Below are 70952 nucleotides of genomic sequence, written 5' to 3'. Positions count from 1 at the left end.
GGAGGGTCCCACATGGAGCACATATCTCTCCTGCTACCCTCTGCTCCCCTCAGCAGTGTACTTCATCACTCTGCCTGTTCTTTTCCCTGCTCTGGCTCTGGTGAATTCTCTCACCCTCCCACACTTCTGACTGTACCCAGTGCTTGTATAAATAACTAAATAAAATGTTCAACATCACTTGTAATCAGGGAAATGCAAATCAAATCTACCATGAGATACCATCTTACACCAGTGAGAATGGCACATATTAAAAAAAACTAGCAACAACAAATACTGGTGAGGATGTGGAGAAAAAGGAACTCTCCTGCACTGCTGGTGGGAGTGCAAACTGGTCCAACCACTATGGAGAGCTGTTTGGAGATTTCTGGACCTACTAAACATAGAGCTTCCATATGATCCAGCAATTACACTCCTAGGTATTTACCCAAAGGACACAGAAACATCAATTCCAAAGAGCACCTGCACACCTATGTTTATAGCAGCACTATTTACAATAGCTAAGATTTGGAAACAACCCAAATGCCCAAAAATAGATGACTGGATCAAGAAGATGTGGTACATATACACCATGGAATATTACTCAGCATCCAAAAAAGATAAACACATGCACTTTGCAGCAACATGGATGGCGCTGGAAGGGATCATGCTTAGCAAAATAAGCCAGAAAGAAAAAGAAAAATACCGGATGGTCTCACTCATAGCAGGAATCTAGAAAACTTAAATAAGGGACCAGGAAAATGAATAACTATAAGAAAGTGAAAATCAAAATCAACAAAAAACTATGAACCAGAGACACTCTATGGGGGGTAGGGGGTGGGAGGGGAGGGATTGGGGTCAAAATAAGGGGATTACAATTGTATGGGGAATATAAAAATAAATTTATTAAAAAAATAAAAAAATGAAATCATAATATTTGCACAGTCTATATATCTGATGTCTTATGAAAACACCAAATTAAAGATTTTGAGCAATTGACTGACTGTTGGGGGCATGCTGCAGGAGGCCTTGTTGCCCCAGCCAGATAAGACACTGGCAAGCAGCAAAGTAAAAGGGCCTCACACCATGGGGCCGAAGATTCCTTGTGCCTCACACTGTGGGGCTGAAGATTTAACATCCTTTCACTTTTTGTTCTTGGTCATAAAAAGAAAAAAAAATTTCCCACAAAAAGTATATTAGGCACTATATTATATGCATCAGTATACTGCAAATAAACGGCATGGAAAATTATCTGTTAGAAACTAATTATTAAACAATTTGGCCCACTTGACGACGGAAGACAATTTATTGAACATGCCTGACAAGCATTACAATACAATAATTATAGTAGGTCCTTCTTTTGCTTTCCCTTGAAGTTTCTTGAGAAAGTTTTTAAATAAAGCTATTTGAGTTAAGGAGTTTCTAGATAGAAAAAGTTCTGATAGCCGAGTAGCAGCTGGTCCCCAGCTGAAGGCCATGCGAATAAGAGGAGTCTTTCCTTGCTTGGGCTTTTGTTGATAGGGACATACTGGCGGCTATCTACTATCTTAGGTTATTGTTTTGCAAAAACAATGAGTTTTAGTATAAGACTTAGTTTTTTATTAACCTTGAAGGTTGCCTTCTTACTGAAAGCATGTAGTGGACAAAAGCCCATAGAAAAAGAGATACACTGATTGTTTCTGCTTTGTTTCTATGCACATAATAATGTAATCTCACTGCTTACAAAAAATGTATAAATAAAGAACCTGCTGAGCCTCCCGGCAAAAGATACTAACACCTCACCAGGTGTCGGTGTCTCCTCATTCCCTTCCCCTCAGCCCTTAAGTTTCAGTCCTTTCGTTTTCGCCAAGGCTGTCTCATCCTTTCAGGAACCCCTGACACGACATTTTGCCGAGGCTGGTCCCTGGCAGGGGCATAATAAACATTAATTTAGGAGATTTATTATGAATTATATCTTGAAGTGAAAGTCTTATTTAATTTTTAGCAAGAACCTTTGGTTCTTGGCAAATGTAGAAAACACCTATGCATGATTTACCTAAATATGATTTCACGTTTATTGAGTAATGTAGTCAAGTTATAAAATATAACAGATTCAAGGAATAATTGTCAAAATATTTCTTGTATGGTTTTACTAAATCTTAGTGTGGCCACACACTCAAACTCAGTTGTATTAATCATGATACTTATTTTCATTTGTTGCCTTCACTACCTTTATTTCCTTCCATTTTACGTCTTAAGAATTTCCAGTGGTTATTCTTCTAAATTTAGTTTCTGTTATTAAAATGTATGTTATTAAAATGTTATTAAAATGTTGTTAAAATGTTATTAAAATGTTATTAAAATGTATTTTTTAAAGTTATACTGCATAGTTAAAAGTAAAAATCTTCCAGTTATTCATAATTTTTCATAGTTTTCAATATATCTTCTTAAGACACAAACAGATGTTGAGACTAAAATGATGGATAAATCATATAAGCACATTTATCTTAAAATAGAATACCTTTTCAGTTTCACCCAGATGTTTAACACAAGGGATTTAGGATATGACCTCAGGAAGCTCCAAGTCAGAGACAATAAATTTACAGTAGTGTTCTTGGAATCAATATTCTTAAATGACTCATTCCACCTGCCTTCAGTAAAAAAAATAAAATATAAAAGGAATTAATATTTACTCATCTATATCAATCAGTGGAAAAATTCTATTAAGTACCTCATCACATATTCTCCAAATAATAGCATAGTTAAAAGTGTAAGATAAATGGTAAAATTACAAAATACATTTACAACATATACACTATACAAAAGGATAATTTACTCAAAGATAAATGACTTCAGCCATTTTAAAAAAAATGCAACAGAATATATAATGGGAAAAAGTATTACAAATGAGGGCTTTCTTATTAAAAATAAGCATATGAAAATATGCTAAATCTCATTCACAGTGAAACACACTCCATTGTAAATTTCAAATAGGTATCTTTTCCACTTATCAGGTAAGTAAAGCAGTATTTCAATAAGTGTGTGCTTTAAAAAATAGTGCTAAAAATGATGTAGGAAGCAATTTTGGTAGGACTTTACATGGGTATATTCTCTTATAGAGGTTTTTTCAACATGGATAAGATAAATGTAGGTAGAAATATGTCCAGTAATTCCACTTGTTATGGATAACCTCACTCATGGACATAAAACAATCATTGTGGTCATTTCCATGGTAGTAAAAGCTAGGTAGCCAATTCAATGTCATGATAATGGAGTTGAATGAATCAGAGATATTTCTTTTTGTGATTATTTTTAAGAAAGAATCAGATGTATGTGCAATGTTCTAAAATTTATTTTACAGTGAAAGTTCAGAATTAAATGTTTTGAATAGCAATATATAATTGATATCAAAATAATACACATCACACACATGTAAACTCATGTAAATTAATCCCATATAGGACAGTATCAAAATATCTTAATATTTATGGTCTGTAGGTGGAGAAATTACATTCTTGGTGTGAGTGTTAGGTAAATGACCTACATTAAAAATAATTCCCTGTTAGTATTTGAAATATATCATAATCATTCTGCATTGAAATAAAATTTGATGACTACATCTTTCCATTTTAATACATATTTACATTTATTATATATTTTTAAAATATATCTTTGTGTTACTAGCAGGATATTGCTTATTATTGAAACTGCCATATTACTGAACCATAAAAACTTACTTTTCATTAATCTTAATGGGCAACATTATGGCTTAGGAGTTTGAGTAAGATGAATCCTCAGTAAATTCAGTGCTCTTTACCAGATCTTGTAACACCACAGAACCATTGACTGTATGTTCACCATTAAATACAGACTTAAATGTTTTCCCACTGTGTTCTTTATCCAAACTCTTAGCTTACAGAAATGGCTGTTCTTTCAAATAATCAAATGTTTTTAAAAGTTTTTCTCTCCCTCCCTCCTTCCCGCCCTCCCTCCCTCCTCCCTTCCTTCCTTACATTTATAATCCATCTTTTGATTGTCTATCTGTCTATCTATCTATGTATCTGTTAGACTAATAGATATAGGAGTGACATATATTTGCACAAAACAATGCAATGAAAGAAATTTTTATTTGTCTACTACTGAATTGACTCATCTAGAACAAAGAAGGTATTGAATAATAAATATTGGTTGAGAGAATTAAAGAATCAGAGAATTCCCTATAAATATAATCCCATAGTGTTTTGGCTTTATTCTATATTCAGTTAACATTGAGAAAAGAAGCCTGCATCCTACAAGACCTACAGGAAAATCATCATCTCGGTGAAGAGACAGAAACACTCAAATTGATAGTATTTCAATGTTATCTTTTATATCCCTACCTACCAATAGCCCTTACCTAGTGATGGTCATTTTTATCAGGAGCTTCTTCACATGTCTTTTATTTCCATCTTCTCAGTTCAGATTATAAAAGACTTTCAGAAAAAGTGTGTAAACTGTCCATTCTTTCACAAGCTCCTTTTTACATATTATCTGAGCACTGGGGCATTGATCAAATTCATTTTCTCCAGGTATGAGATTCAACTATTTAAATAGCCTATATGAATCTTACCAGTTTTTGTAAGAATGTTTGCAGAGTTGCAGATGTTCAGTTGATCTCTTTTCTTCACAAGGTTATTTAGGTACCCTTTAGTCAAATGAGAATTTTAAAAGTGCTTCCAATATTCTGTCTAAATATCTAGACCACAGTTCCTTTGATCTCAAATCAAAGCTTAGGGTTTCATCTGCATGGCTGCAGTCAGGCTAACACGGTTCCAGTGAGATTCCTCACTCTCTGAAATCCACTCTCACACAGGATTTTTACTGGGAAATGCTTCTTTTTTGCCTTTCCTGAGGAGTATTTAACCATGTATGATGCAAAATAAGAAGTCTGGGGAAGGTCATTCCCCAAAGTGTCTCAACCTTTCCAATTAAGAAACATGAGACAGGGGCCTCCCTCATGGTGCAAGGGGTTAAGCACCACACTATGAAGCAATCTGCAGCCTCTGCAGCATGAGTTTGATCCCTGGCCAGCCAGGGAGCAACCCACATGGCACAGCAGACCTCTCCTGACTCTCCCACTGCTCTCCTCAGCAGTGAATTTCCATCGATCTGCCTGTTCTTTTCCTCACTCTGTCTCTGGTGAATCCTCTCACCCCTACATCTCTGGCCTGTACCCCAGCTATTGTATGCATAAATAAATAAATCTTTAATAAAAGAAACATGAGACAGATGTGATAAAAATCTCAGTCTTCAATTTGTCTTATTACATCATGAAAAAGAGATTTGCCAGCTCCTCCAATTAAAGATATTCCTACTGATAATAAATGACATCTTTTGAGCAAAATTTAAAAAAATGATTATATAGTATCAAGATCTTGGTTTCAAATACCATTCTCCAACAATATGAATCAGGGAATACAGAAAAAATAGCTGATTTTAAGTCTGGATCAGGGAATTTTCAACATACACTGGAAAATTTTGCAGTGCTAGAAAGTCAGGAATTGCTCACACACACACACACACACACACACACACACACTTCACAGTAATGAAGGTATGCCAAAGGAACTCAAGAGCAGAATGAATGAACCCCAATATCCAAAGCTCAAAAAATAAGTCATAACAAGATAAATAACAGATAATTGAAATATAATCCAATGTAATAAAACTATATATCCATAAATTATAGTGATAAAAGTTATTTAAAATTACTTCATATACAGGGAAGATTAGATAAAACAAGCTTATGGCTTCCAATGATTCATGTGGATACTTCTCCCTCAAATCTCTGTAACTTGAGTATGTGCTGAAAATGTTTCTGGAGGCCACTTTATGGCATGGAGAAAAGAGTAAATTTCCATAGGACAATTGTGAAAAATACCTGAGCTAGCTTAAAAAGTAATAAATCAAGTAGTATTAAATCAAATTACACTATGTACAAAGTGTTATGATGTGATGAATTAGGCACCACCCCTCTGTGGTCTTACTTATGTGGTTCACAACAATAAGAGTAATCTAATCTTGAGTAAAATATTAGGAAATCTAATTAAGGGCTTTTTCACAAATTGCTGACTAATACTCATCCCTCAAAAATCTTAAGATCATCAAAAACAAGGTAAACAGGGCCTTTCTGGTGTGCAAAGTTGTTAAGTCTCAGCACTATGAAGATATAGGCAGTCACTACATCAGGAAATCAGTCCCTGGCCAGGGAGCTGGCCCAAATGCTGCAGCAGAACTCTCCTGTCTAGCCCTCTGCTCTCTTCAGTAGTGTATCTCAGTAGATCTGCCTGTTCTGCTCCCCACTCTGTCTCTGGTAGATCCTCTCACTCTCCACTCCCCCACATCTCTGTCCTGCACCCCAACTCTTGTATGCATAAATAAATACAATAAATCTTTAAAAAATAAGAAAACAAGGTAAACCTTTTAAACTGTCACTGTCTTGGATGTTTAAGAACACTTGAAAACTCAATGGAGAAAACAATGCCTTAGTAGAGATTAAGGAATCTGGTTCAAGTATGAATTTTAGCTAAACAGTGAAATAGCATAGAACAATTAGTTCTTGCACTTATATAGTACTAACATAGGATGACAATAGGGAAACTGAGTGTAAGATATATAAAAGTGGAAATGCTGCATGCATGCACCATCAGGCAGATTAATTTTTAAAATTTGAGACCCTTCCACACTGTTTTTCGTAGAGGATGCACAAATAAACATCCGCACCAAAAGTGTCCTAGAGTTCCTTTTTCTCCACACCTTGGCCATCGTTTACCCTTTCTGACCTTTTCCATGTGAGCTTTTCTCATGGATATTGGTTAGTGTCACATTGTGGTTTTGATTTGCGTTTCTCTTATTATAAGTGATGATGACTATTTTTTCATATGCCTGTTGGTCATCTGTGTGCTTTTTTGGTGATATATTTATCTAGATTATCTAAACTTTCTGCTCATTTTGTGATTAGGTTATTATTTTTTATGTTGAGCTATATGAGTTATTGTAGATATTGGATTTTAACTCCTTGTCAGATATTTGAGGTGCAAATATTTTATTCTACTCAGTAGACTGTCTTTTTATTTTAATGATATGTGTTTTTGCTGTTCAAAAGATTTTTAGAGTGATATAATCCCATTTGTTTATTTTTGCTTATTTCCCCTTGTCATTGGAGAGAAGGCTTCAAAGATTTTCCTGAAACCTATGTCATGAAGTGTTTTGCCTATGTCTATTTTTATATTTTATGGCTTCAAGTCTAACATCCAAACTTCAATCCATTCTGCATAGTTTTTTTTTTTTTTATGTGTGGTGTGAAATAGTGGTTTACTTTCATTTGCTCATGTGGCTGTTCAGTTTTCCCAGCACCTTTTGTTGAATTGATTTTCATTTTTCCATCATATGTTATTGATTTTATTTCATTAATTAACTGTCTATATAAAAGTGATGATATTCTGGGCTCTCAGTTCTATTTCATTGATCTGTGTTTTTTTTTTTTTTATTATCCTTATACTATATGTGCTGATTACTATAGCCCTGTAATATAGTTTGAAACTGGTGGGTATGAAATATCTATTCTTCTTTTTGTCAGGATTGCTTTCACTATTTGGGTTCCATATATATTTAAATAATGGTTACTTTAATTCTTGAGGAATGTCATTGACACTTTGATAGGGATTGCACTGAATCTGTCATTACTTGTGGTAACATGGTTTTTTCAGTAATGTTAGTTATTCCATATGTCATTTGAAGTCATAGTGTAATTTCTCTCTTTGGACTAAGATCTCTAAACAAACATAACATAAATTCATGAGAATAGGTAACAAAAATGTTTTAATGAGTCATTGAGGGTATTGAGTGGTGCTATTTCCATTTCTACCCTCTTATTCACCACAAGGGAATCCTAACAGTGGGAGAAGCAACAAAATCAAATGGATATTGATTAGAGCATCTATCATTTTCTAGACATCTGAAGACTTTTTCCATAGGCTTGCGAGTTATTGCCACTTAGCTGGTATCAAATCTCATTAGTCAAAAAGACCATTCCAATACGTGGGCAGACTCACTGCTTCCGGAAGCAGTAAGCACTTCTTTTGATATACCATGAGTCCCTTGATGAGAAAAAAAATGCTGTGTGCGAATAGTATGATGGTGGGGAAGGCATTCTATAAATGCATGGCTGGCAGTTTGGGCTGAAACATTGTATTCAAGGAAGGCAAATTTTATCCAGAGTAAGTGTCTGTGAAATGAAGAACATGATATTGACCCTTCCATGTTGGAGAAGTCTAATGTAATAAAGCTGCAACTAGGCTGAAATTCCCAAGGAATGGTGCTAACTGGGGTACATAAAGTTGCTTTCTGATGCTGACATATAGTACGTAGAGTGTACACTGTAGTGATGGTTATAAAAACCTTGATTATATGAGGCCCTGCTTTTTGAGTTTTTTCTTATACTGATTTCTCATTAATTGCAGGTGGATCTTGAGATTATGGGCATACAATGCCACAATAGACACTCTGTAATTTTTTCCCAGGTGCAATTCTCAACAGAAGTTTGAGGTTGTGAGCTATTACCAGCCCAGATAAATGGCAGTTGAGCATGGGCACATAGGCCTAAAAAGGCATTATTGGAGCAGAACACATTTTGTCCACCACATTCTCCTTCTCACAGGCACCAGAAGGCATCTAATAGACCTCCATCTTTTAATGTTATAAAAGTAATACCTTTTCAATACTCTCTTGCTTTCAGTCTTTTCCCCATGAAATCATTCCTTAAACTGTAGCTACAGTTATCATTATAAAACTGAAATCTAGCTGCATCATTCACAAGCTAGTGTAAAAGATTTTTTACTGTTTTATCCATTGTACTTAGCTTTGAGTTTTATAGGCCTGGAGAATCTTCCTGATTATCCCTGTTAATGTCTCTCCAGATTGATAGATTACTCTTTAGACTTTTACCAGCTCAATATTTAAGCAAGTTTACTAACCTACTGGTTCAATAAATCATGACTGAAGTAATAGTTCAGTAGTCACAGTCATATTGATCAGTTTCCCTGCTTCCTCTTTTTCTTTCTTTCTTTTTTTTTTTAAGATTTATTTATTTTTTTTATACAAAAACCGGGGTACAGGCCAGATGCATGGGAGGGTGAGAGGATTCACTGGAGACAGAGCAGGGAACAGAACAGGCAGACTGATGAAATAGACTGCTGAGGGGAGTAGGGGGTGAGACAGGAGAGGTCTGCTTATCTATGGGCAATTCTCTTGGGCCGGCCGGGGATCAAACCCGCTGCAGAGGCTGCGGACAGCTTCACAGTGCTGCGCTCAACCGCCTGTGCCTCCAGGGAGGCCGGTTCCTTCCTCTTTTTCAATTCTTGGTTTTTGTAATATTTTACTTTTCCTCAGAATGTCTCAGTTCTGACTAATGCCTATTCACTCTGTAGATTTCATTTCATTTGTGGGTGCTATTTTTGATGTCTTCTCCTTCGGAAGCCTTTTTTCATCCCCTTTAAGTATTTATTTAGGTATTTGCTTCATGTCCCTCCAACATGCCTTTATAGGACCGAGAGTTTCCATGTATTGTCATTTATAACAGTGTGTTGTTATTTTCTGCTCCCCTCAAAGGAGCACAAAGTGTCCGAATGAGCATTCTTTGATTTAATGCATAGCCATTCCCCATAAAACCTGAAAAATGGTTTTCTATATCATGTCAAATCATAACTCTTTTTTAAAATACAAAGATTTGAAGCTAATTTTTGCGTCTTGACTTAATGAATTATGTTTAGCATTGAATTAAGGTGCTTTTTCTATTGCACTTCTCTTATCAAAAAAACTTCTCTTTTAACACAACTGTTTTAATGATCTCCCCATTTTTCAGTTCTTCAATTTGTAAAATAGGGATGATTGCAGTTCTTATTTTTTGTAGTATTAAATTATTACTCTTTAAAAATATGATTCTTTATTATTTCTTATATGTTTTATTAGAAGGGAGACTTAAGCATCATATATATTGAGTGAATGAGGCAAAATCCACATTCACTTTGTTATATTTTCCAAGTATATAATGAATAGTCCTAGGCAAGATTTTTTGTACTTGTTCTATTAATGCAGAATCTATATTCATAGAAAGTGAGTAAGGAAAGTAAGAACATTATTTTGGAATGAAGTGGGCAGTCAGGAAATATATTACCCTAGTTAATATCTAGAGATTCAGTTTAACCCTGACTCAATAAGTAACCATGAGGCCCTTGACTCATCTGTGTGTTTCTGAAAAGATTTTGATATGCCATAACTTTCTCATGGCATTTTTCACTTCTGCATTCCTCAGTGTGTAGATGAGTGGGTTTAGAAAGGGTGTTCCAATGGTATAAAATACTGCCACCATCTTGTCCATGGGGAATGTGGTTGGGGGGCGTGTATATATGAATATACAAGGGCCAAAGAATAAAATTACTACAATAATGTGGGATGTGCAGGTGGAGAGGGCTTTCTTCCTGCCTTCTACACTGTGGTTCTTCAATGAATTCAAGATAACGAAGTATGAGATCATCAGAATCACAAAGCTGCTTGAGCAAATAGCCCCACTATTAGACACCAACAGCAGGTTAATCACATAAGTGTCCATGCATGCAAGTTTCAGCAAGGGCTGCAGATCACAGCAATAATGATCAATTAAATTGGGTCCACAGAATGGCAATCTCAAGGCTAGAATGATCTGAGCTATAGAATGTATAAAAGACCCTATCCAGGCAAAAATAATCAGGATGATGCAGACCTGTCTCCTCATGATGGTTGGGTAACGCAAGGGTTTACAGATGGCCACATAGCGATCAACTGCCATGAGGATGAGAACAAAGATCTCCATACAGCCAAATAAATGTAGTGCAAAGACTTGAGTCATGCACTCATTGTAAGATATGGTCTTTTTAGAAGAGAGAGCATCCACAATGAGCCTTGGGGCTGTGGATGTTGAAAAGCAGGAATCAGCAAGGGACAAATAGAATAAGAAGAAGTACATGGGGCTCCCGAGTGTCCGGCTGCACTTGATGGTCACGATAATCAGCAAATTGCCCACAACTGTTCCAGCATAGAAAATAAAGAAGATAATAAACACCATTTTCTGTCTCACAGGGTCTTGTGTCAATCCTAACAGGATGAACTCAGTAACACTGTTATTTGGCTGCATTGTTTCAGTTGATAATGCAAAAGATCAGGTTAGAAATAGTTAATCTGTAAAGCAATAGTTTGACAAAAATTCTACCATGGGAGGTAAAAATGCTTGATTTTGGAAGTGTTACTTATGAATGGGAATATCTCTGCATTTTAAAATGAAATGCAAATTACAATAATCAGTGAAGCTGTAAACCTGATTACTTATGAAAGCAATAGAATATATAAGGAATGAGATAAAACAATTGAATCATTATGCATAGTAGCATTAATATGGGGCACTTGGTATTGGTAGATAACATCCTGAGCTATGAATTTCTGTTTCCATCTTCATAAATACCTTTTCAGATAACTTGTAGAAAAAATAGAGGGAACATATCCACAATTTGCCTAAATATGCTTCAGTATTTCTGAATGTGGTAATCCAGTTGTAACGTTTTTTTGTAAAGTGTATTCTGAACCTTCAAGGGATGATTGTAGAACATTGGTAGGGTCTTCTTAATAAAACCTAGAGGCACACACACCTATGAGAGAGGGAGAAAATGGTTAATTTTACATTATGATATTGTTTTTATGAATTGGCTAATATTATTTGTAACATTATATAAGAATCAGGTGTTTTTGGAAATCGACATGTGTATATGCTACATTAAAGTTACCACTAAAACACAATTTTAACAAGTGAACAGTCAGTTGGTTCAATCACTCATGAGATTTGTTTATTATATTGAATAAATAGACTTGATTTACTTTTACTTTATTTATGAAACATATCCAGTTGTTTACAGTTCTAATTTTGGCTTATGTCACTAAATTTTGAGCTTTTTAAGTTGTATTGTCTAATGTTAAATTTTTCCCATTACCCATTCTTCTAGATCACCTCACTTTCTTCAGAGAAGACATACTGAGAATAAAACAAAGGATAAAGAGAGTAAAAACATTTGCCATAAAATATAATTTTTCCAGTTTTTTTATGGGAATTAGAATATGATGTTGATAAGCACCAACTCAGCCAAAATATTTTAGTGAAGTCCTAGAATCTAATTCTTGAGTATCCCGTTGCCTGACTTCAGTAAGATAGGATAATAATAGAAATGGATTAATATTTATTCATATATACCAAATAAGAGACAAATTGATTTTTCCTTTTCACAATTGTTTGCTTTATAACAAATAGTGTTGATTTAATGTATGAGACAATCAATCCCACACATTTTTGGAATGAGTTCACATGAGCCTAATCTCTTCACTTGATCTTAGCCAAAAGGCCAAGAAGCAATAGAGCCTAATCTCTTAAGGAGTGATTTTTGACATTGATGATATTACAAATGCACATAGACATTGGTCCAACGGTTCCATTTGGTGCAGATAATCTCACTCACAAAGACAATCATTGTGCCCCTTCCCATGGTAACAAGAGATAGGAAACAACTTCAGTGCCCTTCAGAAGGGACCTGAATGAATCAAGGGTGATAATTCATGCAATCAGTCCAAATTAAGCAGTGACAAATGCAAAGGCTTCTCAGAGATATTGTGAATTGGGAGATCAGAACTGAATGGTAATATCTCACTAACAGGAGATACACAATACACAATACACACACACACACATACAATCTTCAACAAATTAAGTGTATTTAGGGGAGTATACAATAACATAATATTTGTGCAGCAGGTGGGCATCTGCATTTTGGTGTCAGATATGAGAGAATGACCCACCTTACAAAATATATCCTTGGGATTATACTTGAACATGTGCCACAATCATGTTGCATTAAAATAAACTTTTCAGATTATTACCTTAAGAGATGGGAATTTACTATATATAACTTGCTGAGTGTAACTATCTTCTGATAAAGTCTGGAGGGACAGCAAGATTCTTAGGGTAGCATTAAGGTCTAGGAGTTTGAGTAGGATAAAGAGCCAGATAATGGGGTAGTTCAGGAACTCAGTGGTCTTCATGATGCCATACCCCCTGCACTGTCATTACCTGAAAGTCCTCTGCAGGGGTATGTTTTCCAAATATGCTAAAATTTTTGCTAAAATTTTGCTAAAATTTTTCACAAAAAAGTGATTTCTAACAATTAAGTATTTATGTTTATATACGTGTGTACACTGTACATATTATATGCAATATATAGTATACAACATATATGGACTTTCTATAACTATTACCTACTATGTAAACTTACTTGTTTGTGTATATACATTTATATATATATATATATAATGTACATACAAAATGCACATTGATTTTGTGTAGTTGATATAGGAATGGCATCTGTCACAATGGAGAAATATAAGAAAGGTAATTTTTATCTGTTTGCTGCTTTTTTAACATCTAGAAAAAGTACATGTTTAATAAAAGATTGTTTGAGTGAATTAAAGATTAAAGAATTTCCTATGAACAAAATTCTATAGTATTTGGCACTGTTCTATATTTAGTTAACACTGAGAAGGGAAGCCTGCACCCTACTAAATCAAATTCATCACATCAACAGAGCATTCCATGTAGCACTCAAAACAGATGTTATTTCTATTTGCTCATGTCTCGCGCCATTGTCTACAAACGGACCTTACCTAGTAGTGGCCAGTAGCAACAGCTGGATATGCCTTTTACTTCATCTTCCCAAGTTTAAATTGTAGAACTTATAGAAAATTCCATGAGGTTCTGTCCTTCCACAAATACCTTTTTAGTTTGAATTAGAAGAGTATTCTGGCTTTGATCAGATTAATTTTCTTTTAGTATGTAATGCAGTTGATCACCTTTCGTGTCAAGTTATAAATAGATTAGGGTATTCAGTTGACCATTTGTCTTCCAAAGGTCATTTGGACACCCTTGACTCAAATTAGAATTGAAAAAAAAGTTGAAAACTCTGTCTAAATATCTGGAACCAGGAACTCTTTGCTGTCACATCACATCAAGGCTTGGGTTTCCTCTGCATGCCAGAAGTGAGGCTAAGATGGTCCCAGATTCCTCACACACATTTTGAAATCCACTCACACAAGATTTTGACTGGGAAATGCTTCTCTTGTGCCTTCCCTGGAGGAGTATTTAAATATGGATGATGCAAAATAAGGAGTCTGGGGAAGGTCATTCCCTGAAGAGTCCCATTTCTTCCAATTAGGAAACATGAGACAGATGAGATAAAAAATCTTAATCTTCAATTTGTCTTATTATATTATGAAAAAGAAAGATTGCCAGTTCCTCTAATTAAAGATACACATACTTATCAAAATTGACATCTTTGGGTAAAATTAAAAAAATAATGGTCATCTAGTATCTAGATTTTTGTTACAAATACCATCTCCAAAAAAAAAAATAAATAAATCAGAGTTTCTAGAAAAATATAGCTGATTATAAGTTAGGCAGATAAATTTTTAGTATTTGAGACCCCTCCACACTGTTTTGGTAGGGGATGCATGAATAAACATTCCCACCAAAATTGTCCTAGGGTTCCTTTTTCTCCACACCTTGGCCATCATTTGTCCTTCTTGGCCTTTTTCATGTGGGATTTTTTGAAGGATTTGAGTTGGTGTCTCATTGTGATTTTGATTTACATTCCCTGATTATAAGAGATGATGAATATTTTTTCACATGCCTATTGGAAATCTTTATGTTCTCTTTGATGACCTATTGATCTAGATCTTTGGGTCATTTTGTAATTGGGTTATTAATTTTATGTTGATTTGTATGATGTCCTTGTAGATCTTGGATTTTAACTTCTTATCAGATATATGACATGTAAATATTTTATTCCATTCAGATGGGCACCTTTTCACTTTAATGATAATTTCTTTTACTGTGCAAAAGATTTTGCTTGATATAGTCTCATCTGTTTATTCTTGCTCTTTTCCCCTTGCCATTGGAGTCGATGTCCCAAAGATTTTATGAATCCAATGTCATGAAGTGTTTCACCTATGCTTTTTTTGTTAATTCCCATTCTAAAATTTGAGTCCTTAATGTATTTTTTATAAAATTTTTGTGTGTTTTATGAAATTGTGGTCTACTTTCATCTCTTGCTTATAGCTCTTTAGTTTTCTGAGCACCTTTTTTTGAAGAGATTTTTATTTCTCCATCATGTATTCTTGCTTTTAATTCATAAATTAACTGTCCATATAAGTGTTGGTATATTCTGGGCTCTCAATTCTATTGCATTGATTTGACTTTTTTGTTCTTATACCATATGTTTTGATTATCACAGTTTTATATTACAGTTTGAAACCAGGAGTATGAAATATCCTTTTTTTTTTTTTTTTTTTGGTCAGGGTTGCTTTGGCTCTTTGGGTTCCACATAAATTTAAATAATGGTTACTCTATTTCTTAAAGAATGCCATTGAAACTTTGATAGGGATTGCACAGAATGTGTCATTACTTGTGGTAGCATGGTTGTTTTAGTAATGTTAATTATTCCATATGTCATTTGAAATCATAGATAAGGCAATTTCTTTCTTTGAACAAAGATCTCTATACAAGCATAACATAAATTCACGAGAATAGAAAGCAAATGCAGGTTTTAATGGAGATTGAGGATATGCTTGGTTGTGCTACTTCCATTTCTACCCCCTAATTCACCACCAGAAAATCCTAAGATTGGAAGAAGCAACAAAATCAAATGGATATTGATTTACAGGCTCTATCATTTTGAAGACATTTTGCCACAGGCCTGCAAGGTACTGTCACTTAGCTGGTACAAAATCTCATTCCCCAAAAAGAGCATTCTAATATGTGGGAAGACTCAGTGCTTTTAAAAGGTAGGTATGTCATAAGGTAAGGGAATTCCTCAGGTATGGTTCATTGTTGCACTTCATTTGCTATACCATGAGTCCCACGATGAGAAACAGTGCAGTGTGCAATAGTATGATGGTGGGAAACCATTCTACAAATACATGGATGGTAATTTTGGCTGAAATATTGTGTTAGGGTAGGCAAATCCTATCCAGAGTAAGTGTCTGTGAAATGAATAACATATTGACCCTTCCATGTTCGGGAAGTCTAATGTAATAAAGCTGCAACCAGGCTAAAATTCCCAAGGACGGTGGCATTTTGGGAATGCTGAAATATTGTGTAGTTTTTAGGGTTATAATCATAAAAACCTGGTGATATAAGCCCTTGTTATTTGAATTTCCCCCTTATGCCCATTTCTCATTGATTGTAGATGGATCTTGATTTGGTGGGCATATAACCCAAAGACACTTTGTAATTTTTTCTCAGGTCTAATTCTCAACAGAAGGTTTAGGCCATGTGCTGTTACCAGCTCACATACATGGCAATTGGGCATGGGTCCATGACCCGATAAATGTCATTATTTGAGCAGCACATATTCTGTATCTCACAGAGACCAGCAGGCATCTCACAGTTTGCCCTTTTTAATTCCCCAATCATAATAGCCTTGCCCTGTTCTCCTTCTTTCAGTCTTTTCCCATGAAGTCATTTCCCAAGCATTAGGAACAGCTGTCATTCTAAAACTAAATAGAAATGCTTCATTCACTAGCACAAAAGACTTTTTACCGTTTTCTCTATTGCACTTTATTTGAATTTTATAGACCACGAGAAACTTCCTGATCATCCTTGTTAATATCTCTCCAGTTTCATATCTTGTTATTTAGGCTTTTATGACCACAATGTTCAGCAAGCTTTCCAAAATTCAGTGGTTCGATAAATCATTATTGAATTAATAGGGCCTCCCCTTGTGATGCAGGTGGTTGAGCACCACACTGTGAAGCTGTCTGCAGCCTCTGCAGCCTCTGCAGCCATGGTTAGTTCCCTGCCTGCTGGAAAGGGTCCCACATAGTGCAGCAGACCTCTCCTGTCGTGCACGCTGCTCCCCTCAACAGTGTATTTTGTGGTCTGCCTGTTCTGTTCCCTGCTCTGGCTTGGTGAATCCTCTCACCCTCCTGCGAATCTTGCCTGTAACCCTGATTCTTGTAGAAATAAATAAATAAATCTTTTTAAAAAATCATTATTGAGTTAATAGATGAGTATTCACAGTCATATTGATCAAATTTCTGCTTCCACTTTTTCACCTCTTGGTTTTTGTAATATATTACCTTTCCTCAGAATGTCCGTGTTCTGACTTACGCTTATTCACTCTGTTGGCATCTTTTCATCCTTTTATGGCATTTTTGATGCCTTTTACTTAGGAAGCCTCTTTTCACCCTTCAAATCTCTATGCATGTCCCTCAAACATGTCTTTATATGACCCAGAAGTTAAATAATCTTATCATTTTTAATAGTGGGTTTTCATTTTTCTGGCCCCTACTGGGATTTCTCAAAGATCCTAACAACTAGGAAGGGAGGGCCTGGTTTCTTTATTTATCACTGAGGCACAACAATTATCAACATGTCTGATACATTTCTTGGATGCCAACATTTTTGATGATATGTAGTGATGTACAGAAGACATGAATGAGATATATTTATTGTGAAATTGTCTGTGTTCATATAGGGTGACATATTTTATTTTTTAAAAAGATTTATTTATTTATTTATGAACAGACTAACTGTGGTGTAGGCCAGAGGAGCAGGGGTGAATGGATTCAATGGAGACAGAATGGGGAGAACAGGCAGATTTACTGCAATACACTTCTAAGTGGAATGCGGGTGAGGTAGTAGAAGTCTGCCTAGCCTGCCTGGCCAGGGTTGAACTCATGCCATAGTAGTGATAGCACTGAGACTTACCCCTACACCACTAGGGAGGCCCCACGTGACATATTTTAATAATTGATTTTATTAATAAAATTTTAGTGAAATGTAAACTTACAGAGAAATGAGACATATATGGTTCAAATTCACAAGTTGATAAAAACTTGCTGAGAGCAAAGACTATCATAGTTACTCTATGATCATTAAGTGAGAATCTGTACTTCAAAAATTTTTCCTTCTTAGTTTAAGCAAGAATTCAAACAACATATTTTTTTTTTCTATGAGATGTACTAATACTATTCTTTAAAATTTGAATTAGTTAAGGATAGAAAAATTCCCTTATTTCTATACCATTTATATGCTGCACACTTTATTGAATTTATTCATCTTCCTTTACACTTCAATTCATGCATTCACTTTTTATCATCAACTAGATATTATTCTGCCTTGTAAAAACTAGTGTAAGCTTATTGGCAAATATTCTATGAATTTTGGCTTTTAAATTTACAAATTGAAAGTTCTGCCTGACAATGTAATATATGTTTTTATTTGAGTCATCACACTTATTAATGAGTTAGCAACCTAATTAATCACATAATTAACTCATAATTAATCACACTCATTAATGAGTTAGCAACCTAACTCAAGGTAGAGATATGTGTAATATGAAATGGTTCTAAAGCCTACAAGGTGATTTGGAAATGTGGTGCAGTCATTGTTATCTATCATTCAAGTGTTCAGTGACCCACTGTTAAAGCCAGTATACAATGAGATGCCATAATTTTACAGGCACAGTATTGCTATTATGTATAGTATGTAGAAATGAGCAGCTAATATATAAAATTATCAGAATTGAGTTATCACTAATGAAAAAAATATATGCAGTCTGCCCAGCAACATCACTGGCTCAATAAATGACAACTACTAGAGTCAACTTTCCTTTCTATTATCACTGTCTCTATGCACATAGCCAGAGCAGTTAAACTGGTTATGGTCTCTGATACATCTGTTATAATGATCTCTGCATTTTTTCAGTTCCTGCATTTTAAAAATAAGGATGGTGGCATTGCTTATTTCTTTGGATTATTAAATAATTACTCTTTAATAGCAATATATATATTACTATTTCTTACATATTTTATTAGAAGGAAGATTGAGAATAATTCTCATGAGGGAATGAGGCAAAACCACATTCAATTTGTTAGATTTTTCCAACCATATAGTGAGTGGTCCTGGGCAAAATTTTGTGCACTTGTTCCATTAATGCAAAATCTAGATTCATACCAGCTAATTTTATCTTAACACCAATAGTTATATTTTGCTATTTTGGACTGTTAGTTAAATCAATGTCTCAGAACAAAATAAGAAAAATAGAAGCATTAGATTAGAATGCTAGGAGCAATCAGGAAATATATTATCCTAATTGATATCTAGAAAGTCAGTTTAACCATGACTCAGTAAGTAATAACCGAGGCCCTTAACTCATTTGTGTCTTTCTGAAGAGATTTTGATATGCCATAACTTTCTCATGGCATTTTTCACTTCTGCATTCCTCAGTGTGTAGATGAGTGGGTTGAGAAAGGGTGTTCCAATAGTATAAAATACTGTCACCATCTTGTCCATGGGGAATGTGGTTGGAGGGCGTGTATATATGAATATACAAGGGCCAAAGAATATGATCACTACAATGATGTGGGATGTGCAAGTGGAGAGAGCTTTTTTCCTGCCTTCGGCACTGTGGTTTTTCAGTGAATGCAAGATAACAATGTATGAGATCATCAGAATCGTAAAACTGCTTAAGCAAATAACTCCACTGTTAGACACCAGCAGCAAGTTAATCACAAAAGTGTCCATGCATGCAAGTTTCAGCAAGGGCTGCATATCACAACAATAATGATCAATCAAATTGGGTCCACAGAATGACAATCTCAATGCCAGAATGATCTGAGCAAAAGAATGTACAAATGACCCTATCCAGGCAAAAATAATCAGGATGATGCAGACCTGTCTCCTCATGATGGTTGGGTAACGTAAGGGCTTACAGATGGCCACATAGCGATCAACTGCCATGAGGATGAGAACAAAGACTTCCATGCAGCCAAAGAAATGTAGTGCAAAGATTTGGGTCATGCACTCATTGTAAGATATGGTCTTTTTAGAAGAGAGAGCATCCACAATGAGCCTTGGGGCTGTGGATGTTGAAAAGCAGGAATCAGCAAGGGACAAATAGAATAAGAAGAAGTACATGGGGCTTCTGAGTGTCTGACTGCACTTGATGGTCACAATAATGAGCAAATTGCCCACGACTGTTCCCGCGTAGAAAATGAAGAAGACAACAAACACCATTTTCTGCCTCACAGGGTCTTGTGTCAATCCTAACAGGATGAACTCAGTGACACTGTTATTTGACTGCATTGTTTCAGTTAATAACCTGAAAGAGCTGGTTGGTAACAGTTAATCTGTAAAGAAATGATTTGAAAAGAATTCTAGTATTAGAGGTAAAAAGCTTGATTTTGAAAGCATTACTTATGAATATGTCTTTTTAAAAAATAAACCAGAACTTGCAATATTTAATGGATCTGTATCCCTGATAACTTTAGAAAACAATTAAATATATAAGTATTGAGAAAAATAAATGAATTTTAGGCATAAGAATATTGGCTAAGGGCACTTGGTTTATGGGTAGATAACATCCTGAGCTGTGAATTTCTTTTTTGGGTTTCATAAATTTGGATAGCTTGCAGCAAAAATAGAGAAAACTTATTCATAGTTTACCTAAATATGTTTCCACATTTTTGAATCTGTACTCCGATTATAACTTGTCTTCTAGCAAATGTTCTGAACTTCAAGGGATAATTGTAGAACATTGGTAGTGTCTTCTTAATAAACCTAAATGCACACACAGCTATGAGAGAGAGGAAGGAAAAGCATACTTCATTTTACTTTATAATTCTGTCTTTTTAAATTGAACCAATATTACTTTACCATATTATATATGAAAGAGGGACTATGAGTTGAGAATTGACACATATAGGAACTATATCATGGTTATCCCTAAAACAAAATTTTAACAATGAACCTCCAGTCAGTTGGTTCATTCATTCTGAAGACTTAATTTATCTTTTACTTTGACTTGGTTTCCTTTTTGTTTATCTATGAAACAATTGCAGTTGTTTAGAATTCTAAATTCAACTTCCATCACTAATTTTTGTGTTTTTAAAATTATATTGTGTTGTCCAAATTAATTCTTTCCCTTACTCATTTTTCTAGATCAACATACCAGACAAGAGATACTGACACTAAAATGATGGAGAAACAGAGTGAGAACACTTGCTAAGAATATAATATTCTTCCACATTTATATAGGATTTAGAAAATGACCTGAAGAAACTCCAACTGACAGCCAAAACACTTCAATGAATTCCTTAGATCTAATTCTTGAATGCCCCACCCCCTGATTTAAGTAAGGGAAGATTAATATGGAGAGGAATTAATGTCTATTCATATATATATATATATATATGACAAATTGATTTTGTTACTCTGACAAATATTCTCCAGATTATAGATCTTTAAGTAAAATCATAATGACAAATTGGTATTATAAATAGTTGTATGCTAGTCAAAGCCATATTTCCTTAAAAGTGAATGGATTTTAGACACCAATCTTTAAAAAATGCAGCTCAAATGCATAATAGGCTAAAACAAAAGAACCTGATTTCAAAAGAAACCCCTCTTCTCATTAAAAATAATTAAACAAATGAAAAGATGCTCAATTTAATTTACATTCAAAAAGATGGCAATTTTTTTTTTTTACCTATCAAGTTAATGAATTGGTCTTTTTGAGAAATGTATTTTAATAAATAATAATGAAATGACGTGGAGGGTTTGAGGTCAAAATAAGGGGTGTGCAATTGTATGGGGAATATAACCAAGATGAAAATGCATATATTGTGCAAAAATGAAAAATGATGTAAGAATTATATAAAAAATAAGAATAAATAAATAAATAAATTAAAAAATGATGTGGAACAATCCCACACATTTTGGAATGAATTCACATGAGCCTAATCTCTTAAAGAGTGATTTTCAACATTGATGATATTACACTGGACATAAACATTAGTCCAGTGATTCCATTTGGTGCAGATAATCTCATTCACAAAGCCAATTTTTGTAGCCCTTTCCATGGTAGCAAAAGATAGGAAAGAACTTCAGTGCCCTTCAGAAGGAAGCTGAATGAATCAGGGGTGGTAATTCATGCAATCAACCCAAATTAAGCAGTGTTACATGCAAAGACTTCTCAGAGATGTTGTAAATTGAAGCTCAGAACTGTATGGTAATATCCCATTAAAAGCAGGCTAATACACAACACACACATTCTCATACAAAATAATTGTGTTTAGGGGAGTGCACAATAGCATGATATTTGTGCAGCAGGTGGGCATCTGCATTTTGGTATCAGATATGAGAGAATGGCCTAACTTACAAAATATTTCCTTGGTTTTATACTTGAACATATGTCGCAGTCATGCTGCATTAAAATAAACATTTCAAATTATCACCTTAAGAGATGAATCTGTTACTATATATAATTGACTGATCATGACAATCTTCTGATGTAGCCTGGAGAGACATCAAGATTCTTAGGGCAGTGTTAAGGTCTAGGAGTTTAAGTAGGATGATGAGGCAGGTATTGGGTCAGTTCAGGAACTCAGTGCTCTTCATGATGTCATACCCACCGCGCTGCCATTACCTGTACATCCACAGCAGACGTATATTTTCCAAATATGCACTTTGCCTAATACTCAACAAACAGAAGTGAAAACAAAGTCATAATTTTAACAATTAAGTAATGCATATATATGTACATATATGTGTGTATATGATTAAATATATTATATATAAGATGTATTATATATAATGTATGATATTACTATATTATTCTAATATGTAAACTTAATTGTATTGTATATAATATATAGTGATCATACAAAATGCACATTTTTATATGGCTGATATAGGAATACATTAGAATGAAGAAATATAAAAAATATAATTTTTATCTACTCACTGCAGGATTTAAGCATGTAGAAAGAATATGTGATTAATAAAAAATATTGAATGAATGAAAGAATTAAAGTTTCCTATAGACACAATTCTACAGTATTTGGAACTGTTCTATATTTAGTTAAAATTGAGAAGGGAAGCCTGCATCCTACTATAGCAAACTCATCACCTCCACGGAGCATTCCCTGTAACACTCAAAACACTCAAATGTTATTTGTATTTGCGCATCTCTCACACCATTGTCTACCAACAGACCTTACCTAGTAGTGGCTATTTCTACCAGGAACAGCTGAGTATGCCTTTTATTTCATCTTCCAATTTAAATTGTAGCACTCTAGAAAATTTCTTAAACTTTTTGTCCTTCCAAAAAAATGCCTTTTTTGATATTAGATGAGCACTGTGACATTGATTGGGTTCATTTTCTCTAAGTATGAAATGCAGTTAAGCACTTTTCATAGCAACTCATTAAAAGGCTAGGATGTCAAGCTGATAATTTCTTCCAAATATCATTTAGACACCCTTTACTCAAATGAGAATTTAATAGAGTTTTGAATACTCTGTCTAAATTATCGGTAGCCAGGATCACTTTGATGTCACATCAAGGCTTAGGCACTCATCTGCATGCCAGCAGTTAGGCTAAGATGGTCCCACTTTCCTCACACACTTTCTGAAATCCACTCCCACACAGGATTTTGACTGGATATACTTCTCAGATAGGACTGTGACTGGGCAATGCTTTTCTTGTGCCTTCCCTGGAGCAGTATTTAAAGATGCATGATGCAAAATAAGGAGTCTGGGGAAGGTCATTCCCTAAAGTGTCCTGTCCCTCCCAATTAAGGAACATGAGACAGATGTGATCAAAGTTAATCTTCAATTTGTCTTATTACATAATGAATAAGAAGGATTGCCAATTCTTCCAATTAAAATGTGCAATATTTTTCTCTACTCAGTAGGGTACCTTTCATTTTAATGATAGTTTCTTTTACTGTGTAAAGATTTTAGATTGATACAGACTCATTTGCTTATTTTTGCTCTTTCCCCCTTGCCATTGGTGTCAATCCCCAAAAGCTATCCCGGGAACCAATGTCATGAAGTGTTTTGACTATTTATTCTTTTGGTATTTGTGTGTGTGGTGTGAGATAGAGGTGTACTTTCATCTTTCCTTGTGGCCGTTAAGTTTTTTCAGAATTATTTTTTGAGAAGACTTTCATTTCTTTCTTGCATATTTTGGGTTGTATTGCATAAATTAACTATCCTTATAAGTGTGAGCGTATTTCTGAGCTTCAATTCAAGTAATGACTGATAAAGGGTGTGGTCTGAGTGAGCAGCATGCACATTCTCCATCTCAAGGCACCAGCAGAAGACTCACTGTTCTCCATCCTTTAATATCCTAATCATAATATCATAATGGCCTTGCATGCCTCTCCTACTTTCAGACTTTTCCAGTCGAGTCAGTTCTTATACTGTAGCTACAGTCATCATTCTAAAACCCAGTCACATTGCTTCACTCACTAGCAAAAAAAAAAAAAAAAAAAAAAAAAGTTTTTTATTTTCATCCCCAAACATTCAGCATTGAGTTCTTTTAAAATATTTATTTTATTTATGCATACAAGATCTGGGGTACAGGCCAGAGGTGCAGGGTGGGTGGGTGAGAGGATTCACCAGAGACAGAGTGGGGAACAGACGAGGCAGATTGACTGAAGTACACTGCTGAGGAGAGCAGCGGGCAAGTCAGAAGAGGTCTGCTCTGCCATATGGGTTGCTCCTTGGCTGGCCGGGGATTTGAACTTGTGCTGTAGAGGCAGTGACAGTTTCATAGGTCTCATCTTAATCCCTTGCGCCACCAGGGAGGCCAAAATTGAGTAATTGAGTTTTTTTTTTTTTTTTATAGAGGCATGCTTTTATTTATTTATTTATTATATTTGTTTGTTTGTTTTGTTTATACATGCACTGGGTACAGTCAGAAGCGTGGGAGGGTGAGAGAATTCACCAGAGCCAGAGCGGGGAGCAGAGCAGGCAGAAGGACTGAAGTACACTGCTGAGGGGAGCAGCGGGTGGCAGGAGAGGTCTGCGCATCATGTGGGATCCTCCTCCGGTGGCCGGGGAGCAGCCGGGGATCGAACCGGCACTGCAGAGGCTGCGGGCAGCTTCGCAACCCAGCGCTCAACCGCTGCGCCACCGGGGAGGCCCAGTAATTGAGTTTTAATAGGACTAGGGAAGCCTTTCTGATCATCCCTGTTAATGTCTCTCCAGTTTCATATCTTGTTATTTAGGCTTTTACTAATTCATTGTTAAGCAAGCTTTCTAACACTTGGTGGTGGTTCAACAGATCACTATTAATTTAGTAGAATAGTTGTCATAACCATATTGAATTGATCAGATTTCCTCCATCCTCTTTTTCAACTCTTGGTTTTTGAAATGTTTTACCTTCCTGAGAATGCAGCTGGTCCAACTGATGCTTATTCCCTCTGCTGATTTCTTTTAATCCTTTTGGTGGAATTTTTGATGTCTTTACTTGGAAGTCTTTTTTCACCCCACAAGTCTTTGCTCTTGTCCCTCAAATATACTTTTATAGGATCCAGATGTTATCATTTTAAACAGAGGGTTTTCATAATCTGCCCCCTCCTGGGATTTCTCAGTAGATCCTACCGGCTGGTTTCTTTGTCACTGAGGCAACAATTATCAACATGTCTGATACATTTCTTGGATGCCAAAATTTTGGATGCTACATCAAGACGTACAGAAGGAATGAATGAGGAGTATTTATTGTGAAATTTTGTATGTAGATGGAGTGATATATTTTAATAAGTGTTTTTATTAAAGAAATTTTAGCAAACAGTAAGCTAACAGAGATGGTAAGCTAACAAGATGATAAAAACTTGCTGAGAGCATAGACTATCACAGTTACTCTATGTCATTAACTGAGAATTTACTTCAAATATTTTTTAATTCTTGATTTAAGGATAAATTCAAACAAAATATATTTTATCTATGAAATGTAGTTACTATTCTTCAAATTTTGAATTGTTAAAGGATAGAAATAAATTCCCTTATTTTTATACCATTTATATGCTCTATTCTTTATTGAATTTATTCATCTTCCTTTACACTTCAGTTCATACTTTCACTATTTATCATCAACTAGATATTATTCTGCCTTGTAAAAACAACTGGTCAACTATCAGGCAGTAATTTTATGCCTTTTGGAGGTTTAATTACAAGCTAAATCTTTTGCCTGACAATGTAATATATGGTTTTTGTTTTTTTAATTTGAGTCATCATACTTACCAATGGGTTAGAAGCTTAAGCTGGAGACATGTGCAATGTGAAAAGTTTCTAAAGCCTAAAGGAGATTTGGAAATGTGGTGCAATTATTTTTATTTATCATGCAGGTGCTCAATGACCTGTTATTTAAAGCCAGTATGCAATGAGATGCCATGATTTTACAGGCACAGTATTGTTATTATTTATGATATGTGGAATTGAGCAGATAATATATAGAATTATCAGAATTGAATTATTTCTAATGAACAAATACATACACAGTCTGCCCTATAATATCATTGGCTCAATAAATGACAACTACTAGAGTTGACTTTTCTTTCTATTATAACTCTCTCTATGCACATAGTGGTTAAGCACAAAGCCTTAGCAGTTAAATTGGTAATGATCTCTGAATATAAATGTTATAATGATCTCTCCATTTTGTCAGTTCCTCCACTTTCAAAATAGAGATATTGCAGTACTTATTTCTTTGGATTATAGATGATTACTCTTTAATAACAATGTATTTTACTATTTCTTATATATCTTATTAGAAGGAAGACATGAAGCATACACACAAGGGAAAGAGGCAAAACAAACATTCAATTTGTTAGATATTCCAACTATACAATAGTGGGCCTGGCCAAGGTTTTCCCATTTCTTGCACTTGTTTCTGTTCCATTCATGCTGAGTCTAAAATTGCAGCATCTACTTTTTGTCTTTATCCCACTATTTTTTGCAAAAATCCTTCAAAATGTCCTTTCAACTATTAAATTTGTTGAATCATTTGCCACAGAAGAATGTAAGGAAGATAGGTACATTAGATAACATTGCATTGGGCAGTCAGGAAATACACTCTCATATTTGATATCTTAGTGATTCTGTTGAACCATGACTCAGTAAGTAATCATCAAGGTCTTCATTTCATGTTTGATTTTCTGATATAATTTTGATATGCCATAACTTTCCCATGGCATTTTTCATTTCTGCATTCCTCAGAGTGTAGATGAGTGGGTTGAGAAAAGGTGTTCCAATAGTATAAAATACTGTCACCATCTTGTCCATGGGGAATGTGGTTGGGGGGCGTGTATATATGAATATACAAGGACCAAAGGATAAGATTACTACAGTGATGTGGGAAGTACAGGTGGAGAGAGCTTTTTTCCTGCCTTCGGCGCTGTGGTTTTTCAGTGAATACAAGATAACAATGTATGAAATCATCAGAATCACAAAACTGCATGTGCAAATAGCCCCACTATTAGACACCAATAGCAGGTTAATCACATATGTGTCCATGCATGCAAGTTTCAGCAAGGGCTGCAGATCACAACAATAATGATCAATCAAATTGGGTCCACAAAATGGCAATCTCAAGGCCAGAATGATCTGAGCTATAGAATGTATAAAAGACCCTATCCAGGCAAAACTAACCAGGATGATGCAGACTTGTCTCCTCATGATGGTTGGGTAACGCAAGGGCTTACAGATGGCCACATAGCGATCAGCTGCCATGAGGATGAGAACAAAGATCTCCATGGCACCAAATAAATGTATTGCAAAGACTTGAGTCAGACACTCATTGTATTGTATGCTCTTTTTTGTTGAAAAAGCATCCACAATGAGCCTTGGGGCTGTGGATGTTGAAAAGCAGGAATCAGCAAGGGATAAATAGAGTAAGAAGAAGTACATGGGGCTCCCGAGTGTCCGACTGAACTTGATGGTCGCAATAATCAACAAATTCCCAACCACAGTTCCCAGATAGAAAATGAAGATGACAGCAATTACCATTTTCTGTCTCTTAGGATCTTGAGTCAATCCTAACAGTATGAACTCAGTGACATTATTTGGCTGCATTATTTCTTGCGATGCAGAGAAATAGTCAATCTGTAAAGGAAAAACTTAATGAAATAAAGACTACATTTGGTGGTCAAGTATATATAGCTGATTATGTAAATGATACTAACAATGGGCAAATTATGTTTTCTTAAAAAAATGAAATCAAAATATTTGCACTGTCCACATATCTGATCTTATGAAAACAGCAAATTAAATGAACAATTGAATGACTATCAGGCATAATAAACTTTAATTTAGGAAATTTATTATGAATTGTTTCCTAAATAGAAGTCATTTGTAGTTTTAGCAAGAACCTTTTGTGGCAAATGCAAGGAAAACCTATGCATGATTTACCTAAATGTGATTCCACATTTTTTGACTAATGTAGTCCAGGTGTAAAATATTTTATAGTAAATATACCAGATATTCAAGGAATAAGTGTGGAAAGATTTGTGGTATGTTCTTTAATAAATCTAAATGTACCCACAAAACTCAAATTCACAGAGAGATTAAGAGAGAGAGAGAGAGAGAGAGAGAGAGAATAAGCAATGGACAGTCAGTTGGCCCAATTGTGCCTATCACAATATTTATTTTTATTTATTGCCTTCACTATCTTTATTTCCTTTCATCTTATCTCTTAAACATTTCCAGTAGTTATACTTCTAAATTTAGTTTCAATCATTAAAATATATGTTTTTAAAAATTATACTGAATAGCTAAAATCTACCAGTTATTAATTATTTTTCATAGTTTTCAATATATTTTCTTAAGACAGAAATAGATATTGAGACTAAAGTGATAGATAAATATTATGAGAACATTTATCTTAGAATAGTTTTTCAATTTCACACATATGCTTAACACCGGGGATTTAGGACATGAACTCAGGAAATTCTATGTCATAGACAATAATTTTCAATAGTGTTCTTGGAATCTATAGACTTGAATGAACCATCCCCTGTGCCTTCAGTAAAAAAAAGATAAAAGATATAAAGGGAACTAATATTTACTCATCTATATCAATCAAGGGGAAAATTATTTTAAGTATCTTATCACATATTCTCCAAATAATAGCATAGTTAAAAGTGTAAGGTAATTGGTAAATTTATAAAATGTATTTACAACATATAGACTATACAAGAGCATAATTTACTTAAAGATAAATGACTTCAGAGATTTTTTTTTAAATGCAACAAGAATATATAATGAGAAAAATTATTTCAAATGAGAGCTTTCTTATTAAAAAGAATCAAGCATATGAAAATATGCTAAATCTCGTTCACAGTGAAATACATTCAAATGTAAATTTCAATTAGATATCTTTTTCACCTATCAGGTAAGTAAAGCAGTACTTCAATAAGTGTGTGCTTTAAAAAATAGTACTAAAAATTAAAATTACAGTGATGGCACATATCAAAAAAAAAAAAAAAAAAAACAAGCAACAACAAAAGATGGCGAGGATGCAGTGAAAAAGGAACTCTCCTACAATGCTGGTGGGAGTGCAAACTGGTCCAACCACCTTGGAAAGCTGTCTGGAGGTTCCTCAGTCTACTAAAAATAAAGGTACCATACAAGCTGGCAATTCCACTACTAGGGATCTACCCAAAGAACACAAAAACAGTGATTCAAAGGAGCACCTGTACACCTATGTTTACTGCAGCACTATTTACAATAGGTAAAACCTGGAAACAACCCAAATGCCCAAAAATAGATGACTGGATTAATAAGATGTGGTATACATACACAATAGAATATTATTCAGCAATCAAAAAAGATAAACTCATGCCATTCACAGCAACATGGATGGAGCTAGAAGGAATTATGCTCAGTGAAATAAGCCAGAAGGAAAAAAGAAAAATATCAGATGGTTTCACTTAAAACAGGAATATAGGGGAGCCAAATAAGACATCAGTGTAAAAAAAATAATATCAGTACAAAACACAACAAAGCAAAAATGGACAATTATAAACCAGAGACATCTTGCAGGTGAGGAGTTGGGAGAGGGATCAGAGGGAGGGACAGAGGAGCTCAGGGGACTGTGGTGATGATGCATGGGTGCCTTGGGGAAGGAAATTCTATGGGGGCTCAATCTGAGGGGGTGGGGGGAAGAAAATATTGTCTAAAAAATTTCAAAATGATAAGTGTTAAAATAAAAAATAAATTAATTTAAAAAAGAGTGTTAGCAATTGAAAGATACAAATAATTTTGTGACTACTGTGGTTTAAACAAGCATTGAAGCAATATGGCCACTTTATATGGAGGCTGGTATTCTTTTCTAAGAAAATTAAGGGAATTTAGTAAAAGTTATTGTTTGCTTCATTACCTATAAAATGTTCCAAAGTATAGTAATAGTCACTTAGTCTAAACTTATAATCTATGTTGAACAAATGGAAATATTGGTAGACAGTTTAAAAATTTGTATCTGTGAATATGAGACAGCTCATTTCACCAAATTTGTTATGCCTCATTTATAAATATTAGGTAAGCATTTGCTGACATAAAAAATAATTACTAGGAACAAAAACATTTTTCATAGTTACAAAATAATCTGGAATTAGAATGCTTAGATGTATGCTACAAATTTAAACTTATTAAATATATATATGTCATATGCAAAAGTTTAAACAAATATACTAGTATGCAAAATTATTCTTTAGAGATACTAAATAATTAAAAAATAAAGATGTAGTTATTTATATAATAGATATAAAAAGGAATAGTGTCTCCATTTAATTGGAAAATAAATATTAAGAAAAAAATAGGGCCTCCCCGCGGCGCACCGGTTGAGCGCTGGGTTGCGAAGCTGCCCACAGCCTCTGCAGCACCGGTTCGATCCCCGACTGCTCCCCGGCCACCGGAGGAGGGTCCCACATGTCGCGCACACCTCTCCTGCGCCCGCTGCTCCCCTCAGCAGTGTACTTCGGTCCTTCTGCCTGCGCTGCTCCCCGCTCTGGCTCTGGTGAATTCTCTCACCCTCCCGTGCTTCTGACTGTACCCAGTGCTTGTATAAATAAATAAATAAACAATAAATAAATAAATAAATAAATAAATCTTGAAGAAAAAAAAAAGCTTTAAAAAAGAGAAAAAAATATTGCAAAAAAATAATGTAGGAAGCAATTTTGGTAGGACTTTACATGGGTACACTCTCTTACAGAGGGTTTTTCAACATGGGATAAATGTAGGTAGACTTATGTTTAGTGATTCCATTTGTTATGGATAATCTCACTCATAGACACAAAACAATCATTGTAGTATTTCCAGGGTAGTAAAATCTAAGAAACAATTTAAATGTCATAAGAATGCAACTGAATTAATCAGGGATAGTTTTTTATGCAATAATTTTAAGAGAGAGGCAGATGTATGTGCAATGTTCTAAAATTTATTTTATGTTGAAAGTTCAGAATTATATGTTTTGGATAATTATATATATTTGATATCAAAATAATACACATCACACACATGTAAACTCTTATATAAATTAATTCCATATAGGACAGTATCAAAGTATCTTCATATTTTAATATTTATGATTTTCAGGAAGAGAAATTACATTCTTGGTATGAGTGTTAGGTAAATGACCTACCTTAAAATAATTCTTTTGTAGTATTTGAAAATATATCATAATCATGCTGCATTAAAATAAAATTTGATAAGTAGATCTTTCAATTTTAATACAGTTATCTTTATTACTTCTTTTTAATATATCTTTACATTAATTGCAGGAGATTGCCTATTATTGACACTGCCATATTACTGAAACATAACAACTTACTTTTCATTTAGTCTTAATGGGCAGTGAAATTTTTAGGGCAACATTGTGAATAGTCCATAAATTCAGTGCTCTTTACCAGATTACATAACACCACGGAACTATTAACTGGAAGTTCACCATTAAATACAGACTTAAATGTTTTCTCACTATGTTCTTTATCAAAACTCTTAGCTTACAGAAATGGCTATTCTTGCAAACAATCAAATATTTTTAGTCCCTTCCTTCCTTCCTTCCTTCCTTCCTTCCTTCCTTCCTTCCTTCCTTCCTTCCTTCCTTCCTTCCTTCCTTCCTTCCTTCCTTCCTTCTTCTATCCATTATCTATCTATCTATCTATCTATCTATCTATCTATCTATCTATCTATCTATCTATCTATCTATCTATCTCTATCTATCATCTATTAGAATAATAGACATAGGAGTGACATACATTTGAACGAAACAACAAAATAGAAGAAATTTTTATTTGTTCACTACTGAATTGAAGCATCTAGAATAAAGGAGGTACTGAATAATATAATAAATATTGGTTGAGGGAATAAAAAAATCAAAGAATTTCCTATAAATACATTCCCCTGGGGTTTTGGCATTATTCTATATTCATTTAACATTGAGAAGAGAAGCCTCCATCCTACTAGACCTCCAGGAAAATCATCACCTTTGTGGAGCATTTCTGGAACACTCAAGGCAATGTTATCACAATTTATTATCTTTCATGCCCCTACCTACCAATAGCCCTTACCTTGTAATGGTCATTTTTATCAGGAGCTTCTGTACTTGTCTTTTATTTCCATCTTCTCAGTTTAGATTATAAAGGACTTTCAGAAAAATTGTATAAACTTTCTGTTCTTTCACACCTCTTTTTTATGTATTATCTGAGCACTGGGTTATTGATCAAGTTCATTTTCTCCAGATATGAAATGTAACTATTTAAATACCCTATATAAATCTTACCAATTTTTGTAAGAATGCATGCATAGTTAGAGATGTTCAATTGACCTCTTTTCTTCGCAAGTTTATTTAGTCACCCTTTAGTCAAAGGAGAATTTTAGAAGTGCTTCCAAAATTCTCTCTAAATATCTAACCCACAGTTTATTTGAACTCAAATTGAAGTTTAGGTTCTCATCTGCATGGCTTCAGTCAGGCTAACATGGTTCCAGATTCCTCACTCTCTGAAATCCACTCTCACACAGGATTTTGACTGGGAAATGCTTCTCTTTTGCCTTCCCTGGAGGAGTATTTAACCATGAATGATGCAAAATAAAGAGTCTGGGGAAGGTCATTCCCTAAAGTGTCCCTTTTCTTCCAATTAAGAAACATGAGACAGATGTGATAAAGAAATTAACTCCAATTTATCCTATTACACTATTTAACAAATGGTGACTCAGTCTTCCAGTCAAGGATATTCATAGAGTTCATAAATGACATCCTATGACTAAAAGAAAAAAAAAATGATGGTCATCTAGTGTCCAGGTCTTGATTTCAAATATCATTGTCCAATAAAATGATCAGATCTTTTTGAAGAAATGACTAATTTTAGGTCTGGGACAGGAAATATACACAATGAACTGGACAATTTTGTACTGCTAGAAAGTAAGGAAGTTCCAGAAAACACACACATTCCATAACAATGAGGATGTGTCAAAAGAACACAAGAAACTACTAAAGGGGTTCCTGAAGTCTATAGATGGAAACAAAACTAGGTAACAAAATAAATAATATAGAATTGAAATATACCACCTGATTAAATGTCAATGAGTTATGATGATATTAATGACTAAATAAATTACTAAACAAATAGGGGGAAATAGACAAAGAATTTGCTATTATTTACTAAAATCTCTGCTCTCAAACTCTCTTTTTTAATATTTTATTTTATATAATTCTTACATCATTTTTCATTTTTGCACAATGTATGCATTTTCATTTTGGTTATATTCCCCAATACAATTGCATCCCCCCTTATTTTGACCCTAATCCTTCCTATCCCCACCCCTCCCCCACCGTAGTGTGTCTCTGGTTTATAGTTGCTTGTTGATTTTGATTTTTACTTTGTATTAATTAGTCTTTTTCCTGGTCCCTTATTTAGGTTTTCTAAATTCCTGCTATAAGTGAGACCATCTGGTATTTTTCTTTTTCTTTCTGGCTTATTTCGTTGAGCATGATCCCTTCCAGCTCCATCTATGTTGTTGCAAACTGCATGTGTTTACCTTTTTTGATTGCTGAGTAATATTCTATTGTGTATATGTACTATATCTTCTTGATACAGTCATTTTTTTGGGGGGCATTTGGGTTGTTTCCATAGCTTAGCTATTGTAACTACAATGAGATACCATCTTACACCACTGAGAATGGCACATATTAAAAAAAAAAAAAAAACTAGCAACAACAAATGTTGGCGAGGATGTGGAGAAAAAGGAATTCTCCTGCACTGCTGGTGGGAGTGCAAAATGGTCCAATCACTATGGAAAGCTGTGTGGAGATTCCTCAACCTACTAAAGATAGAGCTTCCATATGATCCAGCAATTCCACTCCTAGGTATTTACCCAAAGGACAAAGAAACATTAATTCAAATAGGCACCTGCACTCCTATGTTTATAGCAGCATGTCTTGAGAATTTCAAGAAAACTTGAATGCTCAGTGCATTGTGATGAGATAGGTAAAATTCGGGATAAGAAAAATGACATTAGTACACACTAATGAATCTGATTAAAATATGAGTCTAGTTAATAATAATGTGATGTCACTAATTAATCACAACAAATATACCTACTAATATAAGTTAATAATAGAGGAATCTCAGGTAAGGTATGTTGTTGAAATTCTTTGTATTATTTTCTCAACTTCCCTGTAAGTATAAAATTGTCCTAGAATTCATTAAAAATCAATGTCTTATTTTTATTTAACATGTTCTCATAGTTATCCATGTTTCAGTCTGTGTTAGAAACACCTTCTTTTTAAATAAATTCATGCCACTCACAGGAACATGGGTGGAGCTAGAAGGGATTATGCTCATTGAAATAAGCCAGAAGGAAAAAAAAAATACATATATATATAGGATGATTTCACTTATAAGAGAAACAGAGGGGAACAAATTAAGGGATCAGGAAAAAATAATAATAAATAAACCAAAATTAACAGGCAACTATCAATCAGAGACATTCTTCATGAAAGGAGGAGGGAGAGGGATCAAAACAGGGTAGGGAAGAGCACAAGGGACTATGGTGATGGTGAACAGGTGAATGGGTGGTAGAAATTTTACTGGGTCTACACCTGAGAGGAGAAAGCATACATTGTACAAAAATGAACAATAAAGGCCTCCCTGGTGGCGCAGTGGTTGAGCACTGGGTTGTGAAGCTGCCTGCAGCCTCTGCAGTGCCAGTTCAATCCCCGGCTGCTGGGCGAGGGTCCCACATGGCGCACAGACCTCTCCTGCCGCCCGCTGCTCCCCTCAGCAGTATACTCCGACGGTCGGCCTGTTCTGCTCTCTGCTCTGGCTCTGGTGAATTCTCTCACCCTCCCACACTTCTGACTGTACCCAGTGCTTGTATAAATAAATAAATAAATCTTTTAAAAAATGAACAATTATATAAAATATATTAATTAATTAATTAAAAACACCTTCCTCTCAAGGCTGAAAAATATTTCATTGTATGTATGGTACATTTTGTTTATCAATTTATGTGATAATGATATTTTGGGTACTTCATTTTTGGATATAATGAGCAAAGCTGCCATTATATGACAGTATCTCACTGAGTTCCTCTTTCAGTTATTTTTTGGGTATTTACCCAGACATGGATTTGCTGTATCACCTAATACATTTATTTTTAACTTTTTAAGAATGTTATACTGTTTTCCATTGTGACTGTACCATTTTACATTCTTAGGAGTGGTGCATAATTTTGATGAATGTCTCATGCATTTTTCATGTGTTTATATGCCCTTTAAAAAAATATCTATTCAAGTCTTTTGTCCATTTAATATTTGAATTGTTAAATTAAAATTAAAATTTGAATTTAAATAAATTCAAGTTGTAGGAATTGTTTTTATACTCTGGATATTATTCACATATCAAATAGACATTTGTAAGAATTTCCTCCTCCATTGTTTAACTTACTCTGTTGATGGTTCTCTTTGCTGCATACCCATTTCTAACTGTGATGTAATCCAGTTGATCTGTTTGTTTTTCTGTTGTCTGTGTTTTAGTCTTCAAAAATCATTGCCAAATCTATGCTTGAATATTTTTGCCTCTATATTTTCAAAGTATTACATACTTTTTGCTCTTTGTTTGGTCTCTGATAAATTTTTAGTTTATTTGCATATCGTATAATTTAAGGGTCCACATTCATTCCTTTGCATGTGAATAACTGATTTTTCCATAATCGTTCATTGAAAAATCTGCTATTGAGTGGTATCTACACTGTTGTTGAAATTCACTGGGTTTATTTTAGCTCTCTAGTCTACTCCATTGATCTACAAGCTCAGTGTCCAGCAAATTGCCTGGCACACAATGGATGTTCAATAAGTTTTTTATTGAATGAATGGTTGAATTAATTCTCAGAACCATATTAAATTATGTTTCTTACATATTTTCAACTCCTGAGATTTGTTACCTTTTCCCTATTCTATGAATGCTTGCTTCAACTCATGCCTATTCACTTTGTTATTTGCCTTTTTCTTTTCAATCTTTGGGAGTCATATTTGATATCTTCTAACCTACAAAGCCCTTTTTTACCCTTGACATCTTTGTTAGGTGTCCTTCAAAGTTGCTTTCATAGCACCCTGTGTTTCTACTATCTTATTAATAATAGTATGTTGTCATTTTCTTGGTGTCTCTCAATAAAACCTGAACTCTGTGAAGGGAGGATCTGGTATCTTCTTCTGTCACCACTGGAGCTTGGTCACTATCACTGTGTCTGCTATATTTCTTGGTTAAAAAAATTTTGTGGATAAATAGTGAAGTACAGAAGGAATATGTTTACACTGAAAATGTTTTGTGTGTAGATGAAGCACCATGTTTTAAAAGTTTTTGGTAATTAAATGTTAGCAAAATGTAATTATATTAACAAAGAAATACAATACAAACAGTCCACATTTATAAGATGATGAACTTTTTACTGAGAATATGGAGACTATCAAGATAAATAAATTGCTCATTCACTGAGTAACTCAGTTGTAATTTCCTTCTCATTCTTCATTTTAAACAGGAATTAAAACAAATTGTGGTTGCATCAAGAAACTTACCTAAAATTATCCTCAGAGGTCTGATTCACTTAATAATAGAAAAAATCCCCTTGTTTCCTGTACTATTTATTTACTCTATAATTTCTTAATTTATTCATTTCCTTTGTAATTTTATTAATTTTTCAATATTTTTAACTGGATAGCATAGCACCTTATACAAGCTATTGCTAACAAGCATTCTATACATATGACTATTTAAAAAATTGAAAATCCTGCCTCACGATGAAATATTAAATTTTTTTAATCATACTTTCTAGTGAGTTAGCAGGTTAAGATGATTATATGTGTTCTAAAGCCTCCAAGGAAAGTTAAAATATGGTGTAAAATTTGTTACTTATCATTCAGAGTTTAAATGATCCATTGCTTGTATAGCGTGAATCCAATAAAATACTATACTGTTAAAAGTAATATCTGCCATCAATTATGGCATATAAAGTTGAGCAGTTATAATGAAACCATTAGAATTTACAGATAATGAATTAATTATATATAATATATAAGTATGAATATAGATATTCAGTGATAGATATTGTCCCAAGCAAAATATCAGGGTTAATAAATGACTACTAGTATAATAATCTTATCTTTCTATCATCATTGAGAATTTTACAGTGTAAAATAACTGTCAGGAGTGTAATCTGAGACATCAGATTCTCGTTATTGTCTTTCAATATATCTGTTTTGATAACTTTCACTTTGTGTCAATTTTTTTTCACTTATAAAATAGGGATATTGCAGTGCCTCCTTCTTTGGATTGTTACAGAGATTACTGCTTACAAATATATGTTATTATTCCTTATTTTTTATTAGAAGAAAATCTATGGACTGTATACATAAATGAAATAAATAATACTAAGTCACCATTTGATAGTATTTCCAAATATACAGCATGTGGCATGGGTTAAGTTTCCTCATTACTTGCACTTGTTTCTGCTCCATGGAGAAACTATATTCATATATAATTTTTAATTTTTATACAACAGTCATTGCTGAGATCATCCAAAATATCTTTTGATTATGAAGTTAATTGAATCAAAGTCACAGAAAAATGTAAGGAATAGGTACATTAGATTAGATTGTATGGGTCAGTAAGGAAATACACTCTAATATGTGATACCTGTAGAGAGTCGGTCAAATAATGACTGATAAATAATGTACCAAGGCTGTCAATTCATCTTTGACTGTCTGAGGTAATTTTGATTTGCCATAACTTTCCCATGGCATTTTTCACTTCTGCATTCCTCAGTGTGTAGATGAGTGGGTTAAGAAAGGGTGTTCCAATGGTATAAAATATTTCTATCATCTTGTCAGTAGAGAAAATGACTGGAGGACGTGCATATATGAATATACAAGGCCCAAAGGATAAGATCACTACAATAACATGGGATGTGCAGGTGGAGAGAGCTTTTTTCCTCCCTTCTGCACTGTGGTTCCTCAGTGAATGCAGAATTACAATGTATGAGATCATCAGAAACATGAACCCAATTGAACAAAGAGCTCCACTGTTAGACACCAACAGCAGATTGAACACATAAGTGTCCATGCATGCAAGTTTCAGCAAGGGCTGCAGATCACAGCAATAATGATCAATCAAATTGGGTCCACAGAAAGGCAATCTCAAGGCCATAATAATCTGTGTTATAGAATGTGTAAAAGACCCTATCCAGGCAATAATAATCAGTATGATGCAGACCTGTCTCCTCATGATGGTTGGGTAATGCAAGGGCTTACAGATGGCCACATAGCGGTCGACTGCCATGAGGACAAGTACAAAGATCTCCATGGCACCAAATAAATGTAGGGCAAAGACTTGAGTCAGACATTCACTGTAAGATATAGTTTTTTTTGAAGAGAGAGCATCCACAATTAGTTTTGGGGCTATGGATGTTGAAAAGCAGAAATCATCAAAGGACAAGTAGAATAAGAAGAAGTACATGGGGCTCCCAAGTGTCCTGCTGAACTTGATGGTCACAATAATCAGCAAGTTGCCCACGACAGTTCCCACATAGAAAATAAAGAAGATTGCAAACACCATCTTCTGTCTCGTAGGATCTTGTGTCAATCCTAACAGGATGAACTCAGTGACACTGTTATTTGGCTGCATTGTTTCAGTTGATAATGAGAAAGTACAGGTTAAATATAGTTAATCTACAAAGGGAAGAAAATTGAAATGATGACTATAGTTGGAGGTCAAATAAATATGCTTAATTATGAAAATTCCATGGAGAGTCAGTTGCCTGCTATATATTTTTTAAATAAAGTAGTAATAAATTTTATCTATTTACCCAATCATTTATGGATACAATTTAAATATATAAATAAGAAAAACTAATGATCCTTCAGGTATTAATGAACATTTGATATGAGTATGTAACATCCTTCTTGTAATAAATAATTAATTATGTAAGAAGATGTTCCACTTCACTTACAGTTAAACAAATCAGATTAGCAAAGTGATCTTTATGATGAATGTATTTTAACTGATATTGCTGAAAGTTATATTGGAAATAATTAGTCCCATACATTTTTGGCAGGAATTTGATGGATACAGTCTCTTAGTGGGTGAATTCAAAATGAACACTATTACACTAACACTAGACATAGACATAGGTCTAATGAATCCATGAAGATACTCCTCATTCACAGGCACAAAAGTAATTATTGATAATAGTCTCCATGGTTTCAAAGGAAGGAAGCAACTTCAGTGCCCATTATAGGGAGCTGAATAAATCAGTCATGGGACTCTGTACCATCACTGGTGAATACAATATAAATGTAAATGTAGTGAATGGTTTCTACATTTTGTTATAAAGTGAAAGAGATCAGAATTATTTGCTTAGGATGGTAATGTTTCCATTCACATCACATACATACAATCATGTAAGTTTGTTGTATTTTAGCAAACTACCAAAAATAGCACAATATTCATTTTCTCAGGGTTGGAGAAATTGCATTTTGGTATCATAGTTAGGATGATAACTTATTTTATAAATCAGTCCTATAAGTAACATTTGAAAACATACCATAATTATGCTGCTTTAAAAATAAAACTTTAAAAACTAATCTTAGAAAGTGATTTGATTTTTACACTGTCATAAAACTGATGCATAGCAACTGACTTCTGATATACGCTGGAGGGATAATGAAATTTTTAGGACAACATTAACGTTTAGGGATTTGAGCTGGATTATGAGTCAGCTACTGAGACAGTTCAAGAGCTCAGTTCTCTTTACCATATCATGCCCATCACACTGCCATCACCTAAAGGTTTACCAGAAGACCTATAGATTTTGAACATATGCTGTTTGTGAAAATTTCAGCAAACAGAAGTGAAAATATGAAAGAAGTTGCTAAGAATTACATATTATAAAAAGATATCTTTCTATTGACACAGAGATAGTTAGACATTTATATAGCTTACATATTTATATATAATTTATTTAAATATAAGTTAAATATATTAATTTACACTATATTAATTCCCATTTATATGTATATATATAACATACAACATATACCATATAATATAATATATAACATGAATATATATAGAGAGGAATAATATATATACAAATGACACCAAATGACATAGATAAGAATGACATAAGGGACACAATTTTTATCTGCCCACTGCTTAATTTAAACAACCAGGAAAAGGTAGGTTTTAAATAATAAGTATGGGTTGAGTGAATTAAATGATAATTTCCCATAGATAAAATTCAATAGTTGTTGGCATTGTTCTATGTTCAGTTAGCACTGAGATGGGAAGCCAGGTCCTTACTACATCCACTTAAAATCATGACCGCCACAGACCCTTCCCTAAAACACTCAAACATGCTATTTATTTCACACACATTTCTACCATTTCACGAACATATGCCCTTCACACCCATCAACCACTAGAACTTACCTAGTGTTGGCCATTCCTGTTAGGAACTTCTGTGCTTGTCATTTATTTCCATCTCCTTTATTTAGATTGTATGCACTTCTAAAAAATCCTCAAACATTCTGTTGGTCAGATTTATTTTCTCCAAGTATGAAATGCAACTATGCTAACCCCAACACAATTGTATCCATTTTAGTAAGAAGTTATGAAGGTAATGATAAGTTAACCATTTTTCCCCAAAGGTAATTTGGAAAGTCTTTACTCAAATGAAATTTTCAAAGTTGCTTCTAATATTCTGTCTGAATATCTGGGACCAAGACATCTTTGATTTCATGAAGAAGTTTAGGGCTCATTGCATACCAGCAGTCAGGCTAAGATTATCCCAGATTCCTCAGACGTGTTCTGAAATCCACTCTCACACAGGATCTTGACTGGGAAATGCTTCTTTTTTGCCTTACCTTAAGGAATATTTAAACATGAATGATGGAAAATATAGGAGTCTGGGGAAGGTCATTCCCTGAAGTCACTTTCCTTCCAACTAAGGAGCATGAGCCACATTTAATAAAGAACTTAATATTTAATGTCTTATTATATTATAAAAATGGTGACTTATTATTGCAATTAGAGATGTTCATGTGAATCATAAATGACATCCTTTGACTAAAATAAAAACTGATGGTCATCTAAGCCCAGGTCTTCATTTCTAATACCATTCTCTAATATCACAGGGCTTCTTTTAAAAAAAGTCAATAATTCTAGATCAGGAAATAATCTATCAATGAATGGAGAATCTTACAGTGCTGGAAAGAAAGGAAGTACTAACACACAGACACAGTCACACGTACACACTCACTCACATACTCCAAAGTGATGAGGATATGCCCAAAAGGCACAGGAATAAATTGAAAGAACTCTTAATATCCAAAATAGAAGAAAAAAATTTAAGCAGTCATAAAAAATAATATTCACTTGAAATATAACCAGCCAGAAATTAAATGTTCATGAGTCATAATTATATAAACAATTGAATTACTAAATATACAGAGAGTAGACAAAATATTCCATATGATTTATGTGGATACACTGCCCTCAAAGTTTTCCTTTTAAGTTTGGACTGTACCTAGGGATTTCCTTTCAAATTATTCCTCTTTCTCAATTCTCTGTAATATCATCAAAACACAAGAAAAGCTATGGAAACTGTCACTATGCAATTTCAGTGTGGTTGTCAGGATCAAGCATTCCAGACAGAGAAGTAGTTTATGTCTTTACTGATTGATTCAAAGGCCTGAGGAATTCGAAGTGGTCAGGCAGCAGCCTTAACTCCTAACTCGCAGTATGATAGAATACTGTTGTGTCTCCTAGAATAAATATTTCTCCCTGGAATTAAGCTCTCTAGATAAGCAGAACATAAGTTCATGGGAATAAGAGGCAGCAATGTTGAAAATGAAACACTAAGGATAGTAGTGAGTGGTGCCACTTCCATTTCTACCCTTTGATTACAGGATCCATTAATTCTGGCTATGGCAGAAAAAGCATCTTCACATAAGTGCTGATTTAGAACACACATTGGATTCTAGAGCACTAAAGACTCTTGCCCAGCCTAGTAAGTTATTACTTCCTAGCTCATACTGTAACTCACTCTTGAAAAGGTCAGTCCACCATTTTGTTAGACCAAGTGCTTTGGGATGATGAGAAATATGGTAAGATCAATTAATTCCATAAGTATATTGGCTTATGTTTCCTCTTCATTTTTAAATTCAAATTTTATTAATTTACCACTCATTTAGAGAAATATATAACTTAGAGAGTGCAACTTCACACCTCAGTGTACATAGGCTTCACACACTCCACCAAAGGTCCAGTGGCAATAGCCTATCATATTAACCACTTTCTCTCTCTCTACCTCTCTCCTCTGGTAACCACTACATGTTTAACAGAGGCTAAGTTTATTTGTTATGTTTTGCTTGTTTGTTTTCTTTGGTAATTTATATTTCAAAACTGAGTGAAGCCTCATCCAATTGTCTTTCATGTTATGACTTATTTCACTTAGTATAATCACTTTGAGATCTACACATTTGTCCCAAAAGTCACTTTTTTATCTTTTTAAATAACTTTCCTAATAACCATTGAGGTTACACCACTGTTTGTTTGTTTGTTTGTTTTTAAATTCACTTGGCTGTTGATAGACATTTAGATTAATACCTGTCTTGGTTATTGTGAATAATGCTGCTATGAATACAGGGAAGCATATAATTTTCATGTTCTTTGGGTAAACACCTAGAGGTGTGAATGTGGAATTACATGGTATTTCCATTTTCTGTCTTCAAAAATCTCCATTCCATTTTCAACATAGATGGTATCTATTAAAATTCACAACAACAGACTGTGTAAAGATATTTGCATTCATACATCAGACAAGGAGTTATTTTGCAAAACTTAAAAAGAACTCATATAACTCAAAAACAACAATGAAAATAGAACCCAATCAAAAATATGGGCAAAAGTCCTAAATAGACACGTCTACAAAGAAGACACACAGATGGCCCATAGACACATTAAAAAAAAATGTTCATCATCAATTATAAGAGAAATGCAAATTAAACCACTATGAAACATCATCTTATCCCTGTGAAAATGTCCTATATCAAGAAGCCTGGAATAGTAAATATTGTTGAGGACACTGAGAAAAAGGAACACTCATTCACTATTGTTTAAAATGCAATCATTTTATTTGAAGTGCACTCCTTTATCAAAAAAAATGCTGTGTGGAATACTTTGATGGTGGATCAGATATTATATAAATACACAGGTGGTAGTTTTGACAGAAACATTGCAAGCAGGGAAGGAAAATCCATATCCAGAGTTAGTATCTATGTCATTGAAAACAAAATGTTACTGCTTCCATGAATAAAAAATTACAGTGTAAACTACCTGAACCAAGCTGAAATCCCCAGGGATGGTGTCTTAGGGGACACAGGGCTGCTTTCTTCTACTGGCAGATTGGGTACTCAGTGGTGGCTATCGCAATGAAGGTCTTCATGTATAGAGATCCATATTGTTAAGTGAAATAATAACCTTCATTCTACCCCCATGGCCACCTTATTTATAAGCCTATTGAGGACAAGAGTGGCAAGGAAAGAGGCTGACTTCATCCACAAAATGGGTCATCTTGTCTTCTTTATTAAAATCCATCTCTGATACTCATTTCAAAATTTATGTTGAACACCCAATTTACATTTTTTTCTGTTATATAAAAGGCATAAAGGAATCTAAGGACACCTGATATGGTGTGTTGAAAGCAGTAGCCAACCATGGGGTTTGTGTTCAGGCTTACAGGGGAATATATCATCTGTGTCCTGACGCACAATGGAAGTCAATATGCACAATGCAAAAAGGGAAAGGTTATAAAATAAAGTAAAATAAAATTTCAGAAGGCCATACATGGACTCATGAGAAACATCTGCTATGAATTAAGGACTATGCTTAACTCAAATTGTTTCCTTTGTTTCAACTCACAGAAACAAAACATAAATAAGATAAATAAAGGTAAAATGATCATGCATTTTGGCACTTTCCAATTCTAAACAACACTATAATACTAGATAATGTCCTGTAATACAAAGCATCTTATAATCAGGTGATGAAAAGATCAACATACATGAAATAGCTATGATGCAGCATGACAAATATCAGCCTTTGAGAAATTTTTCCAGGAAAGCAGAGATTAAAAAAAAATCCATGATATTTTATTAGTGCTAAAATGTTTCAGAGGATTGAATCACTTATGCTATAAGTCTCAGGAGATAAAGAAAAGAAGTAAACCCCTAGCCATCTATGCGACTGCTTTAATGTTATTGGCTTCGTTTCTCAAATTATAACTACACACATTGGCTCCTGTAAAATGCCTGGGGGATATTTTCCCTCTGGTCCTTCCTGTTCCTTTTAATTCAAGATATTCTCAACAATTCCTTCCTTAAAAGAACTTTTGGATAGAAGATACACGGGAGAGTGAGAGACTTTTCAGAACTGTATGCTGTGCATTATTAACACCATAGAAAAAAGGAAAGTAGCCAACTCGAAGGATCACTTTGACATTTTGAGAGATGTAAAATCATAAATCTTAAAGGAGTGAGCATTATGATTAGTGTACAAACAGCGAAAATAATTGGGAGTTTGAATGGTGCTTATTTTATATAAAAGTTTGATCTTCATAAATTCAAACTTTCAGATTTAAATTCTTCTGGTATAATTTTATTGGTGGTTATTTTCAAGAGAAGGCATTCAAGAAAATCTGGATGATAATTTCTAAGCTAATTCTTAAGACTTTTCTTGTAATTGGGAGAGATATTTAAGTGTAATGAAAAAGAGTACAAGCCTCAAATCATACAGAAAGTGTTTTGATAAAGATTTCTTCTTAGTGTTTGTGTGACTTTGGGTTCTAGCTTCCTTGTCTGCAAAGCAGAGATAGTAATACAATCATATATGCTTCATCAGTTATTGTGAAGATAAAATGGCTGGTACATGAAACATTAAAAGAGAGTGGATTATATTATTACTTAGTTTGTACTATCTAAACATTTTAAGTATGTCATATAATGAAGCTCATACTTCAATTTTACACATGTTCTTAATTATAGATGTGGTAGTTAAAAAGAACAGTCATCAAGTTGCCTATGATGGATTTTATACTATCCTTATTACCTCATGTCCCCCATCTCACTTCCCAATAATCTTGTTTAAATGTAATTTAGTTATTCAGATAAAACTGTATTTGACATGTCTTTATTAACACATCCTCACAAAGATTTTCCTTAAAGAATTTAAATTTTTAAAGAAGATATTTTTGGAAGAAACTAATTGAAAGGTATGTAAAAAGTTGGACTCAGGTCTCTTTATTCCAAAACCCTATTACACTTAAAAATATATGCTGTTGTGTTTGGAAGCAGTGTGTGTGTGTGTGTGTGTGTGTGTGTGAGAGAGAGAGAGAGAGACAGAGTGAGAGAAAGAGACAGAGAGAGAGAGAAGAAAGCAAGACATTCAAGTTTTTGTATTTTTTTTAAATTTGTATGTGTATGGGGATAAACAAAGAGCAGAAGTCTTTGGTTTAACAACGCAATGGGATATTTCTGTCTTAGGCTTATTTCTCAGAGGATTCTACAGGCACTGCTTTGAAGGATGCTCTTCCATTTGGTCCTGTGTTTTACTAAATGATGTCTACTTATTATAAATTGAGAAGATTGAATCAAATGTTAAGGAATGCCGAGGTTTGTATAAAGTTTAGGAAACATTTTAAATTAGATCCATTAGATAAGGAGTTACCCTGTACACATACTTCTCAATGGCAATATCAAAAAAAAAAAATCACTGCTACTAACAATCTACAGGAACCCATGATTTTGCTGTGAAAGATATTTTATTATGAGTGAAAGGTAATGGTTTCCACATAGACCAACCATGTCTTTGTGTAAGCACATTTTGTTCCTCAATAAGGCAACCAAAAACAACTAAATCTCTAAGGTGTTATAACATTTCAACAGCAACCTTCAAACTGTTTCTTTTTTTTGTCTTTTCTTTTCTTAGGAAAATGGTCAGCTTTTATACAACAAAAACCTATTTTTCTAAATCAGATGTCCAACAATATATCCACTTGTCAATTTCCTACCTGAAATTTGACCAAGACTGCTAAGGACAGTCACTAAACTATTATCAACTAATTGAGCTTTTTCTGCTACATTAGGAGCCTTAATTTTGTTTTCACAAGAACAAATGTTTATTCCATATGAAATAAGTAATGTTCAAATGTGATGGGGCATTATATATGCACTTACATAGAATAAGAAGGGAAGAGTCTTGGTTCAAGTTATCCAGGCAGAAGAGATGTAGGTTCCCATCTTTTTATAGAGAAAATCCATTGCATTTTATTTGGTCAGTAAACAATATGGCAATCATCAAGAGCGTTGAAATGGTGTTGGATCCAAATCCATATCTTAGATTGTTACTTAATATAATGGCGATTTTGGTACAATTAGTGGAATCTTCCAATTTTTTGTGTCTCCATAACGTAAAATGAATATCAGAACAGTAACTATTGGGTTGCTGTGAGTTAAATACATACAAAATATCTGGAAGATTTGCAGGTACAAAAATGTCTCATTCAATATCACCTGATAAATAATGATGGCCTTAATGTAAAATGGATATACAAGATTAAGATGTTAATAAATACCATATGACCCATATTTTTTCAATGTATCAATTGTTCCAAAACTCAAAACTTCTTTTTACTATGCCTATGTTTTCTATCATTTCAGATGAATTGAATTTCTGTACTATGCTCTGGAGTCACCTCAACCTCATGGAAAATCAGAACAATGTCACAGAATTTGTTTTCATAGGGCTGTGGGAAAATAAACAAATAGAGCTCATTTTTCTGTTTTTATTCCTGCTCTGTTACCTGGCTGTCTTGATGGGGAACTTCATCATCCTATTCACTATCACCTGCAGCCATCTAATCCAACAGCCCATGTACTACTTTCTCTGCCACCTTTCCTTCATGGACCTCTGCTACACCTCCACCGTGATCCCCAGGCTAATCCGGGACCTAGCTGCAGCAAGAAAAAACATCTCCTATAACAACTGCATGACTCAGCTCTTCACTGGCCACTTACTAGCAGCTGTAGAAATATTCATCTTAGTGTCCATGGCTTTTGACCGCTACGTGGCCATAGTTAAGCCCCTGCACTACATGGTGGTCATGAACCGGCACAGGTGTAACCTGTTGATCGTCACGGCCTGGATTGTGGGTTTTTTGCACGCTATCGCTCTCCTGCTTGTGATTCTGCATTTGCCTTTCTGTGGCCCTAATCAGATAGATCACTATGTATGTGACGTGAAGCCTCTGTTGAAATTGGTGTGCAAAGATATTCGTGTTGTTAATATCTTAATGATTGCAAATTCAGGGATCGTGGTGGTTGTGGTTTTCGTGGTGCTAGTAGTTTCTTAAATACTCATATTATATCATCTGAGGACACACTCCTCCGCAGGGCGGCGCAAAGCTCTCTCAACCTGTAGTTCTCATATAATGGTTGTGGTTTTATTCTTTGTGCCCTGTATCTATATCTATATTCTACCTCCAGGGAGTGAGAACAAGGATAAGGAAATCTCAGTGTTTTACACTGTGATTGCCCCCATGCTTAATCCTCTCATCTATACCCTGAGAAATGTGGAGATGAAAATCGCCATTCGAAAGACATGGTCTAAGACAACACATTCAGAATTTAAATAAATAGGATGCTCTTCATTTTCATTTTTTCAATCATGTGTATATATGGCACTTATCATTTGGATTATTATAGAGAGCATGTTAACCTGAGATCTAAATGACTGAGGACAATCTGTGAAAATAGATGCAAGTGACTGTCATTCAGATTCCAATCTGTACTTCAAAGGGGTCAACTACTTCCAGATTTGAATGATATATTACTATATTGACTAATAACATTTAGTTTATGAACTGTGTTCTTTCAGTTTGACCAAGCCAAAGATGATTGCTAAAGCTTTATCTTCATTTGTATTTTCTAGCTGTTGACTTGTACAAATTAACATATGTAAATAAATAGCTTCTGAATTAAATTCAAAGATATTATCTTCCATTTATTTGACTGTATGTATTGTTCTCCCATATTTAGAACCCTAATTAACTCATTAACATGAAAACATTGAGGATAAAATAAGTAATTTCAGAAAGGTTAAAACTTCAGCATACATCCTCATTGCCATTCATGGAGGGAATTAAATCTAGCAGAATCTGAGCTCATTATAATGTCTTATGTATTTGTTTTTGCAATAAGGAGGTACTACTAGCTCAAATAGTGGTTAACCCCTTGTGCTTTAAATCACATTGGCCAATCTCAGTTTATGTCTTTGTTCCCATTTGTCTAAAAAAAATTCTTTTTGTCAAAGTGCTTGCTTTTCTTATCAAAATGATCACATTATTTTCAAGTTTCCTTGATTGACTGATTTTGCCAAGAAAGGAGAGATTAAAAAAAATTCCATGATATTTTGTCAAGCTAAAGTATTTCAGAGGATTGAATCATTCTTTTGATAACCCTCAGGAGATAAAGAAAAGAATTAAACCCTGAGCCATCTATGTGACTGTTTTCATGGTGTTGACTTCATTTCTCAAATTATAAGTACACACATTAGCTCCTGTAAAATGCCTCGGGGATATTATTCCTCTGGTTCTTCCTGTATTTTTTAATTGAAGATATTCTCAACAATTCCTTCCTTAAAAGAACTTTTGGATGGACGATTCATGGGAGAGTAAGAGGCTTCCCAGACCTGTTTGCTGTGCATTAGTACAGCGATAGAACAAAAGGAAATGAACCAACTCAAAGGATCACTTTGACATTTCAAGAGATGTAAATCTTAGAACTTAAAGGAATGAGCATCATGATTTGTGTACATACAGTGAAATAATTGGGAGTTTGAATAGTGACTATCTTATATAAAATTTTGATCTTTGTAAATTCAAACTTTTAAATTTAAAGTATTCTGATATAATTTTATTGGTGGTTATCTTCACGAGAAGGCATTCAAGAAAATCTGAATAATAATTTATGAGAGATTTAGGATTTTTATTGCATTAGTGAGAGGTATTTAAGTGTGATGAAAAAGAGTACAAGCCTTCAAATCATACAGAAAGTGTTTAGATACAGATTTCTCCTTAGTGTTTGTGTGACCTTGAGTTCTAGATTCTTTGTCAGCAAAGCAGAGACAATAATACAATCATATATGCTTCATTAGTTATAGTGAAGATGAGATGTTTGGCACCTGAAACATTATAAGAGACTAGGCTGTATTATTACTTAGTTTGTGTTTTCTAAACGTTTTATTTTACTATTTCATATAATTATGCTCATACTTTTAATTTCCCAAATGTCTTTTATTAAAGATGTAGTTAAACAGAACAGTCATCAAGTTGCCTGTGATGGATTTTTGTTCTATCCATATTACCTCATGTCCTCCATCTTACTTCCCAGTAATCTTGTTTAACTGTAATTTAGTTTTTCAAATAAAACTGTAGTTGACATGTCTTTAGTAACACAGCCTCATAAAGTTTTTTCCTAAAGAATTTAAATTTTTAAAGAAGAGATCTTTTGAAGAAACTAATTTAAAGGTACGTAAATTGTGGACTCAGGATTCTTTATTCCAAAAACCTGATAAACTTAAGCATATATATGGCTGATTTTTTGTGAGTGGTGTGTATGTGTGTGTGTGTGAGAGAGAGAGAGAGAGAGAGAGAGAGAGAGAGAAGAATGCAAGCAGTCATGTATTTTATTTTTAATTTTTTACGTGTGCGTGGATTAAACAAAGACCAATAGTCTTTGATTTGAGAATGTGATGGGCTATTTCTGCCCTAGGTAGGGTTCTTTGAGAATTCTACGGGCACTGCTTTGATGGATGCTTTTCCATTTGGTCCTTTATAAATTGAGAAGATTTAATCTAATGTTAAGAAATGCTCCCAAATAATTCCATTTTAAGCAGCCTTGACTTAGTCTCTGACTTTCAAATGCCCTTTTTTCTTTGTCCCACCTCCTACTTCCTTACTTTCATTTTCTTTGTTCTGTAATGTATTATTTTGTTATTGCTATTGTTCTGTTATTGTCATTTGCATATTATCAAGTTTTGTCTCATTTCTCTACCTCTATTTCATAGCTATTGTCTAGTATTCTTTCTTTTCATTGTGTTCTTTTGCCACAGTTTCTCCATCCTTCAGTTCTTTATTTGGATTGATTGTATATTTGACTGGATTTCACTGTAAACATTATTTTTCTTCTTCTACTTCTCACTGGCATTGTTTCATTGAGTTCTTGCATATATGTTTTTATATTTGAATAAGCACATTATTCTTGGATTACACCTTATTGTTAGAGAACCATGTAGTTATTTCTCCATTGTCTTTCTGTTGTGTAGTATGTGAAGAAAACTGTCAGCATGATTATTTCCCATTGTAGGTAATTTACACTTTCTGACTGGATGTCAGTGTTTTCCTTTATCCTTGATGTTATATTTGGGACTATGATTTTATATTCAATAAAATCCAGGGTGTGTTTTCAAAAAAAATGTTGAGGCTTGTAACATTCTAAACCAAGAGTTTTATGTTTGCATTTTGATTGTCAAGTTTTTCATACAATTTTAATGAAAAGTTATTCTTAGATTCCCTTATATCTTTTAACTGATTCATCCACATCAAAAGAAAGGCTAGATTTGGATATCCTAGCATATACATAACGATGTTCTTTTCTGAGTTCTATTTTGAAACCACAACATTCATGATTTTTTCCCTTTCATGAGTAATACATATCTAATATAAATTCTTTAATCCATTACTTTGTTCAGAACATAAAATATACCAATTAACACTGAAAATTCTGAAATCTATTTTCTTTTGTAACAGTTGTTCTCCGATTATTTTGGGGGGGTAGTTTTGTCAGTTGTAAAAGTTAGAATCATACGTTTTTACACTGTGTATACTTCTCACGGATTTTATTTATTTTGCCTTGATGTAGGAATGTCAATCCATATTGTTATTCTCACTTAGCAGTTAAAGGAGACACAGGTAGAATAAGTTGCTAAGTGCTAACGTCAATAGTTTTAACAGGATCAATGAGGCTACACGGTCCTCTTCATGACCATTAGATCAGGGGTCATCCTGTACACATATTCCCTCAATGGCACAATTGAAAAAAAAAATTACTACAGCCAACAGTCTGCAGGAAACCATGATTTTGCTGTGAAAGAAACTTAATTTTGTTTTCAGTTCAAGAATAAATGTTTAGTTGCATTAGAAATATGTAATGTTCATGTGTGATTGTGGCTTTACACATAAGCCATATGTAGCATATGAAAAGAACAGTCTTGTTTCAAGTCAAATAGGCAGAGAAGAGGTAAGTTCCCAATCTTTTATAAACAGAAAATCCTGGCATTTGTTTTGTTTGGAGTGTAGACAATGTGGCAGCCATCAAGAGCACTGGGATGGTGTTTGATACAAATCCATATCTTAGGTTGTTACTTAACATCATAATTATTTTGCTACAATTTGTAGAACCTTCCAAATTTTCTGTCTCATAATGTAAAATGAACAACACAACAGTAATTAGTGGGCTATTGTGAGTTAAATACATACAAAATATTTGGAAGATTTACAAACACAAAATATGTCTCATTCTATAGCATCTGATAAAAAATTGATGGCCTTAATGGAAAAAAGATATAAAAGATTAAGACTCTAATAAATACCATGTGGCCCATATTATTTCAATGTATGAAATATTCCAAAACTCAAAATTTTGTTTGAAGATGCCTATGTTCTGTATCATTTCAGATGAACTGACTTTCTGTACTATGCTCTGGAGTCACCTCAACCTCATGGAAAATCAGAACAATGTCACAGAATTTGTTTTCATAGGGCTGTGGGAAAATAAACAAATAGAGCTCATTTTTCTGTTTTTATTCCTGCTCTGTTACCTGGCTGTCTTGATGGGGAACTTCATCATCCTATTCACTATCACCTGCAGCCATCTAATCCAACAGCCCATGTACTACTTTCTCTGCCACCTTTCCTTCATGGACCTCTGCTACACCTCCACCGTGATCCCCAGGCTAATCCGGGACCTAGCTGCAGCAAGAAAAAACATCTCCTATAACAACTGCATGGCCCAGCTCTTCACTTCCCACTTGTTGGCAGGTGTGGAAATATTCATCTTAGTGTCCATGGCTTTTGACCGCTACGTGGCCATAGTCAAGCCCCTGCACTACATGGTGATCATGAACCGGCACAGGTGTAACCTGTTGATCGTCATGGCTTGGATTGTGGGTTTCTGGCATGCTATCGCTCTCCTGCTTGTGATTCTGCATTTGCCTTTCTGTGGCCCTAATCAGATAGATCACTACATATGTGACGTGAAGCCTCTGTTGAAATTGGTATGTAAAGATATTCGTGTTGTTAATATTTTAATGATTGCAAATTCAGGGATTGTGGTGGTTGTGGTTTTCGTGGTGCTAGTAGTTTCTTACATACTCATATTATATCATCTGAGGACACACTCCTCCGCAGGGCGGCGCAAAGCTCTCTCAACCTGTAGTTCTCATATAATGGTTGTGGTTTTATTCTTTGTGCCCTGTATCTATATCTATATTCTACCTCCAGGGAGTGAGAACAAGGATAAGGAAATCTCAGTGTTTTACACTGTGATTGCCCCCATGCTTAATCCTCTCATCTATACCCTGAGAAATGTGGAGATGAAAATCACCATTCAAAAGATATGGTCTAAGACAACACATGCAGAATTTAAGTAAATTGGATGTTATGCATTATGTTTTCATTCTTGTGTATATAGGGCATTTGTCATTTGGGATGTTACAGAGAGCAAGTAAACCTAAGATCTAAATGACTGAGGACAATCTATGTTCCAAGAAGCAAGTAGCTGTCATTCAGATTCCAGTCTGTACTTCTAAGGGTTCAACTACTTCCAGTTTGTGCTTGAATTTGAGGAATGTGGACATGCCCTTCTAAACGACTTTTCTGATCTTATCACTATCACTGTCCTCTCCAAAAAAATTATATGGAATCCTATTTACTTTCGATGAAATCCTATCTTTCCATTTATAATCAAATATTTCCTTAAATCAGTTCAAGATAAATTTGCTAATCTCAGAAATTTATTTAGTAGAAAACATTGTGTTATGATGAAAGACCCATGTTAGGAGGACATGGGTCATTATTGACTCTATGTCTTCATCTCTCTGAATATCTAAGAGATAGTACATAATAAAGTGGCCAATACAATATGGTGATTAACACATTTGAAGTTTTAGCATGGCATATTGCAACCAGAAATTTGTGGTAGGTCATTTTCTTCTCCCTTACAATTTTTCCTTTGTTTTCTTCTGTTTGGACACTCTCTTGCAGCTACACTGGATCAATCTACAGTCTTCAAAATTCTTTAAAATCTCCCTTCTCTATGACTTTATTTGTGCCTGTGTGTGTATGATAATTAGTGTGTGTGTGTGTGTGTATTTGGAGTATTTTTATGTTAAAGGAAATATCCCTTCAGAAGGAATGCTACACAAACAAAAACAAAAAGGCCTTTATATCATTTTTATTTCCTGTGGTCTATAAGTTGTTATTGGCAAAATGATTGACAATATAGTTATTACAGAGTAAATACATAAATACATATATTAAACAAAAATTTGCTATTTGCTTGCCAGGTATTCCTTCTAGGATCCCCTTTCTACATAAGTAGGTTTGTCTAATAATCATCAAATATATCTGACAGGTAAATGCATTGAAGAATTTGACAAGTTCTTTTGCTCAGCATGTGGATGTAAACACAGAATATTTAATAAATATTTGTGCTTGTAAATGTGTTATGAAATTCCTTTCTCTCCATTTATATCAGGATTCATGCTAATTTAAAACCCACTCTTATTAATTTCATTAGTGGATATATTTATGCTGCTAATGAATGCTCATATTACACAGGCATGTTATTTAAACCTTCAGATATAACAATACTGGAAGCAAGTTTGAAGCTGAAGATCGGGTCTAAAGGAAAGTTTAGAATCAAAACTGGCTCTGAGATAGACAGTTCTATTTGACTTCCTGTTTCAGTCTCATTCTCCCTCTAACTCACCCTTATTCTTAACACCATCTCTGTCTAAAGGCATCTATTGAGAGTGATGGTTTGGACCATTTTAGTCTATTCTAATATTCTCTTCAACACTTGGGAGATCTAAACCACATATCATATATATTTCAAGGAAATGTTATTTTCCACTTTATCATTCAAATAAAGAAACTATAATTGAATACAATTAAATTCAGCTCTGATCAAACTTAGATTTTTTTAGATCTTATTTTGACTCATTGCAACTAGGCATTTTAGCAGATAAGACAGTCCAGAATGCTTGATCTGTCCAATTTGTTGAGACACTTGCCCCATATTCTCTATCCAAGTTGGGACATCTTGTAAGAAGACTGACCTTAGAGTTTGGGGTTTCTAACCCCGAAATGACTGTATAATCTCAAGTTTAATGATCATTTATATTTATTAAAAATAAATTACTTGAGCTTTGTTTGATAATCTGCTCTTTGAAATTGGTTTGCAAACAGGTCTGAATGTTCTAAGTGAGAATCAAATGTTCATGCAATGTATTATATCTCTAAGACCAGGTATGATTCCATGGCTGATGATGCTGTACTTGTAAACTGATGGTACTTTGTACAAAATGTAACACAAAATGAATATGATGGATAAACTTGAGAAATGGTCAAAGTATGCCATAGAAGATAAATAAGAGATTAAAAATGTGTAAGAATGTGTTTGGATACATACAGAGAGTCATGAATATATACACATAGTATATAAAGCACAGAGAAAATAGCATCTTAAGAAACATTATGACCTGAACAAGAATAAATAACCCAATAAATGGAAAAGAAATATTATTTAAAAGCGGACTGAACAAAAATTTTTTTTCAAGATAATTAAATCCTGAAGAGATGATTCAACCAAGATAGTGATAGTGGAGGTTCCTAGCTTTGCTGAGTATATCTTAAAGGGGTGTCCTCCTTGTGTTTTTGTTGGGGAGACAATTAGAGATAGGACCACTATCACCTTCAATGGGCTGGTAACTGCTAATTTAAGGGAAAGTTTGGTCAACACTGGGCAAAACATTGAAGAGAAAAGAACAAAACACAAATCTTTGACACTAACAGGATGGACTTCATTTACTCAGGGTTTTAAAATTTCAAAGTTTGAAAACAAACAGCAACTTAGAAAACCCATTTTGTTACTTCTGTTATTACCTTATAATAAAGCTAATAATACGTCAAAGTACTCACTTGTGAGTATTAAACATATAGTAAAATTAAACAACCCATAATTTCTCTCAATGAGTTGTTAGTATTATTTTGCTATGAAGTGACCCAAACACAATAATAAACAGCATAAGCTCTTCTGTACTTTGAGAGTTTCTTTCCTCTTATTTTCCCATACATTTTTACATTTACACCCTGTCTAGTTTATGAGGAGATTTTTATTCTTTCATATTTTCTTTGTCTTTCATTTCCCAACCAACTTTCCCAGTAATGTTAGTCACTAGTGATAAGTAACCTCTTATCAATTAAGTTATCACAGTTGTTGTGATATTACAGAATACATTAGTTCCCTCTTATCTTCAGAAAGCTGGAAGAACTCAGAACAGTCAAACGTTTTTTGAACGGTTCCTTCTGACTAGATATCTTGGACTTCTGGGAAATAGCCATTGAGGCACACTAAGGCAAAAGTGGAGAGCAGATACCCAAGAGGACCTAGCACATTACCTTGGAGAGTAACTTAGCACCATTGGCCTGGAGATACATATATATATATATATATATATATATATATATGTGTGTGTGTGTGTGTGTATACATATATTCCTTAGGGAATGTAATTATTTACTGCTTTCAGAGATCTGTTTATTGCCTCTTTTGAACCAAATTTTCTTCAGTCACATGTTAAAATATGTGTTTTCTAAAACCTAAATATTTGTGTTAACTTTTGTAGGGATTTAAAAACATATTTATTTTTTAATATGAGTTAGCATAATATGTTGACCTTTTAAGTTCTTACCTTACTTTCTAGGGACTTAAAGATATAGTTATTTTTGAGTTTCTAATAGTTTAGTGAATATTTGAAGTCCCCTCCCTTGTCAACTTTTAGGTTAAGACATGTTTGAAATTTCCAAAATATTTTCAGAGAATTAATCTGGGTGTGTTTGAATTGTTGCTTTGCAATGCCCTGCATTTTGCTTCACTTTTGTAGTGTACTGACCCTGATGGTAAGTAAATTTGCCATGACACCTTGATTGGTTCCACCAACCATAAGCTAATTATATGCACTTTATTTTAGTCTACATAGTTTAACATTTAAGGTTATTACTTTTCTTGTAGTATTTGATAGTTTAACTAATATAAAAATGTTTCAAATGCTTTGGATTTTATTGAGCATTTGTTCAACAAATAAAGATTTGATAGATTCTATTGAAAAATGTGTTTATGATGTCCCTTTGAAATAAATAATAGTAACTAGTGAATACAGAGTGAGAATCTATAATTCTGAAAGCTAAAATCTAACTTAGTAGTATTTCAACCACTGACCACAATTTAATATTTCCTATAACTTAAGACTATAAAATAAAATGTTAATATTGACCTGCTCCCTCCTGCCTACTACTGGATTCAAATCCAAAGACTTTTCCTAGTGCAGTGAAAAAAATTTTAAAAGAAGCAAAATAAAAAAAAAAAACTGTGAAGTCTAGAAACACAGAAAGAAACAAACAAAAAATATATTTTGTCCATGCAGGAGTGTGATTAGCAACTTTATTCATAATTGCTAAACCTTGGAGGCAAGCAAATTGGTCTAAAGTAGGTGAGCTGATGAATTAACTATGGTACATCCTGACAATGAAATATTATTCAGTGCTAAAAAGAAGTGGATAACAAGCCATGAAAACACGGGTGAGAATTTAAATACATATTACAAGTGAAAAAAATTTCATCTGAAAGCAACTACTCTATGATTTATCTATATTAGCTTCTGGACAAAAATAAATGGAGAGACCAAAAAGATGAGTGTCTGCCAAGGATGCAGGGGGATGGGAGGGAGCAAAGTTTCCTGAACTACTCTTGATTGTAGGCTTTGTGGCACTCCAGAGAAAGAGTCCCTAAGGCAAACTAAGGCAGAGGTTGAAAATAAATACTCAGGAACACCAAGCACATTTCTTTGGACAGTGATTTATCAACACTGGTCTGCATCTGTGTGGAAACCCCTTTGAGAATATAATTATTTAGGGCTTTCAGAGACTTCGTTATCTTTGTGTTCTCATTTAAGTGTATGTTCTGTTTTTCTGCAAATTATCTTCAGCCATAGACTAAATTGGAAGTTTACTGGGAAATAAATATTTGTGTTAACTTTTGCAGTAATTAAAAACATACATTTTGCTTATTTTTTTAGTGTGAGCTAGTATAAAGGTATTAAACTGGCATTCAGAATCCTTAGCTTGCTTTACTTGGGCTTAAAAATGCATTTTCCCTTGAATCTCTGATTTTTGGTGAATATTTGAAGTCTGTTTGTCTTGGAAATCCCTGGAAGGAAAAGACATGCTGAGATTTTCAAAATATTTTCAGAGAATTAACCTGCATGTGTTTGCAACTGTTTTTCTATTTTTCTGCATTTTCATTGCATTTGGAACTGGAGACAAATCTTCAGAGTGAATATCTGGGGAGTGAGTTTCTGAGAATGGAATGCTTCCTGACGCAACCTAAAATTAATCTGACAATCACTTGGATCTGATGTTTGGTGAATTAGCTGTGACACCTTGGTCTGGGAAGGGTCCCATCAAGCATAGATAAACAGTATGTTTTTTATATTTATTCTACGTAATTCCATTTTAAAGACTAGCGGTTTTCTTGTAGTGTATTAAATTATTTAAAAATTACATTTATATTTGATTTAATTAATATAAAATGATTAAAATATTTTCATTTTAATTGTTAATTGTTTATAAACAAAATTCCAGTTAAGATCAATAAAGTTAAAATGAAACATTTTTAAGTTGGTAGTAAATTTCTGTCCAAATTCATTCTTATATGCATTTCTCCATACTACTTTTATGAAATAGACTAGTATTAGAGCAGAGATAGAGCACAATAAAAAGGCTTTTCTATATTTCAAAATTGCTGTCATTCTAAAGTGCAAGACTTCCATCTGTGTCAACTAAGGTACGTGTATAGCAGAGTATATTCTCCTATAGTAACAGAAAATAGGAATATGTGGCAATAGCATTTAAATATAGGAGTTTCTATTCTTATATGAACAACATAACCTACATGATAAGTATAGTTTTATTCAACACTGTCAAATAAACAACTTAACTATATTTTAATAGTGTTAAAAAATCAAGCTAATGATTAGTTTAAAGAAATGCTTTCAGATGATCAATCCATCATCAAACAACAGATTTTTAACGAATAGATCAGTGAATGTAAAATTTGTCTAACATTTTTATTGAGCCCATTATAAATGTTATTTTCCCCTTTGTTTTCCTTTGGACTTGATTACATATGCATGCATGATCATTTCTGTACTTGCTAAATAAACCACTCAAAGTTAAGGTTGTGTATGGAAAATGCCTATGAATAATGAACCTTAAATATTACTGGGGTGTTTTATATTATATCACATACTCCACATTAAATTTCTGAATTATGTAATGCTATCTTAATTGTATAAATACAGAAAATGAAGCTTAAAGAGAGTAGAAAGACTGTTGAAGTTTAACACGTTAGCGATTTCTATTTTATGAATCATAAATTAAATTAGATTTGATATTATATAATATAGGGTCAGTTAATTCCGCAATAGTGGTAAAAAAGAATCCTGGAAGTGATTTTTTTTTTAGCCTACACTCACTTTACACTGAATAAATACTGTCTTTGAATTTAACTAGATACAAAATATATAAACCTGTGAATTTTTTTCTTTGTCTTTATTGCAACAAACACCACTCAGTGCTAAATAACAATAAAATTTATTTTCAAGTTACCTTCTGTAACTTCTTTAATTCACCTTAGTTGTTTATGATTGCATGAAAACATGAAGCTTCTAGCAAAAGCCATGGCAGAAACAATTCAAACAAATTTGGGCAATTTAACTGTCTTATATTTTCCTTATCAGTTGTCATCACAAGTTTTAATGACAGTATATATGTGTATATATAGATGTACATGTAATATAAATACATATTCATTATTAACACTTAAAATGCAAATATGAGAAATGGATGAATTTGCTGAATTTTTTCAAAATGACTATCCCTAATTGATGTAACATACTTTCTGTTACTGTACCATTTTCATACATTTATTATTTTAATATAACAATAATTGTATTGTCTTAATATGACACTTTGACCACATTTGATCACATAGCAAAGAATACTGTGCCCTAAACAAATTCAAGTTCAGCAATTCAAGCTGTGGAGTTTAAACAGATGGTATTAATTTAGGCTTCATTGCCAGCCAATATAGGCATTTGGTCTAATAATTTTGTAGGGAGAAAAGCTGAGCATATAAATATAAGGCACGAATATTGAAAATTATAAAAGAAGCATCTCTTATGTCTGTCTTCTTTATTATTAAACAATATAGCTAATATAAATATATAATGTAATGATAAAATATTTGCAAAATAAAATTTAAATATTTCAAATAACTATTGGCAATATTAAGTAAAAACATAACTCATTATTACTATCATATAATAATTCCACAATAGATTTATAAAATATGTATGTAATGACAAGAAAAAAATCTTTTTTATTTTCCTTAATTATTTTATTAACTTTTTAATTTTTTTACATAACTGCTGCTCATTTTGTATATTTAATTTATCCATTCAGGTGTAGTCCCCATAAATCTCCCACCTCCTCCTCACCTGTGAACCATCATTTTAGTCCCTTGTGAGACTTTGTGACTTAGTCCCTTGTGAGACTTTCCTACCCTTCTTTTGACTCCCTAATTCTCCTCTCCTTTTCTGTGTGCCTCAGATCTATATCTGCCTGCAAGTTTTCTTAAAACGGAAAAAAAATCTTAATTCACTTAGTTCAGTTAATATTAAGATTCTATTCATAACTCTGTTTTATAAATTTTATATTTTTGCATTCATAGCTGATTTTTCACAAAATCTATGTTTTATTTCTTTCAGATATACTTCGTGTATAAAATAAACATAACTCAAATACATGGAAAACCAGAGAAACATCTCAGAATTCATTCTTCTAGGACTTTCTTATGAACAAAACATGCAAATATTTTGCTTTGTTCTTTTCTTACTCTGCTATATTGCTCTATTGGCAGGAAATCTTCTGATCCTTGTCTCCATTCGATGCAGTCCTCTTTTTGACCAGCCAATGTACTATTTCCTCAGTTACTTATCATCCATGGACATCTGCTACACCTCCACTGTTACACCCAAATTAATAGGTGACCTGTTGGTGAAAAGAAAGACCATTTCCTATGGTAGCTGCATGTTGCAGGTCTTTGCCATGCACTTGTTTGGAATGATTGAAGTCTTAATCCTTGCAGTCATGGCTTTTGATCGCTATGTTGCCATCTGCAAACCTCTCCATTACATGATTATCATGAACAGGACAAGGTGCAATCTCCTTGTTTTAGGTGCTTGTGTTGGGGGTGCTCTCCATTCCTTTCCTCAATTTTCTATGGTTATCAGGTTGCCCTTCTGTGGCCCTAATGAAATCGATCACTATTTTTGTGATATTTTTCCTTTGTTAAAAGTTGCATGCACTAATACCTATGTCACTGGTGTCCTTGTGATTGCCCTTTCAGGCATAATTGCTTTAGTTATCTTTGTTGTCTTATTTTTTTCTTATGGCATTATATTATACACATTAAGAAATCAGTCTGCTGAGGGAAGACGCAAAGCCCTCTCCACCTGTTGGTCTCATATCACTGTGGTCATCTTGTTCTTCGCTCCTGTGATCTTCATCTACCTTAGACCTCCTACTACTTTCCCCGAGGACAAAATTTTTGCACTATTTTACACCATTGTTGCACCTATGTTCAATCCTTTAATTTATACCCTGAGAAATGCAGAAATGAAAAACACCATGAGGAAACTTTGGTGTCAAACATTGATTTCAAAAGAAATAAACAATTAATTTGAAGAAAGGTAATTACTAAAAGGAATAGATGAAAGTGAAGAAATCAGGTGACTTTCATAGATTTTTATAATTCATATTCTATCTTAAAAGGAATAAATGTGGGAAAGAAGACTACACATTTTGCCTGACAAAATTGATTGGAGAAAAAAATTGGTTTGTGGCATGTGAGATATATATATATATATATATATATATATATATATATGTATATATGTGTGTGTGTGTGTAATTATTGGATCAGTGAAAATAAGATCAATTAATGCCACATTAATCATTAAAATGTAATTTGCTTGATAATTAAACTTTTTACTTAAGTTCTAAACTACATAATGTCATACATTCTGTATAGCTGGAAAGTTGAAATCAAATAGCAAAGAAATATCATTCAGAAATCAGTTATTTAAAAAATAAATTTAGAGTGAATTGTTTTAAAAAGGTTCAATGTTTCTAACTTCTTTGAAATAAACAATAGCTAGAGACGAAAGTGAGATCTAAAACTCAACCTGAAAACAAAGTAATTTTGGCATAGAACCTGCTGGTCAGAATTTAGTAGCATTTCCCATGAAACTTAAGGAACTATATAACAAAATGAAGTTGTTGACCCTCTCATATTTTCCTAAAATAAATAAATAAATTAGTAGTCATTGGTTCCAAAAGACACTTCCAACTACAAAGAGAAAATTTTCAAAGAAAGAAAAAATGAAACATTGTGTGGTCTAAAATCAAAGACAGAAACAAAAAAAAAATGTATTTGACTGAGCAGGAATGTGTATAGCAGCTTTATTCAGAATTGCCAAACCTGGGTGACAGCCAAGATGTACTTCCATAAGTGAATTAACAGCAGTACATCCTGGGAATGGAATATTATTCAGGGCTGAAAAGCAATGAAGTAACAAGCCAACACAGGCAGGACTTAAGTACATATTACAAGGTGAAGGAAGTCCATGTGAAAGCAACTACTGCATGGTTTCACTTATATGAGCCTCTGGAAAAGACAAGATAAAGAGACAGTGAAATGATAAGTGAGTGCCTACACATGGTGCAGGGTGGGGGGGTTGTGAAGGGTGGTGGTGGGAGCAGTCACGGGGGAGAGGGCAGATGGGAAAAATAGGAAGATTCTTTTTTTTTGAGGTAGTGAAACTATTCTTTATATTACTAAAGAATTGGATATTGTCATTATACAAATAAAAACCTATAGATTGGACAGCACCAAGTGTGAACTCAAATGTAAACACGAGTTTTTGTAAATAATGTGTCAATGTAGATTCATTATTTCAGGAACAAAGGCATCTCTCTGGAGTGGACGTTGTCCCTGCCTGGGGAAAATGGATACAAGTTTTTCTTGGTGCATTCCATTCAATTTTTCTGTATAACTAAAACTAACAAAGTTTATTAGTTTAATAAACCAGTCGAATTACTTATTAAACCAATTAACTTTACAAAGTTATTAGTTAAAATACATATTGTGGTACAATAATAAAGCAAATCACTTTTTTAAAAAAATAATTATTTATTTATTTATACAAGAACCGGGGTACAGACCAGATGTGCGGGAGGGTCAGAGGATTCACCAGAGACAGAGCAGGGAACAGAACAGGCAGACTGATGAAATACACTGCTTAGGGACCAGCAGGCGCGACAGGAGAGGTCTGTCGCATCATGTGGGACCCGCACCGGCCCAGCCAGTATCGAACCAGTGCTGCAGAGGCTGCCGACAGCTTCACAGAGCGGCGCTCCACCACCTGCGCCACCAGGGGAGGCCCAAAGCAAATCACCTTGTAGGTATAAAGGGAAGAAATTCTTGAGAAATATATTTTTTGGAGAAAAGCAGAAGAAACTGATGATGGGACTTTCGTGCATGCTTAAGAATATTTAAACTCAAGTCTTCTAAGTTAAATAACAAACACCACAACAAAAAAGACATTAGATAAAATGATTTTATGTAAAGGAAGATAATTATATAACAGCTCTTTATTTGTAAAGATTTATCATTCATATCTAAAATGTGCCTCTATGACATTCATAGTCACGCATTGATAACAAAATGAGTGATGTCACAAATCACCCAAATTTAGTATTTATCTCCATATAACTATTAGGGATAAAAGGAAACCCAATGGACCCTTATTGGGTTTAGTTTTTTGTGTAAGAATTTACTTTTTTATAACAATTTTAGCTTCACCTGAAAGAAAAAAGAAGGTAACGAGATTTCAAGTACAGCTGCTTTCACACACGCACACCCTGCAGTCATAGTCCATCTCCAACCCCAAAGAGTGGCCCAGGAATTACCATGATGAACCTACATTGGCACATCATTATCACCTGCTTCATAGTTACTTTATGGTTCACTGCTTATTTTGTGATTGTGTATTGTAAGGATTTGTGGCATCGTGCAGTGTTTTGCTACCCTAAAAATCTTCTGTGTACTTCTATAATGTCTTTTTCTTGGATTTTCACTGAGATGCTAAAATTCTAATGATGTCTTTACTTGATATCTTATATATCACACAACTAATCTTAGCCCTGTGTCCTGGTTCCCATCTCTACACCTCTGCTTCTGTCCACGTCCAGTCATTTCTGAGCATGGTGACTAGATATTGGGCATATGCTTTCCCTGAATGAGCTACTCCTGTCCTCCAGGCAGGGACAGAACCCCTGTAGGGTTCAGTATCCTGGGAAAGGGGACTGAGCTGGACGCAGCAGCATCCACCGAGTTCGTCATCTTCATTGACACCACTAAATTTCAGCCCTCCCTCCTTGACCTCCAAATCATGACAATCACTTGCACAGCTCTGCCTTTGCTAGTCAAGCACCATTGACCTGTTTCTCAAAGGATAGCTTGGTCTTCTCTGACTTTTTGATTCAATTTTATGTCTTGCTTCTGAGGCTTTTACAAGCTCAGTGTTCCACAAGTTTCTGACACACAGTAGGGTTCACTAAATCATTATTGAATTAATAGAGCAATAGGCTCAGCCATATTGCATAGATCAGCTGTGTGAGTACCCTTGTGAACCCCCAACTTTAGTTATGTCTTCCTTTGCTAAGGATAGTCCTGTTCCAGTTCATGCCTGTTTACTCTGCTGATTTCTTTCCCCCTTTGGGGGAGCAGTTTATGTCTTTCAGCTAGGGATTCTACTTTTAGTTTAATTTTAGAACAATATATGATTTCTCCACTCAGATGTGGTCACCATAGCTCTCCCACCACCAAAGCGCGCTTAGTTCATCACAATATTCCCTTGTGCTATTTCCCCCACTCAAATTCTCCCCTCCACACCTATTCCCTTCCCTGTCCCCTCCTGGTTCAGCTTACAAAATTTGTCTTTGTCTGAGTCTTTATTGCCCTTCAGTTCTTTGTTATGTGTCCTACAATGTTGCTTTCCTACCCCTCTGTGTTCCACAGTCTTGCAGTTATAACATTCTGTTGTCATTTACTGCTGTCTCTGGGAAATTTCACCATATCCTAAGATCAGTGAAGTGAGGACCTGGATATGTTTGTTCAGCTTTGAAGTGCAACTATCAATGTGTCTGAAAACTTTATAGGAATAAAAGTTTCTTTTTGATTAATGATGATGGACAGTGGAATGAATGATAATTATTTCTCCAGAAACTGTATTGTATGTCGAGTGTGATGCCCATTCTAAAAAGATTTCTCACTAAAATGTTAGAAATAAAAATTATTAACAGACAAACATAATACAGAGAATCTACAACCATAAGATGAGACATTTTGCCAAAAGCACAGAATATTGAGTTTGATATTTGCTAATTCACTGATATCCTCTGTTTCAATTTCTTTTCACTCTTCAATTTAAAGAGGAAACAAATCATAGTTTCCCTAAAAAAAAATCTCATTACAGATTTCCTCAGAGTGAATCAGATAAAGGAAGAAAAAAAAATCTCCTTCCTTCATTGCGATTTATTGGTTCTAAGTTTTTTTTTTTCTAGTTGTGATTTTTATTTTTTTAAATTTAAATTTTATTTAAATTTTATTTTTATATTCCCCATACAATTACAACCCCCCTATTTTGACCCCAAGCCCTCCTTTACCCACCCCCCACTCCCCATAGAGTGTCTCTTGTTCATAGTTATTTGTTGTTTTTGATATCAATTTCATTTTCTTTTATTCTTTTATTCATTCACTCATAATGTCATAAACTGGACATTATGCTGCCTTATAAACGAGTGTTAGCTAGCATGCAAGTATGCTACATATGGAGTAACTACATAATAAATTGAAATTCCTGACTGATATTTAAATGTTTTTATTAATTTGGGTTATCAAGTTTTCTAATAGGTTAGCAGTTGAAGATAGTGACATGCATACAAAAATTGTGGAAATGTTGTCTAACCTTGTTAGTTAACATGAAAAGCTTTATGACCCATTGCTTTTAAATCCTTAATACAGTGTGATACCAAAATGTTACAAGAACATATTAACATTAATTAAGATACATAAAAATGAACAAAGTATTAGAGGAAAACTTTAGTTAGAATTAGCTAAAATTTAGCTTAGAATTTAGTTATAATGTACTAACATAGACATATACAAGTAGACACATATTATGGATGTACATACATAGATATACATATATCTGTGTATATATAATGTGTGTAAGTATACATATATACAATATATGTTATATATATATATATTAACAAACAAAACCCTGTTCAATAAATAGCACTATCATTTTCTTACCTTTCAATCATCATTGTGTGACTATGTAAGCTGTCATGAGCATGGATGAGAAATCAGTCATGCTCTGGTTACCCATCTTCAATATACTTGCTTTGTTGATTACCCATTTCTGTCAGATTCCTCACTTGCAAAATATGGAAAATTATGGTGCTTACCTCTTTGAATTTGTTACAGTGATTACTGCTTAAAACCAAGAGATTTTATAATGGTTCATATTTAGTTTGGGTAGAAGAGTTTAGGCATAATACACATAGATACAGAAGGTAAAAGTAAGCCCCATTATTAGGATATTCTGAATGAATATCCAAAGTGTGATACTGGTTTAAGATTTGTCATTTCCTTATATCTCTTTCTACTCCATACAATGCATAATCTATTGTGAGAGCAGTTAATGTCTTTTTTCATCCCATAAATATTTACTGATAAGGTCATCCAGAATGTCCTCTTCAGCCTTTCCTCAGTTGAATAAAAGTCAGTCTCCAGGCACATTTACTTGTCTTCTGGAAATGTTTTCCTACTACACAATTTTTTAATGGCATTTTTCATCTGGGCATTTCTCAAGGTATAGATTAAGGGATTTAACATGGGAGTAATCATGGTGTAGAACACAGCAACTGCTTTATCAATGGGTAAAGTAACAGGAGGTCTCAGGTACATAAATATGCAGGGCCCAAAAAATAAGACAACCACTGTGATGTGGGAGACACAGGTGGAGAGGGCTTTCTGCCTTGCCTCTGCTCTGTGGTTCTTTAGTGAGCACAAAATAACCACATATGAGACCATCAAGAAAAAGAAGTTCAACATACACATGAACCCACTGTTGGCAGCAACAAAGAGTCCTAAGGTGCTGGTATCCATGCAGGCCAGATTGAGCAAAGGATTCAGATCACACATAAAATGATCTATGACATTGGGACCACAGAAGGGTAGTCCAACAATGAAGAGGATCTGTATGGTTGAGTGAAGAAAGCCTCCTGCCCACACCACTCCTATTAGCAGGTCACATAATCGTCGACTCATGATGGTTGCATAGTGTAAGGGCTTGCAGATGGCCACATAGCGGTCATAGGCCATCACAGTGAGCAGGATAATCTCAGCACCTCCAAAAATATGTTCTCCAAAGACTTGGGCCATGCATCCATTGAACTGTATTATCTTCTTTTCATGGAGTGAATCTACAATCAGTCTAGGAGTATTGACAGAGGAATAGCAGGCATCAATAAAAGAGAGATAGGCCAGGAAGTAGTACATGGGAGATGCAGACAATGAGCTGCCAATGATGGTGACCACGATGAGTAAATTTCCTACCATAGAGATGATGTAGATGAGGAAAAACACAACAAATATGATTTTCTGCATCTTTGGATCCTCTGAGAGCCCCAGTAGAACAAATTCTGTGACATTGTTTCTAGTCGCCATATATATTCTATTGCTTATTACACATTACCTGAACAAAAGAAATCACTCATTGAAACATTAAATTTGTTAAAATTATTCATTCTAATAAATGTTAAATACATGGATCCTATTGTGTTTGACTTTTATGAAGTTTTGATTTTTTAATTGAAAAAGTGTTTCTCCTAGTTTTTGAAGATGACTCAAATTGCTTCCCAGGTGAAGTACTTGATAAAAGTATAGACATGAGGAAACATTTGTTATCAAATAAGTAGGATACCATATGTGTACCTGTGACCATCTGAGATAACAGTCTGGCATGAAAGAGTGGATTGTATACATAGTGGCAGGTTAGTCAGGAAAGGGATATGAAATCTATCAATACAAACTTAATAACCTTCCCTTTTATTCCAGGAATAGAAACCATAGTTTAGAAATTGAGAAAATGGGTAGAATCATACAGAGAAATCTAAGGAAGGGGATACCATTGATATAACTCCAGTAAAAGTCTTTGCATAATTCTGAATGAAGAGGGCTTAAATTCAGGAAGGCAGAGCTAGAAACCCCAGTTAAGTGGATCCTTATAATAGCTGATATAATGAAAAACAGGGCATTGATAATGGAAATATGATGAACTATATAGGAGCCGTAAAAGAACTGATAATGTGCTTGACTAAATCCAATAATTTGATATATAGATAGATAGATAGATAGATAGATAGATAGATAGATAGATAGATAGATTTAAGTGATTGATTGCTATGTGAAGATCAAGTGCCTCTCACATATGATTCTGTTCAAGACTGATCAAAATCACCGTGGCTGGTATCACTGATCCATTTTGAAGATGTGAAAACAATCTCAGATTTGTGTTGATAGTAATACTCAGGCTTATATTACTTAAAAAATAATTAGTGTACTCCAAGTGTTTTTAACATACATCTGTTGGTTTACTACAATTTTTGACATGTTGACTATTCTTATTTATAAATTTATTTTATGTTTTATAAAATTGACATACAGAAAAGTTAAAGATTCTGCCCAAGATCAAGCATCTGACTAATGGCAGAACCAAGATCAGGTCAGAAAACACTTTTTAAACTGTCTTTCTTCAAAATTCTTCCCTATATCCCAAATTGATGTAATTAACAATATTGAACAAGAAATTTTTACATGACCATAATAATTATACTATTTTATTACTACTTCAGAGACAAATACCCATGAAATGATTTCAGAGTAGAAAAACATGCTGCAAAAAGCAAATATGCGTGACTGCATACATACGCGCGCGCGCGCACACACACACACACACACACGTTTGGACTCCCAAAAAATCAAGCCAAATATGGGATGGCATTCATTAAAGGGTCCTTTTATCTTGGCTTCTCCCTCTGACCCAAGTCTCATTACTCCAATCCCCTTCCAAACCATTCCTGTCTCTTCTGCAACATTTTGAAAATGACTATCACAGTGGTCAAGTGCTTTGGTTTGAAAATAAAAAAGATCAAAATAAAACTCTGTTTTTCTGTCTGCATGTTCTTTTTATCTGGGGTTATAGTTCATAACATATAGCATATTTTTACCCCTCATCTAAAAAGTGACATTAATACCTACCTCACAGGATTTTAAGAGAATTGATGAGGGATCATATATGAAAATACCCACCATAGCTATGTAAACAGATATGGATTTTCATCTGTATTTTTTTTCTATCTCACCTATGAGAGAGAAAGAATTGACATTTTTAGTAATAATAATTAGAAAATGTTCACAAATCAGGGAAGTCAGAAAGAATCATCTTCAATATAATTGTGCATTTTCTATGTGGGAAGTGTATTTAAATTTCATTTTCATGAAGAGTTTTGATTACTACAGGCGGTGTCTTGGGGTGCCTGGTGTCAGGGAACTGGAACCTCCAATTTACTTAATCTTCATAACCTCCACGTTTTCTTCTGTCAGATATCTTTTAAAGAATTAGGGTAAGGATGAAATGTTCTATCATTGCATTTAGGCACAATGAAACATAATTACTACATGGAAATTAACAATCTTTAATAAAGATCAACACTATTGAAAAACTTACCTTCTAGTCTTAAAGAACTTCATGATGTTTGGGAATGTTCAGAAATAATCCCAATTTTAGACTGACCTTTGGTTAGTAGATCCAATGTGAAAGAAATATCACAATCAAATCAATAGTTGTTTTGAAAGCCTGTAATCAAAGCTTCCCTTCTAGAATAAAGGTTCAGAACATTTCAGAAAAAATATAGGATTTGAATTTAGAAGTGATTTATTGGAAGCACTGAGAACTGCTGCAGGTGGCTCTGGTCCCATAGTCAAGAAGCAGAAAATGTGGAGCAAACACATTCACATGTGTCATTTAACTCAAGAGGAATCTTGCTCTTCAAATTGTGATCAGCAAAAGTAAATTCTAGCTTGCACTGCCTGTATATTTAAAGAGATCCCCGTAGAAGATCTTCCTTAAAGAGAGATGCTTCATCTTCTCCCAGGAATTAATTATCTTCTCTGATGGAAAGGCTTTGTCTTAGAAGCAGGTATTATGGAGAAAGAGACTTGAGAAACACCCATTTTTGAGTGGGGAATTGTATTCCCTACACTTGGAACCTGAATACATGGAGCCTTATTTCTCTCTGTGAACCCAACCCAGGTTTCTAAGACATCTGAATGTCATGAGAATAGCAAGGTGACATATTTTCAGTGTGGGGACCTCTGATATAGCTCCCTTGTTTGTTCATGCCTGCTTTCTTATCAATGTTAAGCCTTTTCTGGGAACCCACTGATGGCTGCCTGAGAGCTAGAGCTATGAGAGTATAAATTTAATGGCAGCCACTTTAAAATAATTTGCTCCAAAGTGTGGTTTTGCACATTCATCTGACGAGTGCGGAAGTGAACAGAAAACTAATGTCCCTGTTAGTTATCTCTAGGACTCACAGTCTGGTGAGTTTGAAGTACTAGGCAACATTACAAATGTGGAGAGTAATCTACAACACAAGAAGAGAGTTCCAGGCTTTCCACAACTTTGCCACTTCGTATTGTTGATGCTTTTCTTTCCCCAAATTATGTTTACTAAGGTAATGTAGGTTTCCATCTTTTATCTGTTTCAGTGTTTATAGGTTGAAACCTATAAATGTAAACTTTGATGCCCTGCCCACCACCCATGGCCCCACAATTCTCC

The 70952-nt window shown here is 34.1% G+C and overlaps 7 protein-coding genes and 1 pseudogene across 8 annotated transcripts; 3 read left to right on the top strand and 5 right to left on the bottom strand.

Annotated features, from left to right (window-relative positions):
• Positions 1-10231: 10231 nt before the first annotated feature.
• On the bottom strand, positions 10232-11164 carry LOC311171307 (olfactory receptor 4C11; the record flags this gene model as incomplete). Its single annotated transcript, XM_084234037.1, has 1 exon — positions 10232-11164. One exon carries the CDS (start codon positions 11162-11164, stop codon positions 10232-10234), a length of 933 nt encoding a protein of 310 aa, XP_084090163.1.
• An 8112-nt stretch (positions 11165-19276) lies between these two features.
• On the bottom strand, positions 19277-20209 carry LOC311171289 (olfactory receptor 4C11-like; the record flags this gene model as incomplete). Its single annotated transcript, XM_084234015.1, has 1 exon — positions 19277-20209. One exon carries the CDS (start codon positions 20207-20209, stop codon positions 19277-19279), a length of 933 nt encoding a protein of 310 aa, XP_084090141.1.
• Positions 20210-27052: 6843 nt separating this feature from the next.
• Positions 27053-27982, bottom strand: LOC311170666 (olfactory receptor 4C11-like; the record flags this gene model as incomplete). The annotated part of the gene is made up of 1 exon (XM_084233042.1): positions 27053-27982. One exon carries the CDS (start codon positions 27980-27982, stop codon positions 27053-27055), a length of 930 nt encoding a protein of 309 aa, XP_084089168.1.
• A 10169-nt stretch (positions 27983-38151) lies between these two features.
• On the bottom strand, positions 38152-39084 carry LOC311171269 (olfactory receptor 4C11-like; the record flags this gene model as incomplete). The annotated part of the gene is made up of 1 exon (XM_084233974.1): positions 38152-39084. The coding sequence occupies one exon, from the start codon at positions 39082-39084 to the stop codon at positions 38152-38154; it is 933 nt and encodes a 310-aa protein (XP_084090100.1).
• Positions 39085-47221: 8137 nt separating this feature from the next.
• LOC311171449 (olfactory receptor 4P4-like) lies at positions 47222-48151 on the top strand (annotated as a pseudogene). Its single transcript has one exon. The product of its transcript is annotated as an olfactory receptor 4P4-like (transcript).
• Positions 48152-52296: 4145 nt separating this feature from the next.
• LOC311171443 (olfactory receptor 4P4-like) lies at positions 52297-53226 on the top strand (the record flags this gene model as incomplete). The annotated part of the gene is made up of 1 exon (XM_084234295.1): positions 52297-53226. The coding sequence occupies one exon, from the start codon at positions 52297-52299 to the stop codon at positions 53224-53226; it is 930 nt and encodes a 309-aa protein (XP_084090421.1).
• A 7491-nt stretch (positions 53227-60717) lies between these two features.
• On the top strand, positions 60718-61656 carry LOC311171896 (olfactory receptor 4P4-like; the record flags this gene model as incomplete). The annotated part of the gene is made up of 1 exon (XM_084234926.1): positions 60718-61656. Exon 1 carries the CDS (start codon positions 60721-60723, stop codon positions 61654-61656), a length of 936 nt encoding a protein of 311 aa, XP_084091052.1. The 5' UTR covers positions 60718-60720.
• Positions 61657-66847: 5191 nt separating this feature from the next.
• Positions 66848-67777, bottom strand: LOC311171351 (olfactory receptor 4C46-like; the record flags this gene model as incomplete). The annotated part of the gene is made up of 1 exon (XM_084234112.1): positions 66848-67777. One exon carries the CDS (start codon positions 67775-67777, stop codon positions 66848-66850), a length of 930 nt encoding a protein of 309 aa, XP_084090238.1.
• Positions 67778-70952: the final 3175 nt, after the last annotated feature.

This window comes from Talpa europaea, assembly GCF_964194135.1.
Source record: "Talpa europaea genome assembly, chromosome: 1".
Classification (NCBI taxonomy): Eukaryota; Metazoa; Chordata; class Mammalia; order Eulipotyphla; family Talpidae; genus Talpa; species Talpa europaea.
This window is presented reverse-complemented; position numbering and strand designations above follow the sequence as displayed.